Source organism: Dasypus novemcinctus, chromosome 10 (genome assembly GCF_030445035.2).
Source record: "Dasypus novemcinctus isolate mDasNov1 chromosome 10, mDasNov1.1.hap2, whole genome shotgun sequence".
Lineage (NCBI taxonomy): Eukaryota > Metazoa > Chordata > Mammalia > Cingulata > Dasypodidae > Dasypus > Dasypus novemcinctus.
The window spans coordinates 45656198-45722335 of record NC_080682.1 but is presented as its reverse complement, the minus strand read 5'-3'; the positions used below and the strand labels follow the sequence as shown (position 1 = coordinate 45722335).

Below are 66138 nucleotides of genomic sequence, written 5' to 3'. Positions count from 1 at the left end.
TTATAATACTACAAATGCCGGGGCATGGCCCCGACATTTCAAGTGTTCTAATTAACAGAAGTGTCTCAGAAACGAACAAAGATGAAGTCCCATCTCTCCTGACAGCCACAGTGGGAGCGAGGTCGTGCTTTGACAAATAATCTGACTGGACACAGTACACATTGGAGATGCTTGTGGGAGGATGAGTCTTGTTTTCTGGGCAGTGTGCAGCCTGGTGGATGTGGGTGATAGTCTGCCTAGTTGAGCCCCCTCAATTCCTGCCCTCCCCGTGCACACAGGCCGCTCCCCTCCCTCTACGTTGAGGGACAGAGTCCAGTTTCCCTTGCCATCTTACCCTCTCACCTTGACCAAGAGAAAGTGGCAGGACGCTTCCAAGACTAGGTGCATGGGAAGCCTCCTAGCCTGCCCCTGGGCCTCTTGGAACACGCAGTTTCCAGACCCTGAAAGGCCAAGCTGCATGGACACCCATGCATGCGTAGTCGCCAGCCCCCACCGAGCTCCCAGCGGCAGCCAGCACTGACTGCTCTCTGGGACCAGCAGCCATTGAGCCTGCAGGTGGCAGGAGCCTCAGCCACTGTCTACAGGCAACCGTCAGAGATGCCAAGTGACAACTGCCCCCGAGCCCTGCCGACCCACGAAAGAAGGAGCGGGAACTACTGTGGTTGCTTAAAGCCAGGAGGCTTTGCGGTGCTTTGTTACACAGCGATGGATAGCTAAATGTGTCTGTATTTGTGAACCTGTTGCCAGGTTATTCTTTTTCCTGTTTGTCTTAGTTTGTCACAGGGCTGCTGAGACCAAGTTCCAGAAGTGGGTTGGCTTGTATAATGGGAATTTATTTTTTTAAGATTTATTTTATTTATTTATTTCTCTCCTCTTCCCCCTCCCCCCCAGTTGTCTGCTCTCTGTGTCCTTTCACTGTGTGTTCTTCTGTGACTGCTTCTATCCTCATCAGCGGCACTGGGAATCTGTGTTTCTTTTTGTTGCATCATCTTGCTGTGTCAACCCTCCGTGTGTGTGGCGCCACTCCTGGGCAGGCTGCACTTTCTTTCCCGCTGGGCGGCTCTCCTTACGGGGCGCACTCCTTGCACGTGGGGCTCCCCTATGCGGGGACACCCCAGCGTGGCAGGGCACTCCTTGTGCGCATCAGCTCTGCACATGGGCCAGCTCCACATGGGTCAAGGAGGCCCGGGGTTTGAGCCTCGGACCTCCCATGTGGTAGGTGGATGCCCTATCCATTGGGTCAAGTCCCCTTCCCTGGGAATTTTATTTGGGGAAAGTCTTGCAGTTCTGAGGCTGTGAAAGGCCCACATCAAGGCATCAGCAGAGATGCTCGCTCACCAAAGGTGGCAACTGGTCACCCTGGCATCCTGCCGTGTGGCGAGGCAAGGCGGTGCCAGGTCTCTGCAGGTCCCTGCCTTCCCTCCAGGCTCGCTGTCTCCTGGAGCCCAGTGGTGTGGTCAGGCGTACGGCTCCTCTCTTTCTGGGCTTCCTCTGTCGGCCTTGGCTGCAGGCGCTCACACACGGCTCGTCTCTTCAGCCTTGAGCTGCTCCGGGGGCCAGCCCCTCAGGGGCCTCTTTCTGTGCCCCTGTGCTCTGCTGGTTCCAGACTCCAGGCCCCCTCTCGAGGCATCTCTGTCTTCCTGCAGTCCCCTCTCACATGGCAGGATCAAAATGAGTCTCCTCACCTGTAATATGGTGGGAGGATGGTTAATATTCGGGTTGTTGTGGTATGAGAACAATATTAAGTAATTTGTGCATTTTGCCTGGCAATGAAATGTTAGTTCTGGCGAGCTGTGGTCCTCATGGCAAGTAGCAGGACCCAGAGGTTGTCCGAGACCTCCGTATGGGAAGCCTTGTGTTACCTGTCTTGCTCGGGGTGTGTGTATGTGTGTGTGTGTGTGTCCTGTTCAATGGTTCTCAACGGCATGTAAGTTTGCCTTCCAGGAGACATTTAGCAATACCTGGAGACATTTTTGGCTGTCACAACTGGCTTAATTGCTACTGACATCTAGTGGATAAACCTCAAAGATGCTGCTTAATATGTTACAATGCACAGGAGAGGCCTCTCACTTTTTTTTAGATTTATTTATTTATTTAATTCCCCCCTCCCCCGGTTGTCTGTTCTCTGTGTCCATTTGCTGTGTTTTGTTTCTTTGTCCGCTTCTGTTGTCGTCAGCGTCACGGGAAGAGTGTGTGGTGCCATTCTTGGGCAGGCTGCACTTTCTTTCGCGCTGGGCGGCTCTCCTTATGGGGCGCACTCCTTGCGCGTGGGGCTCCCCTATGCGTGGGACACCCCTGCGTGGCGCGGCACTCCTTACGCGCATCAGCACTGCGCATGGGCCAGCTCCACACGGGTCAAGGAGGACTGGGGCTTGAGCCACGGACCTCCCATGTGGTAGACGGACGCCCTAACCACTGGGCCAAGTCCGTTTCCCCCTCTCACTTTTTAATGAAGAATTATCCAAAATGTCCATGGGGCTAAAGTTGAGAAACCCTTCCCCAGTTAGGGTATAAGGTCCACGAGGGCAGAGTTCACGTCATTTGTTCACGGCTATAACCCCAGCCATAGCAGAGCGCCTGGTTCTCAATGAATTATTTGTTGAATGAATGATTGAATGAATGTCAATCTATGTTCTTCAGGGAGAGAGATGCCTGTGGGGCTGGGTAAAAGCAAGGTTTGCCTGCAGACCTTTCCCATCCCCGAGGAATCACCAAATCCTGGAGAGAGGCTTCCAAGGCTGGGGGTGGGGTGGTGCCAGGGGACAGGAGAGGGTGAGCTCAGCAATACAGAGCGTCTCTGGAACTGCAGGGCGGGTCCAGGTCCTCCCAGTCCACAGCAGGCATGCCATTTCAGGAAAGCAGTGGAGAACTCAGACAGCAGCACTGGAGGGCGGCTATTATCCTCAACGTCTCCTGGAGGCAGAGTGCAGGAGAGCTCCCTGCACTGCAGGTACCTGGGCACTTCAGCAGGTTGCCCGGAAGCTTCAGCCAGGATATCTTCTCAACAGCAGTTTTGAGCCATTCTGTTGGGAACCAGCAGTGAGACTAGGGTTGCTTTGCCGAGTCCATAGACCAAATCTTTGGTGGTCTGCCATTCTCCCAGGTCTTGTCTTCAGTGATTGCTTGTTGCCCTGGGAAGTGTTGTCTCCCAGCATTTCTGCCATTTGAGAAGGAGTGAATCCACACCAGCAAATTCTAACAATCCCCTAACTCTAGCCCAACAGCTCTTTCACGAAACTGTGTGGACCGAGGGACTCGCTTCTCGCAGCCCCAACCTCTCCCTTTCTCGTCCTCTGCCCTCCTCCTGTGGGGCAGTGGAACCCAGAACAGGGTGAGGGCGCAAAGCCAGGGCGAGGGATGCTGTCCTTTGAAACCACGCCTTTCTTTGAAGGGCTCCTGGCAAGTATACGCCACAGCAGTCAGTGAAAGTCCTCGAAGTGGGGCCAAGAGCATACTCCAGCCGGGCGGTGGCTGAGGGATTCTCACCCGAGAAAGCTTGACGCTTTCCAGGGTGCAGGCCTGAGTTGATCATGCCAGATATTGAGAGGTGGAAAGCGAGCTTCAGGATCAAGGTGAGTGTGCCTTTTTTTTTTTTAATTTAAAAAGCACTAAATTTAATTTTACTTGAAGTTAACAGAAGAAAAAAAATTGAATTTAAACTAAAGGAACTTCTGGACTTAGATAAATGTTTTTCTCCATAAGATATTAATTTGAAAGGTTTACTTAAGCTTAAAAAAAGAATATGGGAAAATTACAGGATTAGAGTCATTGTAGTTTTTTTATTGAACTACATGTTTCAGTTTGAGGCAGAATAGATTGAAGCCTTGCTAAGAAAGAGGAGGAAATTAGTATCTTCACTGATCGCCCCACCTTCCTTCTTCAGTCTCTGAATATTATTATTTTTGCTTTGTCCAACTTTTAGCTTTGACTTTCTGTGCTGACACCACAGAGCCTTTTGTGAACCACCAATTAAACGAGAGCTGCCCACCAACCATGAAACAACTTCTTTGGAATTGACATGACCCAGATAGACTTCGATCGTGTCTGAGCCCTTATCTATTTGGGGGTTCATTTGTTAAGGTGGTTAAAATTACTTTAACCAGTACCTCTGGTTAAATTAATTGGATACAATGCTCAGTACAGTTTCTCCATTTCTGTGTTCTTTATTTTGATTAATCTTTTGATTGGTTGCATTTTATCCATAAGTAGATTCTTCCCTAAGAGTCTTCCTTAATGGCTAAAAATTCTGAGCTCTTACTGCTGACAGCACGGTGCTAATCGGTTCTCTTGTATTCATTTTGTAACATAGATGAGGAAATTGGAGCACAGAGAGATTATGTGAGGTCACATGGCTTATCAGTTCAGAGCTGTATTTTGAATTCAGGTGGCCTGGTTCTGAATTCATTCTCTTTACCTCTATGTTATGAGTTTTATATTATCTTAATTCCTGTGTGACTGATTGCCTTACTTTTAATTGTGCACTGATTGTAATACCCCTTTATGTGGTAACAAATTTTCTGAATATATGAAGTCTCTCAAAAGTCTATTTTTCCTGATACCATCCTCTTGGAATCATCCATTTCCTTCTTTCCATCTGGACTTATTGCTCTTTAGGCCTGCTGTTACAGCTGGAATCTTAAAACTTCCCTTCATTACTCTTCAAGTTAATGTGTCATGTTTTTCTCTTGCATGGTTTAGTCTTTTGTTTTGCTTTGCTGGAGCACATCCTCAAGTAACTTCCTCAGAAAAAGTATGTGCGGAACAAATGCCTAGTAAGTCTATTGATCTCCATGGATTACTTGGGCAGAGAGTTTTAGATTAAAAATCATTTTCCCTCACAGTTTCAAAGGCTTCTCTCCATTTTCCCTAGTGCCCAGTGTTTCTGATGCCAATTTGGGTTTTGTTGCTTTAATGGCAACGTTTCATTTTTGTTTCTCTGTAAATTTACAAGGTCTTCTCTTTATGCTTTGTGTTTGGAAATTTCACGTCAATGTGCGTAAGTCTCTTATAAGTCAGTGTGTGGGCACTCTATGAGTTCTTCCAGTCCAATACCTTTTGCCCTGAGAAATGCTTTTGTTCACTTCGTTTTCCCAGTTCTCTTTCTGAAACTCCTATTATCAGATGTCTTGCTCCTGAATCAATCTTTTATGTCTCCTATTTTTCTCATATTTTTCACCTGCCTTCCTTGACTTTATATTTTAACCCTTTAATTGAATTTAATTTGGCAATTATCATTTTAGTTTTAAAAGCTCCTCATTGTTCTATTTTCACAGCCAGTCTTGGTTTTCTTGATTGCAACATCTTTTCAAAACATTCTGAAGAGGTTTTGAAAATTATTCTGTATTTCTGGAACTAGCATCATTTCCTTTGGGGTCAGTTTTACAACTGATTTATAATATTTTATAGTCTTTCTTCCATGTTGCATGTTTTTCTCATTTATTTCCCTCTGGGGGATCGTTTATTGTTTTAGGATGTAGCAATAAAAGCTGATGGGGAGTGATATACTTAATTGTTCACTGGTGGATCTGGCCTCATTGCCATGGGCAAGGAACTAGTCTTTTCTCTGGAAGACTCCTACATGCCAGGTGGCAGAGACCACCAGCTTGAGAAATGGCCACAGTCTGGGCCTGTTCAATCAGCATATTCTATCCCACTGACCATAGTTCTTGGTTCAAGATGGGAAGTTGAGCCAATGAGATTAAACGTGGAGACTTTCTTGAAACAAAAAAGGAAAGATAAGCTCTTCCCATTGGGATTCCTGGCTGTAAGAATAATGTAAATCTGAGGAGCGGCTGTAGCTCACTTGGTTGAGCTCCTGATTCCCATATACGAGGTCCTGGGTTCGATGCACTGTGCCTTCTTAAAAAAAAATAGTGACAAGCAAAGGTTTGTTAAATAAATAAATATATACATTTTTAAAAAAAGAATAATGTAAATCTGAATCTGCCAGAAGTCACCATGTAGAGACGGGTCTGCCTAAGACACAAGCTCACAGAGGAAAGTAGAACCTAGAGAGAAAGAGAGAGACTGATTCTTGTTGATATAATTTGGATGCCTGGATTCATCTGTGCCTGAGGCGAGCCCCACTTTTGGATGGATGAGACAGTACATTTGCTTTACTTTGTCTTATCTAGTTGGGGAAAAATTTCTATTACTTACAGACAAAAGAGTGCTGAATAGCATAACTGGCCTGTAGTGGTTTGATAAGGTTATGAATTCCAAAAATAGATATTAGATTATGTTTGTAATCTGGTCTATTACTGGGTGTGATTGAGTTATGATTAGGGCTTTGGTTGGGCCACGTCATAAAAGGCATGACAAAGGACAGAGTGGAGGTTTTCATGCAAGTGTTCTTAATGTTGGAATTTGATGCTGAAGTCTTAAGCTGGAGCCCCAGGGAAAGAGACAGAGCCATTCACCTGACAGTCTACAGCTGACCCTGTGATGAGAGGCAAAGCCTAGAGAGCCTCAAGTCTATAGCTGACCTTGTGGAGAAAACAGAGGAGCTGAGCCCAGAGGAACCCAGGAAGCCTGAACCCTCACAGACATCGGCAGCCATCTTGCTCCAACATGTGAAAATAGACTTTGGTGAGGGAAGTAACATATGCTTTGTGGCCTGGTATCTGTAAGCTCCTATCCCAAATAAATACCCTTTATCAAAACCAACTGATTTCTGGTATTTTGTATCAGCACCCCTTTGGCTGACTGATACATGGTCTATCTATTGACTTAAAAAAAAAAACCACATTTTTTCTTCCTCCCTCTCTCCCTTCCTTTTTCCCCCACTCCTCTTTGTTTGCACTCATTGTCTGCCCTCTGTGACTGTTCATTGTGTGCTCTTTTTGTGTCTGTTTGTCTTGTTTTTTTTTCAGGAGACACCAGGAACCTATTCCAGGAGCTCCCATGTGGGAGGGAGGTGCCCAATCACTTAAGCCACCTCTGCACCCTGCTTGTTGTGCCTCTCATTGTGTTTACTCATTGGGTCTCCTCGTTGCATAATCTCATCGCTTTATCTTGTTGCATCAGCTTGCTGTCTTGTTTGTCTTCTTTAAGAGGCACTGGGAACCGAACCCAGGACCTCCCATGTGGTAGGTGGGCGCCCAACTGCTCAAGCCACATCCAGTTCCCTCTACTGACTTTGGGCAGATCCTTCCACCTTTCAGAACCTCCGTTTCTTCATCCATATAATAAGGGTGATGATTCCTGTCTCCCTCAAGGATGGTGGTGAGGACCAAGTAAGCGTGTGATCACCCTTTAAAAATTGTAAGATCCCATTAATTTTAAGCAGTTACTATTATAATGAATATCTTATCATTTAACCCTGTTGGTGGGGTAGAGTTTCTTTTTTCTAAGATAAGGAATCACTAATTGTTTCTCTGGAAAATAAGAGCTACCTACACCAAACTAAACTAAGCTGGGTCTTCTACTCCCACTGTAAGGAAGAAGTCTTAGGTTAGAGGCTTTGGCATCTGGGAGGTGGATGAAATGGATGGCTTTCTTACTTAATGTTTGTTTAGTAACATTTTGGGCCTATGGGGGACCATGGAGTCTCTAAGTTTAATTGTTATTGATGTTTAGTGAGCCATAAAATCCCTGTTTCCTGCCTGCACCTCCAGCCATAAAATAACAGTTTGTATTAGCCTGTCCAGACCAACCCGTTGGTCACCAGGCTCGGTTCCCAGTGCCTGAGGGACTGGTTAACAAGCAGAAAGCAGAGGCCTCCTGGGCAGTGTTTCCCTCCACTCCCTTCTCCTTTGTGGCTCCTTCTGGCTTCCACAGGCCTGGATTTTCTTTCTTTGCCTGCACACTTCCTAAGCATAGGTCCCAGAGTGGTACATAGGTCTCTGCCTGCCAAATGGGCTCAGATTGAACCAAAAACTCCTACAGGGCCAGGAGTCAGGAGTGAGAAAGGTTGTGACATCTTTAGGTGTCTCTATGAGACCCACAGCCCCGACTCCCTGAACCTCCTTTGACTCTGGTATCTGGGGCTTTCCTTTTCTCTCCCCCTTTTGCTCTCAAATTCAGCTCTGTGTTTCTTGGGGGTGGGAGAGGAAGGTCTCTTTATCTAGTGTTGTGTGTGTTTGGCACAGGACGGGAGCTCCAAATGAGAGTCCAGGAGACCATGTTGACCAGATGTCTCTCTAGTTCCTATGGGCAGTCATACGACTCTCTCATAAATTTTTAAAAACCAATTTATTATATTTATTTACAACCCCTTCCCCCATTGTTTGTGTTCACTGTCTGCATTCGTTGTGCACTCTCTGTGTCTGCTCATCTTCTCTTTAGGAGGCACTGGGAACCGAACCCGGGACCCCACATGTGGGAGAGAGGTGCTCAATCACCCAACTCAGCCCAGTTCTCAGCTTTGTTGTGTCTCTCGTTGTCTTTCCTCTTTGTATCTCCTTTTGTGTCATCTCGTTGCGTCAGCTGCTGCACCTGCCCATCAGACCAGCTCGCTGTCTTCTCCAAGAGGCACGGGCAACAGAACCTAGAACCTCCCATGTGGCAGGTGGGCACTCAATCACTTGAATCACATCCACTTCCCCCCCTCTCTTATAATGGAGGTGTGATTTACATACAGGAAAGTCCACCCTTTAATGTACACTTGCATAAGTTTTGATAAATGCATAAAGCTGTGTAGTCCTCACCTCAGTCAACATTTCCATCACCCCGAATATTCCCCCACACTCCCTTGTCATCAACCATTCCTCCCACTCCCAACCCCTAGGGGACACCCATCTGCTTTCTGTGCCTATAGTTCTTGCCTTTTCCAGAATGTCCTATGAATGGAATCATACAGAATGGCTTCTTTCACTTAGCAAAATGTACTTGAGATGTACCCGTGCTGTGTATATCAGAAGTTTGTTCCTCTTATTTCATTTATTGTATGTGTATACCACAGATTGTTTATCAGTCCATTCAATGGTTGAAGGACATTTGGGTTGTCTCCAGTTCTTAGTGATTATGAATAAAACATTCACGTACAAGTTTCTGTGTGAACCTAAGTGTAGCAGTTTGATATTATTGATGAATTCTGAAAAGAAATATTATATTATGTTTGTAAACTGGTCTGTACCTGGATGTGATTAAATTATGATTAAGACTTTGATTGGGTCACATCAGTAGGGTGTTGCGTCCCCGCCAATTGATGGGTAGGGACTCACAGAAACAAGGCATGACAAAGGTCAGAGTTGAAGTTTGTTTGTTTGTTTTTGATAGAATGCTCTTTTCACTCTTTTTTTTTTATTTATTTTTCTCCCTCCTCCCGCCCCCCCATTGTCTGCTCTCTGTGTCCATTCACTATGTGTTCTTCTGTGTCTGCTTGCATTCTTGTCAGTGGCACCAGATGTCTGTGTCTCTTTTTCTTATGTCATCTTGATGCATCAGCTGTCCGTGTGTTGTGGCACCACTCCTGGGCAGGCTGTGCTTTTTTTTGCATGGGGTGGCTCTCTTCATGGGGCGCAGTCCTTGCACGTGGGGCTCTCCTACGCAGGGGACATCCCTGCATGGCACAGCACTCCTTGCGCACGTTAGCACTGCTTGTGGGCCAGCTCACCACACAGGTCAGGAGGCCCTGGGTTTGAACCCTGGACCTCCCATGTGGTAGGCGGATGCTATATCAGTTAAGCCAAATCTACTTCCCCAGAGTTGAAGTTTTGATATTGGAGTTTTTGATGTTGGAGTTTTGCTGTTAGAGTTTTGATGCTGGAGTCTTGAGCTAGAGCCCTAGGAAGTAAGCACACAGAGAAGATTGGTTGTGAGAAAAGAGAAGCAAGCCCCAGGAAGAGAGGAATCCAGGAAGCCTGAAACCTGGCAGATGTTGGCAGCCATCTTGCTCCAACACATGGCAAGACTTTGGTGAGGGAAGTAACTTATACTTTATTGCTTCTACCCAAATAAATACCCTTTATGAAAGCCAGCATATTTCTGGTATTTTGCATTGGTGCTCCTTTGGCTGACTAATACAGAATTTGGTATCAGGAGTGGGGTGAGTGCTTTTGCAATTACCAAAATGTTGGGATGGTTTTATAAATGGGTAAGGGGTATTTTTTGGAGGAATTGTGAGATGCTTGATAGAAAAGCCCAAGATTGCTTTTCAGAGATTGTTGGTAGGAAGTATGAACAGTAAAGAGACTTCTAATGATGCTGTATAAGTAAATGATGGAACTGTTATTGGAAACTGGAGGAAAGGCAATCCAGATTTTAAAGTTGCAGAGAATTAGCAAGATTAACTCCTGATGTTTCATGGAAGGGAGAATTTGAAAATGTTGAGCCCGGGCATTTAGATGAAGAACTTTCCAAAGTAAACTTGGAGAATGTGGCTTGGCTTCTCCTGGCAGCTTATAGCAAAATGCTAGATGAGAGAAATACACTGAAGACTCTACTGTTGGGCACAAAGAAAACAGAAACTGATTATGGAAATTCCAAGCCTCTGGAAATCAAGCTCCCAGCCGACTGTGCCCCATTAGAGAATTTATCTAAACCTGGAAATTGTAAATCAGGTTTGAAGATGCAGTTATCTCAGAAAGACTTGTGGAAAGTCTTACTGTCTGAGGACTTGGACCCCTGCTTCCTGCATGCTAAACCAACAAGGTTTTTGTGAGAGCTGTATGAACGAAACCACTGCCAGATTGGACTAAAAGAGACATGGAAAGGAGAGATTGAAGGAGAAACAGCTTTAAAAGGAAAACCATGGAAGCTGAGATTTGGAATTAAGACAGCACCTTGGGCCAAGAGAGGAACCCATCCATTTGTATAGAGAGGGTGAGTTTGCACCAGAAGTTGAAGAGGGTGGGTGCTCCCATGTGATGTTCAGGGAGAGTTTTGCTGCCCCAGGGTGGAACACATTCCTCAAGGATTAAGTAGGTTGAGGTCAATGCCCCAAAGGTCTGAGTGGGGTGGGCCTGACTCGCATGGATTAGGAAAGGCCAGATGGTCAACTTGTTGCTCTGAGAGGGTGGAGTTTGTATGTCAAAGATTAGTGAGGATGTTGCCCTCACCTCACTGTACTAGCAGGGCTAAGACTCTAACCCAAAGATTGTGTAAGGTGTGGCAATCATCCTAGTGCTTTTGGAGGGAGAGGTCTGGAGTTTGGTGGACACCCAGATGATTGATGAGGGTGGAACCAAGAAAATGGCCATTGGGCAAGCCTATGGAAAGGTGGATCCCCATGTGGCCCCAAGAAGAAGAAACCATCCTCTTAAGAATAACTCTCAGACTTTGAAATCAAATGGAGGATGCCCTTCAGGTTTACTGAAATGTTCTGGACCCATAACTCACATTTCCCTCTCAATTTCTCCTTACTGTAGTGAAAATGTCTTCTTTGGCATTTGTGTATTGGAAGCAGATAAATTGTTTCTAAGTTTCAGAGGTCTATAGCAAATGAGATTTTGCCCAAGACAAACTGAATATCTTTAAACTGATTGTGATGTGATTCTATGCTTAGCATTGCTACTGATTTAAGACTTTTTTGAATATTGTAATGTCTTTTTGGAATTCAGATGGTGGAGTGTAGCAGTTTGATATTATTGATGAATTTCAAAAAGAAACATTGGATTATGTTTGTAAACTGGTCTGTACCTGGGCAAGATTAAATTATGATTAGGGCTTTGATTGGGCCACATCGGTAGGGTATTGAGTCCCCCACTCCTTGGAAGGTGGGGACTCACAGATAAAGGGCATGACAAAGGTCAGATTTGGAATTCTGATGTTGGAGTTTTGCTGTCAGGGTTTTGATGCTGGAGTCTTGACCTGGAGCCCCAGGAAGTAAGCACACAGAGGAACTTGGTTGTGAGGAAAGAGAAGCAAGCCCTGGGAAGAGAAGAACTCTGAGCCCAGAGAGAAGCAAGCCCCAGGAAGAGAGGAACCCAGGAAGCCTGAACCCTGGCAGATGTTGGCAGCCATCTTGCTCCAAAATGTGACAAAAGACTTTGGTGAGGGAAGTAGCTTACACTTTATTGCCTGGTGACTGTAAGCTTCTACCCCAAATAAATACTCCTTATGAAAGCCAGTGTATCTCTGGTATTTTGCATTGGTGTCCCTTTTGGCTGACTAATACAATAAGTTTCCATTTCTCTTGGATCATATGGTAAGTCTGTGTTTAACTGTGTAAGAAGCTGTCAAGTTGTTTTCCAGAGTAGCAGCCCAATTTTGCATACCCTCTGCAAATGTGGGCGTGTTCTAGTTGTTCTGCATCCTCACCAGCACTTGGTATTGTCAACAGAGTGAACTTTTAAAGATGCAAATCTGATCATGTTATTCACCCACCAAAATTGCTTAATGTCCTTTTATTGCCTTTGGGCTGAAGGTCTCTACATGCCCTAGGAGGCCTGAGGGCTTGCTCTGCCTCCTCTCCAGCCTCCTCTGCCTCTTCCCTTTGCTCCCGGCACCCCAGGCCCACAGCCCTTCCCCAGCATGTACATATAGTTCTAGTTCATTTATTTTCGCTGGTGTACAACATATTAGTATTTAAATATACCACAAATAGCTATTTGTTCTCCTGCTGATGGGCAATGAAGTTGTTTCCAAATTTTGCCTTATTTAAAAATGCTGGATTGAGCATTCTTTTACATATTGTTTTGCATACCAGCAAGAGTGTCTCTAGATATACCCAGGAACAGGTGCAATATTGTAAAGCCTTAAGCTAATGTGACATGACTGTCACATGAGGTTGCTCCCAAAAACAGTGTATGAAAGTTTCCATTGCTGCTCATCTTTGCCATTACTTGGTGTTATCTGACTTTTAATTTTTGCTAATAATGGAAGTAAAATGGAAACTCATAGTGAGATTTAATTTGCATGTCCTTTGTCATCTTTTCATAGATGCCTTTCATTTTTTCATCTAAGAATGTCTTTTTGTGGCTTGTATTAGTCAGGGTTCTCCAGAGAAACAGAACCAATGAGTGATTATACACATATACATGTATATAAAGAGATTTATTACAGGAATTGGCTCATGCAACCATGGTGATTGGCAAGTCAAAATTCCATAGGACAGGCCACAAACTGGAAACTGATGAAGATAAAGTTCCATTCCCCAGGAGAAACTGGCTGGCTGAGAAAGAGACAGACATTTTTTCTGACAATTGAAATCCTCAGTTCTGCTTTAAGACCTCTGATTGGATGAGGATATTTCCCTCTTACTGAAGGCAATCTCCCTTGTTGATTGTAGATGCAATCAGCTATAGATGCAATCAATGGACTGTAAATGCTAATCCATCTATAAAATACTTTCACAATAACAAAATTAACCACCACATAGGTTTTTCTCATTCTGTGGTTCAGTTTTTTTCTTGCCGATTCATAGAAGTTGTTTATATATTACAATCCTGCTTCTGTGTCTACCACCTGTATGGCAGATTTCCTATCCCATTAAGTAACTTACATTTCACTTTGTTTGTGTTGACTTTTGGTACACAAACACATTTGTTGTTAAAATAGTCAAAAGTATCAATTTTTGCTTCCTGCCTTGTGCTTTGTTATTGTTGTTGTTTGTTGTTGTTGTTTTCATTTTTCATTTTGCTTAAGAAACCCTTCCCTACTCTGAGGTAATAAATCTATTCTCCTATATCTTATTCTATCATTTTAAACTTTTGTTTTTCACATTTAGGTCATTAATTCATCTGGGATTTTTTGTGTGTTTAGTTGGAGATGGGCATCTAATTGTATTTTTCCCATAATCATAATTAGTTGTCAATATACGATGGGTTGACTAGTCCATCCTTTTCTCATTAATTTGCAATGCCACCTGTAGCAAGCGTAAAGTTTCCATGTTAGTATGGGAACATAAAGCTTTCATATGTGTTTATGGGTTCTATTCTAGTCCATTGATCTATGTGTCTATCCCTGTACCCATACCAAACCATCTTAATTACATTGGCTTTATATTAAATTTTTGTATCTTCCAGGGTAAGCTTCACTAACTAGTTTGTTTTCAGAACTGTCTTGGATATTCTTGGCCTTTTGTTCTTTCATATATATTTTAGAATCTGCTTGTCAAGTCCAATGAAAAACCCTCTGTAGTTTTGATTGGAATTAAACTGATTTTAGAAATTAATTTTGGGGAAATTGACATATTTATAATGTTGAATTTTCCCATTGATAAACATAGTTTATTTCCCCGCTATTGTGGCCTTCTTTAATGTCTCTCAATAAAGTTTTATTGTTTACTACATAAAGATCTTGTACATTTTTTGTTAGATACATTCTTTGTTTCCTTTTTTGTTGTTATTGCAAATAGAATCTCTTAAATTAATTTTTATAGATCTGTGATGCTAGGCAGAGAATTGTATTTCATTTTTGCTTGTCATATATATAGCAACCTTGCTGTACTCTCTTATCTATAAAAATGTGTCTGTAGATTTTGTTGAGGTTTCTATGTAGATAATTTTGTTTTTTCCTGTTCAACCCTTATTTCTTTTATTACTGTGTGACTAGGACCTTCAATTCAATTTTGGAAAAGAATGGGAATAGCAGATATTCTTCTCTCCTGATGCAATTTTTAAAGGTTAGAACCATAAAAAGTTTATTTGGGCGTTCTATTTCTTTTTCTCCCTGTCTTTATATTTTATGTTTTCTACAATTACATTTAGTTTTCCTTTTATTTTTCTTAGAAAAAATTCAAGCTTCTCAAAAAGTTGAAAGACTAACATAATGAACACCCATGTACTTCCCCACCTAGATTCACCAGCTAACATTTTGCCACAATGGTTCCATCTGTCTCTGTATAAGTGAACACGCATGCTTCCCTATTGCCAAACCATTCCAAACTAAGCTGCAAACAGCATGGCAGACACCTCTGAACACTTCAGCGAGCATCTTCCAAGAAAAAGAACATTTCCTGCACAACCTCATCACCTTTGCCACACCTAAGAACATCAACATTAATTCAATAACTTCATCCAGCAGACAGCTCACACTCAAATTTCCCCAATTAACTGCAAAACATGTTTCATACCTTTTTAAAAAATTATCTGGGATCCAATCAAATTTCACTTACTGCATTTGGCTATTATGTCTATTTAGCCTCCCCTAATCTAGAACCGTTTCCCCCATTCTTTTTTGTTCTTTATGAGATTGAACTCTATGAGGAGTTAAGACCAGAGGATCAGTATCATCAGAAAATATATATTCCGTTTTGCATTTCCTTTTAGTTTGTTTTGCATTATGTTTAGTCTTTCTACTTTGTCCTGCCTACCTCTGATCTATTCTCCATATTGTCCCCCATTTTTCTTTCTGAAATATATATTTGATGCTATAGTTCTTTTTTATTAGAGAAGTTGTAGGTTTATAGAAAAATCATGCATAAATACAGAGTTCCCATTTATCACTCTATTATTAACACCTTGTATTAGTTTTGCATTTTCTGATCAGCAAAATGTTGCCTAGAAGGAGCAATAATAGGCATCTAATGTTTTACTCTTGAATATTAGGGCATGTATATATTTCAGTATTTGTTTTGCCAGTTTTGGGTTGTGGGCTCGTGTTTGGTGAAACTTTATCTGTGGGAAGCCCGGGGAGCCTATGTAGCCTGGGTTGAAATCATGCCCCTCTGGAGCAATTTTGTGTTTCCCTTTGTTAGGTCCACAGATATTACCAATTTGGGACCACTTTCATATTACGTTATCACCTTGTGAGTCCAAAGACCTCTTAAGTAGCGTACATTTCATCTCCAACCCAAGTGTGGATTGGCTTAGGACTGGACATTCCGGGTGGTGGGAGGAGAATTTTTCTCGACAGAGCCCTGGCCGAGACAGACCAGGTGGCTTGTCTTCACTGTAGACCAGATGGAGGACTCTTTTTTTTTTTTGTCTTTTGTCTTTATTTTTTTAATATTACATTAAAAAAAATATGAGGTCCCCATATATCCCCCACCCGCCTCACCCCACTCCTCCCCCCATAACAGCGATCTCCTCCATCATCATGAGACATTCGTTGCATTTGGTGAATACATCTCAGAGCCCCGCTGCACCACATGGTCAATGGTCCACATCATAGCCCACACTCTACCATGTAGGTGGAGGACTCTTTTAGGCCTTGTTCATATTGAGGGTGAAGGCTTGGGTGGTCCAGCTTTAGGCAGGGGTCTCGTTTTCACTCTCTAACTAAAGGCCTCAGCTCTCAGCCCCAGACTACTAGTAAAATCCAAGATGCCTGGTTGTTGCAATCAACACAGTCCTCTATCCTGATTCCCACTTGTAATTTTCAGGTCTTTTTTCAATTTAGGCTCTGGGAAATTTTTCTTTCCTTTTTTGCAAGTTTTATCGGGATTTATTAATGTTTTGTAATAAGAAGATATATTTACTCAGGATTCTCCAACACAGCAGAACCAAAAGGATGCGTGTATGTGTGTGTGTGTCATGGGATTTATTTATTTCAAGGAATTGGCTCGTGTTTGTAGGGGCTGGCAAGTCTGAAATCCATAGGGCAGGCCACTAGTCTAGAAACTCAGGCAGGTGTTGATAAAGTCTTGAGACAGAATTCCTTCTTCTCCAGGAAACCTCATTTTTGTTCTTAAGGCTTTTCAACTGACTGGATGACCCCCACTGACATTATATAGGATCATCTCCTTTACCTCAAGCCAACTGATTGTAGATGTTAACCACATCTACAAAATAGTTCATGGCAATACTGAGAGTTGTGTTTGGTAACTGGGTACTATAACCTACCCAAGTGGACACATAAAACTAGCCATCATAGAAGGGTTTCAAGTTATATCGTTTGCCATGTTTTAGGAAACATTGTCAGGTGTGGTGAACCTTGGTAAAGTGGTGGCTGTTTATGGTCTCACAGATTAGGCACAGACTAACAGGCTCTCACCTTGGCTCTGTCACAGACTTGCTGTGTGACCTGAGAATTAAATCCGCATTCAACCCCACAGCTCACTGTTGACATTAACATAACTTTACTATATAACTTGTGTGCATTAATATAAATTTACTATTCCAAGAAACTCTTATTTGGAGGATTAGTTGTACATGTTTTTGAACTTCATATAAATATTTGAACTCTTTTAATTTGGCTTCTTTAGATGAGTGTGATATTGTGAATTCCATCCATGCCTTTGCATGTGGCAAGAGTTCATAAATTCCCATTGTTGTGCAATATTCCATGGTGTATGCCCTGGGGAAATTAATTTTATCCATTCTACTGTTGGTGGACATTTGGATAATTTCTGGTATTTTAAAGTATAGGTCTCTAGTTGAACATATGTATATAGCTAGGAGTGTGTCTCAGTTTTCCAGGGTTTAAGCAACAGCAATTTATTGACTCACAGTTTGGAGGCCAGGGTGTCAACCAGACCAGGCTTTCTCCAAAGTCAGTAGCTTTCTGGTGGTGGCTTGCTGGCAGTCAGTCTCTGCCTCCATCACATGGCTCATCAGTCTTCTTTCTCCTCATCTGGCTTCTACTGCCTGGCTGTCTGCATTTTCTCTGCTTATAAAGATTAAGGTCCACTCTGATTCACTTTGGGTTTATCCAAACAGGATCTTCTAAGATCCCATTTAGAAATGAGTTTACCCCACAGATCCTAGGGTCAGGTCTTGAACATGTCTTTACAGATGTAGCAGTTTGATATGGTTATGAATTCCAAAAATAGATATTGGATTATGTTCATTATCTGGTCTGTACCTGGGCGTGATTGAGTTATGATTAGGGTTTTGATTGGGCCACGTCATTAGGGAATCAAGTCTCCTCCCCTTGGTGGGTGGGGACTCAGAGAAAAGACATGGCAAAGGACAGAGTTGAGGGTATTTGATGTTGGAGTTTGATGCAGAAGCCTTAAGCTGGAGCCTCAGGAAGTAAGCTCACAGAGGAAAGAGAAGCAAGCCCCAGGAAGAGAGGAACCTGAGCCCAGGAGAAACAAGACACTGGGAGAGAGGAACCCAGGAAGCCTGAACCCTCACAGACATCAGCAGCCACCTTGCTCCAACACTGAAAACAGACTTTGGTGAGGAAAGTAACTTATGCTTATGGCCTGGGTATCTGTACGCTCCTACTCCAAATAAATACCCTTTATAAAAGCCAACCAATCCTGGATTTTGCATCAGCACCCCTTTGGCTGACTACTACAGTGGGCGACATGATTCCATCTACCACAGAGGGTAATTGCTGAATCTTAGGATAGGTACATCTTCAGCTTTAGTAGATACTGCCAAACTGTTTTCCAGAGTAGTTCTACCAATTTATTCTCCTACTAGAAATGTCTAAATGTTCCAGTTGCTTCAGTGAGTACTGCCTATTTTTTAAATGTTGGTCATCTCAGTAGGTGAATTATGTTTCCTCTTGTGCTTTCATTTTGCATTTTCCCAGTGACTAATAGAGTTGAGCACCTTTTCATATGCTGTGGATCAAGTTGGGAAAAACTGACATCTTTGTAATATTTAGATCTTTGCTTCAATATTGTTTTATAGTTTTCAGTGAAAAGGTCTTGCACACTACATTGTTTAGCCAACTGCAAAGTTACAGGGAGCATCAGCCACATAAGACCATCCTCACTTTGGATGTCAATTTCAAGTTCAGAGGGTTCCCAGAAACACCAGTAGGTTTGCTAATTCACCAGACAGATTCACAGAACTCACTGAAAGCTGTTATACTCACAGGTATTACAGGGAGAAGATACAGATTAAAGTCAGCTAATGAGATATATGGGCAGAGTCCAGGAAAAGTACCAAGCATGGAGCTTCCATTGTCCTCTCCACGTGGAGCCACAGACAGCTCAAGTGTTAAGGGGTGGACGCCATGAAGTCTTCCAGAGTGAGCATTCCAAAAGGCGAGGCAGCAGCTAGGCCACTGTTTATGACCAGCCTTGGGGATCATACGGCATCACTTCCACCGCATTCTGCAGGTTTTAAGCTAGTATAAAGCCTGCCAAGATTCTAGGGGAAAAGAATATGTACTCCAACTCTTCTGGAAGGTGGGTCACTTTGTCAAAAAGCATGTGCAATTTAAGATATTGTTGCAGCCATCTTTGGAAAATACAATAGCCATAAACAGCTTATCTGTGATGTGTCCAGCTGTGGTTTTCTTTTTGTTTATCCTCCTAGAAATTCACCGATCTTCTTGAATCTGTCGGTTTATTTCTTTCAACAGTTTTGGGAAATTTTCAGCCATTATTTCTTTAAGTACTTCTTAAGTTCCATTTTATCTCTTCTCAGCTTCTTGGATTCAAATTACATATATAGTCAACCTTTGCTGATGTCTCATGTATCTGTTTTGCTCTTTTGTTTCATTATGATATTTTTAAATTTTCTATTTCATTGTTTCTTTTTTTTTTCACTCTCTTATTCTGTCTTCCATATCACTACCCAATATCTCCTCTGTGTCCAGAGTGCTTTTACACCAATCCATTGAGTTATTAGTTTCACATATTGTGCTTTTCAGTTCTAGAATATCTATTTGGTACATTATTTATAGATTGTAATTACCTGCTGAAATTTTCCATCTTTTCCCATGTTTTCCCCATGTGTCCCTTGTCTCCTGAAATATGGTTAATACAGTTTTCTATAATTTTCAAATCACATGGATATGCTTCTCGTGTCTGTTTTTTTCTTGGTTGTTGGTCATGTCTAGAAATTTTTTTGAATGCAAGATACTGTGTATAAAGAAACTATAAAGGGGCCAAATGATTTTATCTTCTATCAGGAGGTAGATTTTCTAGATTTTCTAGTGTTGAATCAATCTTGCCTTTCTGGAATAAATCCAATTATGTTGTTGTTGTTGTTGTTTTACTGTTGAAATTTATGTGCTAATATTTGTTTAGGATTTTTACATCCATGTTCATGAAGGAGATTGCCAGTAATATTCCTTTCTCATACTGTCCTTGTCCATTTTTGGCATTAAAGTTATGTTAGCCTCATGGAACAAGATGAATAATGTTCATTGGAAGAGTTTATGTGAAATTATAATTATCTGTTTGTTAAAGAACTGATAGAACTCATATTTAAGTGTCAGGTAAAACCGAGAAAGACTTTGAAATGGTCAAAAAAGTATACTGGGTATACTTTCCAATGCATCCTTTCTGGTTATTTAATTCTGTTATTTAAACAACTTTCCAGGTTATTTAATTCAATTTTTCTGAGATATTTATTATTGTGTAAGGTATAGAAAACCAATAGTAATTCAAATGATTCTTAACCATAGAAATGCAAATAAATTTTGTCCAGTGAGACACAGTTGATTATTACCTGATGGATATTTATCAGTCTTGCATCTATGAGCAAATACATTTTTCTTTATTGCTTATGTATATGTGTATGCTTTGAGTTTTCTTTTGAATTGGTTGTAACTCTTTTCAATAAATATTTTTAAATAAAATGGTTGATATGCTTTTATTTTATATTTGTGCAACAACATGATTTTACCTTTTAAAAATAATCTTTAACCATGGCTGGTTGTCTTGCTATGAGAAAGTTTATAACTCCAGATTTAATTTATTTAATGCCTATACAACCATTTGGATTTTAAATTTTGTAATTTAAGTTTTTTAGAAATGTATTGATGTTACCATGTTTTCAAAATGTATTGACACTGATTTGTCTATAATATTATCTTCTGTTAATATTTTCTATATCTGTTTTTATGACCTCCTTTTCATTCTTAACATTGCTTATATGCCTCTTCTAATTCTTGATCAGTTTTGTTAGAGGTTTGTTAAGTGTTCAAAGTCCCAGTTTTGGTTTTGTTGGTCTTCTTCATTCATCTTTGTTTTCTATTTCAATTATTTCTGTTCTTTATTATTTCATTTATTTTCTTTGGCTTTATTCTGCTGTTTTCCTAACTTATTGGGCTGAATTTAAATTTATAAATTTTCTTCTTTTCTAAATAAACACTCAAGGCTACAAATTTCACTCCAAGTATCATTTTACTTACAAATCTTATTAGGAAATATTTTCACATCAAGTCTAAGCATTATCTCATTAGTTTTTGAAAAATGTCTTCTTTGACCCCTGTCTTATTATGAAGCATGGTTTCTAAAATTTCCAAATATAAATATTTTAGTTATTTTTTTATCATTGATTTCTAAGATAATATTGTGTCCATAAAATGAGATCTTTATGACATTCAGCCTATGCCTTTGGCATTGAATACTGTCATTTTTTTTTTTTAAGTTCTAAAAGCGCTTGAAAAAATGCTTATTCTAAAATACAGATTAGAGTGGACTTACTGATATTCTACTATAGAACTATTGTGACTCTAGTAATTGAAGAAACTGTATCATTGATGTGGAGGCAGTGGTCAAGGTAGTTGCTGAGGGCAGGGAGAGGGAAGAAGAGATGTGATATGGGGGCATTTTTGGGACTTGGAGTTGCCTCAAATGGTATTGCAGGGACAGATGCAGGACATTATATATCCTGCCATAACCCACTGAATGTACGGGGGGAGAGTGTAAACTACAATGTAAACTACAATCCATGTGGTGCAGCAGTGCTCCAAAATGTATTTATCAAATACAATGAATGTGCCACAATGATAAAAGAGATTGTTAATGAGGGAGGAGCGGGGGGGGGGGGGGGGGGCGGGGGTGTGTATATGGGAACCTCTTATATTTTTTTAATGTAATTTTTTTTGTGATCTATGTATCTTTTTTTTAAAAAGGCAATTAAAGTTAAAATTTTTTAAAAATAAAGTGATGGACACTGAAAAAAATGCTTATTCTACAATTTTTTACTACAGAGGTCTAAATATATTCATTTGATCAAACTTTCTAAGTTTACAGTTCAAGATTTTACTCCCTTACTGAAATAAGAATCCAATATGATGGCGATTTGTTTATTTCTTTTTGCAATTGTGTTATACATGCACATACATGTATGCACACATACACACACATGTATCTTTATCTCTTGTAATGCGTTTTGCCTTAGAAGTTATTTTCCCTGGTTTGATAAACGTAAACTAGCTTACTGTTCATTATTATTTGCTCCTACTTTCTACTTGCAATTCTTCTGGGTCTTCATTTTAGGGGAGTCTTTTCTAAGTAAGATTTTAAAAATCCATTCAACAAGATTTATCATTTAATCGTAGCACTTACTCCCTTTACATATACTGTAATTACCGATATACTAATATTTCATTTTATGCTTTCCATTCTTTTCACTTTCTCTGTAATTTTTTCTTCTTTTTTGCTTTCTTTAGTATTAATCGAGTCCCCCACTCTGTCATTCTATTTTCCCTCCTTTCATGTTGAGAAGTTACATAAGTCTCTATTCTTAATAATTTGCTCTAAAACCTTTGTTCTTTGTTCTTTGTTTTTGTTTTTAGGAGTTACCAGGGATTAAATTGGGAACCTTGTACATGTGAAGCAGGTGCTCAACCACTGAGCCACACTCACTCCCCACGCTCTAGAAAATTGAACAAGCAAACTGACAAAGGCTAAATTTAATCAACCTCTTTACCTTCCTCCAGAGCAATAACTCCGATCAACCCCTCCTAATATATTCTATTGTTTGCTAGTATTTAATTGAACCCTAAACTCGCTAATTGGGCATTATTGTTTTATGAGGTGGACGCTTATTTACTGTGAATAATACTTTTACCAATTTCTATTTCTCCTTGCATTTTAGAATATCTTCTTGGGATAATTTTCCTTCTCCCTGAAATATATTCTTTAGAAATTCTTTTGGAGGTAGTCTGTTAGTATCGAGTGCTCTCTTTTGTTTCTTCCTGTATGGTTGACAGATAGTTTCACTGGTTGTAGAATTATAAATTGATAGTTATTTTCTCTCAATACTTTAAGACATTATTCCGCTATCTTCTGGCTGCAATTAGGAATGTAGAAAGATTAGATGCTAGTCTAATTGTCATTCTTTTGTAAATGATATTTTCTATCTTGTTGCTTTTAAGCTATTCTCTTTCTGTTTGGTGTTCAATAGGTTCACTATGATAAGCCTGAAAATGAGTTTGTTTTTATTTTTCCTGCTTGGTAATTGTTTAGCACAATAATCAAGCATTGGTGTCCTTATTCAATTATGGAAATTGTTAAGCCATTCCCTCTTCAAATATTGCATTTCCTAAGTTTATATTCTCTATTTTTGATTTTGGCACCCCAATTAGTCCCATGTACTATCTTCTCATTCTATAGTCCACATCTTTTGACCTCTATTTCATTTCTCTGCCTGTGCTTCTCTGTGCTGAATTCTGAGTGTTTTCCTCATATCTGTCTTCCAGTTCATTAAATTTTTCTTCAATTGTTTGTACTATTGTTTAACCAATTTTTAATTTTAAGTCTATTTTGATTGTTCTTTGAATCAGCCTAATCAATTTTTTTATAGTCTCTCGTATCCTTTTTTTCCTTTTTTACTATATTATACATTCTTATTTTATGTTCTGACCTGGTACTTCCAATATCTTTACACTTTGTGGAGCTGATTCTGTAGTGTTTGCTTGCTCTCACTTGTGATGGCTCATTTTCTCATGTTAGGGGTTTGTTGTTGTTTTTTAACAATTGTAAGCTCATGTTCCTTAGAAATTCATAGGAATTTTTACAGCTTGTATTCACAGATAATTCCTTCAGAAAGTAATTTCATTTGTTTTTGTCAGAGCCTGGGGTTCCTATCAACTCTAAAATAAAACTTAAACATATGTCTTTTAGAACCAGATCAGTAGTGTGAGTTTTGGCCAAAATATACTTGAGTGTGGACCTCCAGTATGATTAAGGATTGTCAGGACCCCTTTCAGTCTTTTCTCTCAAGATCCATTTAAAACCAAGGCCAGAGCAAACAAGCCAGTATCCAACCATCTCCCCCACGGGGTGGGGTTTTTTCCCGTTCCTGCCCCTCCCCGCTTCTGGATTCTGCCTCCGCAGGGGAGTCTCTACAGTGACCTCCCTTCTGCTTGGCCCCAGGCTTTTTGTTTTTTCCTCAGCACATCCTTTCCCATTAAAAGCCAACCTCTAGCCATCAGGGATTAAAAGATGTCTTTAGAGTAAACACTGGCCTCAGCACTTGCTTATCCTACTGATTAGCATTTTTAAATAATTTCTGCCTTCTGAATGATTCTCTGACCTCATTGCCCACTTAGTCATGCTTCTAAAAATATCTTATACTCTCACACATTTCGTATCTTTTTACATCTAGAGAGGCTTTCTCTGAAAACTTGTTTCAAAGTATTTCTGAAAATGGAAGTCTCTTCTTCGTCTATTCCCCAACTGGATTATTTGTCATTTTCTTATCAATTTGTAGGAGATTTCTATATATTTGGGATATTACCTTTTTTCTATCAGATGTGTTACAAATATTTCCTCCGAGCATAATCTTTGTCTTTTGACTTTGTTTATGGCATAATTTTTTTTCTAGAGAAATGGTTAATTTTTATGAAGTTAAATCTGCCCATCTTTTTCTTTATGGCTTTGGTGTCATACTTTACCTAATAAAATATTGCTCATTCCTCTATTTTATTTCAGCTTTTAACTATTTTAACTATTATATTAAGTTTTTAATCCAGTTGGAATTTATTATTATATACCATGACAGAAAGGACCTAACTTTCCTCAGACCAGAGGCAGAACGACCTCTGCTGGCACCACTTAGTAAGTCAACTACTCTACCCACTGAACGGACTGTCACCTTTATTATGTATTGAGTTCTCATATCTATTTATATTTATTTTGGACTCTTTTTTCTGGACCAATGTTATATTCATGCATTTTTGGTGCCCAAATCAGCTTATTTTTATAGTAGCATCTTCAGACCTAAGTTTTAATATTTGCGAGGGTAAGTTCCTCTTCATTATTAGTTTTCAAATATTTTCTTGGTGATTCTAATTATTTATTCTTCCAGCTAAATTTCAAAATTATCTTTCTTGCTCCAAAAGAGAATTTTCATGGTTATTTGAGTTACGTTATATTTTATATGGATCTGGGAAGCATTTTGCCTTTCATCCCAGACCCTTCCTGTTTTTTTGGCTAAGTACATCTAGTTGAAATTGAAGAATTAATGTGCTTCTGGTCATGTGATATGCTGACTCCTGTGTAATGGGTTCATTTAGTTTTCACAACAATCCTTGTGGAGGGATCATCAATATGCCCATTGAAGGTTGAGAAAGAGAAGTGCAAAGAAATTCAGAAATGTGCTCAAGAGCACACTTAAAAGTGACGGATTTCAGCCTGGTCGTCTGTGTGCCATACCTTCAAGGTGAGGCAATGACCTGAGCTTTTATTTTTTAGATCTATTTTAAGCCCCAACTTTTCTCAAGTGCTTGAGTTGTTAAACAAGTGAAACTCAAGTGTCCATTGAGTATAGAATAAAAACATCTGCTTTGACCCTTCTTGGTACATGGATTTCATCTCCAGCTGGGACCAGCTGCCTGCTGTGTTCCGGACATTCCTTCATTCCTCCTCTCACCCCGCAGCTACGTGGGGAGAGCCCTGTGCCTGCAGGTATCTTTCTAGGTTAATGTTCTGGGCAGTGTCCGGGATCAAAGAAGAGCCACGCTTTGCCCTAATGAGCTCACAATATATTTCAGGAGCTATGAACACACACAAAAAGGTAAGACAGAAACACAGACTAAAGCACCAACCGCAGACTAGGCTCCTTTGTTCACGTTTCCATGCACAGGTCCAGTCGACCTAGGTTAAGTGTCTATTTGTAAAATAAACAAATAACTGAAGTAACACGGGAGGCCAAGGGACAAGAGGGGTGTAAGTAATCTTATTTTACATATCAATGTAAAACAATTCCCTCAAATGAAAAATAAAGGAATGTAATTAGGAACACTCCCTACTGAGGTCAGATCCTTAAAATCATCTCTGAAACAAAGGAGGGGCTTTTTATGAAAATGTTCTGAAGATGAAAGGAGGGGACGTTCTGGGGCTCTGGACAGAAACAAAGGCTCTTTGTCTCTCCCATTTACCTTTTCCAGACTCCTGCTAGAGAAGAAGACATTGTCCCGGGGCAGCTTCCCAGGAAGGGGGTTGGGACCTGTGGGCTGGTTCTGGTTCTGTGGGAGCTGGGCTGCCTTTTTCCTACCACCCCTTTGTTTGCTCTGCTGTGGTCTGCACTACTCACCTTGGATATCTATACTTGTTTATTAACTGTACCACTTAGAGTGAGTTAGTTTCTAACTAATGAGATAGTGTCTCCTAATTTATGGCTCTTACATTTCCAAATATGATGCTTTTAAAGCCTGAAGGGAATTTAGCAATCATCTCATTCTTTATTTCCAAATTAATCCTTTGAAGATCATATTCCTTGCAGTATTAATGGAATTTCCACCACTAAAATGGAGAGAAGAGTTCTGTAGTCCAGAAAGTTGGGGGATGCCGGAATTTTCTTTAATGGAGGGCTTTTCAGGGCTCTTAAAACCCTACCATAAATTTGAATTGCATAGAGGGGGTTGCACTTAGAATTTCCTTATCTGACCCTGACCCTGGGATCTTTCTTTCTTTTTTTTTTAAAGGAGTTTTACTATCTTCTTGGAGTAGTGTTACACAACACCCAGTTTGGAAAATCTGATCCGGTCCAGCCCTCTCATTTTACAAATGAAAGATCTGAGCCGCAGATTAGGGAAGGACTTGTTCAAAGTTTACTACTTAATTGGCTAATTCTGGAATTCCTGACTGTGACTCTGGGGCTCTTTCAATCAAATGGACTGTTCCTTCTAAGTCAGAGCGGGATTAAAGCTGGACCCAGTTAATACCTGGGTTATATGTGAAATAAATAGAAGATCATGAATGGATTTGCAAAACCAGGCAGTCCAGAGAAGAATGGAGGACATGCTAGACTGGGTGATGGGGGCCGGGGCTGTGGGCTCCCCTTCTCTAGGAGACCCTCCCCTGCCCTCAAGAACCCTCTGTGTCTGTGACACAGCTCTGGGACTCTGTGATGCGGGCCGGAACCCCCGTCCCAGCGCCCCTTCCCAGTGCCCAGCTGCCCGAGGAAGCCGAGCCCCCAGGTCCTAGGGAACTTCCCCTCTGAAAAGGCTTAGCGCTCCCATGGCGGAGCTCAGGCTTGACCTCCTCCTGCAACATCAATTCTGTCTTCTGTTTCCCTTGGGCATAGGGCTTCTCCTCCTATTTTTCTGTGTCCTAAAAAGGAATTCCTTTTTATCTATATTGAAGAAAAATGGAGACAAACATCAGGTAAGGAAAGTCTGAGTCTTCTTAATCCTCATTTTCTTCCTGCCTTTCTAAATCAAATATTGGACCTCCATGATTGGAACTGCAAGGGAAGAAGAGAACACGTCCTTCCAGGGAGTGGGCTGGATGGTGCTGGGATTACAGGTAGGGATTAGCACTTCTGTCGAAGGCTCACAGCCTCTCTAAGTGTGGCAGAGAGCTCCAGGATAAAATCCCAGATAGGGTGATTCAGCAGCCATGGATTGGATTATTACAAGAGTTTGGGATACCCATTTCTCTTCCTCAATCGTCTTCCCATTGCAGGTTTCTCTGGGCCAACCATGTCTTTCTTTGGTGTTAGGGCTGATCTAGAGAGCAGTGCTGAGCCTCTGAAACCCTCCAATCATATGTTCCACTAAACCTCTCCAAAGGGGAGGCTCGTGGAAGGAAATAAGAACTTGGGGCACTTCATATTCTCTGCTTGACCAAGCCATGAAATTGAAAGAAGAATGGAGCTGGGCAATGAGTCTTACCCACTGGCTGGTGCTCTGAGAGGGAGAGTGTGATGGTTTTATTACCAGATTTTATCTCGGTTCTTGGCTATGCTGCAGAAATGAATTTCAAAAGCATGCCGGGTGAGTTAGGCCAGTAATTTATTCAGGTAGGGAGGGAAGAGAAATGGGAGAAAATAATAGAAAATAACAGAGCAGGGGCCCTAGGTAGTGAGGAAGGGGATGAAAAGGGATGAAGAGGGCTGATTTACAAGCGACAATTCCCCATTATAGATTATAAATCCCCAGGGTTACATGCATGGCCACATGGCAGAGGAAAAATGGCAAAAGCGGCGCAAAGAGGGCAGGGAACAGGTCCAGAGACAGGAGAGCAGGGCGAGAGAGTGAGCTCAAGCCTTGTGGTTTGCTTTTAAACTGCTAATTATTCCACCCCTTTGCTAATGGCAGGGGAGGGGTTTCAGCTGTTTGCTGTTTGGATTGATCACCCCACCCATCAATCCCTTAGTGAGGACCCAATGATAAAGTCCCTAGAGAACATCCGGGGCTTTTCCTTGTTCCCAGGAAGAAGTCTTTGTTCTGGATAGCAGAATCCCGGGGGTAGGGGTCCTCCAGCAGCCATCTTGGGGGTTTCTGATGTCCACATGGACTCTCTTGCCAGGTTCCAGATCCATCTATTAATTCCCTGTCTTATTAGCCTGCTTCAGTTTGAAACTATGAACCCCAGAAAAGAATGTTCTTAAACACCACTCAGGCCTGCCCACATCAGCCTTCTCCTGTGGCAGGCACGTGCCAAGGACGTGTCCCTCCCCCCTTCCCACGCACTTCTTTTTTTTTTTTTAAGATTTATTTTATTTATTTCTCTCCTCTTCCCCCCCCCCCCCCCCCCCCCCGTTGTCTGTTCTCTGTATTCATTTGCTGCGCGTTCTTAGTTGTCCGCTTCTGTTGTCAGTGGCATGGAAATCTGTTGCGTCATCTTGGTGCATCAGCTCTCCATGTGGGCGACACCATTCCTAGGCAGGCTGCACTTTCTTTTGCACTGGGCGGCTTTCCTCACGGGGCGCACTCCTTGCGTGTGGGGCTCCCCTACGCAGGGGCACCCCTGTGTGGCAGGGCACTCTTTGCTCATGTCAGCACTGCGCATGGGCCAGCTCCACACCGGTCAAGGAAGCCCAGGGTTTGAACCGCGGACCTCCCATGTGGTAGGTGGATGCCCTAACCAGTGGGCCAAGTCCGCCTCCCCCACGCACTTCTTTCTCTCCATACATGAGAGCCCTTTCTCTGAGGAGACCTTGCAACCAGGCACATGAAGACTGGTGCCCTCTTTTTCCTCTGTCCTGATGTCCAGGAGCTTCTGGAGCTACGTGCCATACAGTGGATCCCCAGATTCAGTAGCAAAGAGAAAAGAAGGCAACACCATTTCCAAAATACTGAAACCAGACTACAAACAATTCGGGGGATATCTTAGATCACTTGCTGCTGAACAGAACATTCAAGTCTCTCAACACTACCGGGGTACCAGAGGCAAACCAGAGGAGCTGCACTGTCCTTAGCAGCCTCAAATCCCAAGACCGTGGCGGGGGGGAGAGGGAGAACTATTTGCAGCAGAAATGGAGCCAACTCTTCTGGGGTCTCCCCTCTATGCATAGTGAGTCTCTTGTGTCTACTGACCTGGTTTCTGATTCCAGCACCCCCTGCCAAATCTTCCTTTATTCAAAGAAATCTCTAATGCCTCCCAGTCCAATTGCAGGCTAAAGAATCTCCACTCTTCCTCCAGTCCCAGCCTCTACTCTATCCCCAGGGCCTAGCTCCAACCCTTGCATGGACTCCTGCCCCAATAACAGCCCTATTTCAGGTTCAGGTCCGGCCCTGGCCGACATTCAATCCTCTTACCCACTCCTATATTCACTTCCATCCCAGACTAAGAGTCAATGGAGAGGCCTTCCTTAGGGCTCAGAATGAAGTACAGTCTCTCACCTAGACTGAAATTCAGCACCTGCAACAGCATTGGTTCCAAAAGCAGCTGGAAATTTTGTGGGGCTCATCCTCTGTGGTCTCAAGACCTAAGCAAGCCCTGTCCCTCAGCCTCAACCTTTTCCAGTGTAGCCTGACCTATGTACCAGCCTCTTATCTTTCCTGGAGGATTTCCTGTCATCGCTGAGATCTGAAAATAGCCAGAGCATCATCTTCAAGAGAGAGTCATCCAACACTGGATGTGCCAGGCCCACAGGAACTGAGAGCCTTGGGCACTGATGCATCCTCAAGATATAATCAAAGGACCAGTGTGGCCTGGCATGGTCCTCTGTGCTTATGGGTCGAAAAAGAAGAATCTAGTGCCTTCTGAATTCTGTAGTTTCTGATGAGAAATTAGCTGTTAATCTTATTGAGGATTCCTTGTACATGACAAGTCACTTCTCTCTTGCTAGTTTCAAGATTCTCTGTCTTTAGCTTTACACCATATGATTATATTGTCTCTGTGCATCTCTTTGAGTGTATCCTTTTTTTTTTTATTGAGTGTATCCTTCTTGAAGTTCATTGAGCTTCTTGGAAGTATAGATTCATGTCTTTCTTCAAATCTGGGACAGTTTGGCCATTATTTCTTCAATTACTCTTTTTCACCTTTCCTCTCCTTTAGTACTCCCATTATACATATATTGGTATGCTTGATGGTAATGCACAGGTTCCTTAGGCTCTGTTTACTTTCCCTCATTCTTTTTTTCCTTCTGTTCCTCACACTGGATAATTTAAATGGGCCTATCTTCAAATTCATTGACTCTTCTGCCTGCTAAAGTCTGCTGGTGAATGCCTATAATGAAATTTTCATTTCAGTTACTATACTTTTCAGCTTTAAATTTTCTGTTTGGTTCCTTTTTGTAATTTCTACCTCTAATTTTTTACAAAGAACATATTTTTATTTGTATATCAAACTCTCTAAGAAAAGATGGCATAAGGCATACAAAGTTGATATCAAGACAAATGTCTTATTTAGGTTTGAAACCTATAGATGATTCTCACTGAGTCTGAAGCATGATGTGTCCACTTGAGTTTCAATGATGGTTCCTTTCCACTAATCCTCATTATCTTATCCTCTATTTGGTGAGACATCATTCCCTTGGTTTCCTTTAGTTATTTGTCCATGGTTTCCTTTAGCTCCTTGAGCATATTTATGACAGGTGATTTAAAGTCATTTTCTATTAAGTCCAATGTCTGGACTTCCTCAGGGACAGTTTCTGTTAATTCCTTTTTCTTGTGAATGGACCCTACTTTCTCATTTATTTGATTGAAAACTGGACATTTTGAATATTATAATGTGGTAAGTCTGGAAATCATTCTCCCCTTCCCCAGAATTTGTTTCTGCTGCTTATTGTGTGTTACGGTTGTTTGTTTGGTGACTTTTCTAAACTGTTTTTTAAAGACTGTACGTTTTGTCAGATTTTTCTTTTAACATGTTAAATGTGTCTTCCTACTACCTTCTGTTTTCTATGGTTTCTATTGAGAAATCAGCTGTTAGTCTTACTGAGGCTCCCTTATACATAAGTCACTTCTCCTTTTTCAGAGTATTTGAGATTCTCTGAAGTCTCTGTTCCATTATTTTAGTGATAGATAGCAATTTTGACAGAGCCAAAAAAAAAAAAAAGTTAAAAAAAATCTGGTCTTTACAGATTAGTTCTGTGTTGGGCCACTCCTTCAATGCTTCAAGGCTTAGTCCAGCTGTTTACAACTCTGTCTTAGCCTTTCTTCCTGTTTGTGTGGAGCCTAAGATCAGCTAGAGGTGAAAGCTTAGGGTCTTTGAGGTCTTTTCTGAGCATACATTTGTACTGGGCATGTGTGTGGCCTTCTAGATTCCCTGATAACATGTGAGCATCTCAAAGCTCTTCTTCTCCAAAGTGTCTCAATCCCCAGCTCTTCCTTCCAGGCTTTTCAGCAGGTCTATTGTTTGCCCCAACTGATATCCTTTGTCCCAGGTGGCAGCAGCCAGTTGATTCACCTTTCGGTACTTTTGAGGAATGCCCTCTGTCCTCCATGTGGCAACCTCTCCGCCTTGACAGAGCTTGAAGGGAAGTGAAATAAAGGCCAGCCCTTTGCATTTAAGTTAAAACACCACAGAGCTCTCCTACCATGTTTTAGTCACCTTCTCTTAATGAAGCATTTGTTTGGTTGCTTTAAACTTTTGACAATCTTCCAGAGAATTATGATGAAGTTGATTCTGATAGTTTTTGCCAGGAATTTTGTTAGTTTGTTTGATTTCACCTGTTTTTCGGTGTGTGTGTGTGTTGTTTCTGTGGAGGCCCCTGGAGTTCCCTATTCTGCCTCTTGTGCTGATGTCACTCTGGAAAATGTTTAATTATGTTTGGAACAACTTGAGCATGTTAATCTAGTCTTTGAACTAAATTTTATGAAAACTTAATACAGATTGAGTATTTCTATATTTAGTGCTTGAAATGAAATGTGCCATAAGTGTAAAATGCGCACTGAATTTTTGAAGACTTAGCAAGAAAAAAAGCAAGTAGAGTATCTCATTAATACTTTCATACTGATTCATTGTTGAAATAATATTTTGAATATATGCTCCTCCCGCAGCCCTTACCAGTGCCAAAAGGAGCCCATGAAGCTGCAAGCAGAGATGCAGTCTGAGAGCCCAGCTCCCCTGAATTCACCCCAGCTCCGGGGCTGTGGAGGACACAGTCAGTGTCCTGCCCGTATTCCCTCAACCCCTTTATATTTTGGGCACTTTGGCCTGGACCCCCTGGACGTTCGCTCCCAGCTGCCATGCCCTGCCTCTCTGTCAAGGGCTGCCCCAGGCTGCAGGAGCCTGCTGTGCCTGAACACCTGCCCCGGACTCACCTGACTACAAAGGACCTTTGGGAGAACAAATCAGCCAGCTCCCTGGCCCCTTGTGGTTTGTCTCTGCGGAAGGATTATACTTTCTCCAGAGCTTTAAAATCACACTCGGTGGGACTCAAAGCTCTCCGTGGGCCTCAGCCTGGCTTCACATCCTAACTTGAATTCCTCTACTTCTGCTCCGGCTTCTCCACTCCCCGACCAGTTTTTTCTCTAGGAAAGGGAATAAATCACATTCGTGAGAATTCTTGTCTCAAGGTCTGCCTCCAGGGAACCAACCTAAGACTCCAGCCCCTCGTTATTCTTCTTCCTCGTGTGGTAGAATCACGAGAGGTGCCATTTAGCACTGGCTATGTCCCACACAGCGCCAAGTACCGGGAGGGTGGGTCCTTGTCCTTGTCCTGTCTTCCCACCGTGCTGTGGCAAGGTCTGCAAGCCAGTGTCACCTCCCTCAGCCTCCGCTGCCTCCTTGCCCTCCTCCTTGGGCCCCAGGCCACCCTTTTCTTCTATTCTTCCTCCAGCCACACACCCCTCACATTTGTATACACCCACCAGGCTCTACTCAAAACGGACCTTCAGGCCTCGCAAAGCCAGTCTCCCCTCTTTTCAGTGAAACTCTACCTTGACCTTTAAACCTGGTGCTCCACATCACCAGGTGAGGCCGAGCCAGCTTTGGCCTGAGATCAAATGAGATGATGACACGACAGAACAGCATTTGCCACCGGGCGATTCTCCTGCTCCTGCCAGCCGGGCTGTTTTGTAACTCGCTCCCCTGGACCTCGGACCTGCCGTCATCTCGAGCCTGGGTTTAGTGAAGCAAAATTCAGAGTTGGCAATAACGGGCAGTTTCTGCAGAAAGACTGTGTGCAACAGAGAGAAATAGTGGAATGTCAAAGCTGAAGCAAGTTGGGTCAAGCTGGGAAACACGGTGCGGCAGTTTGGGTCACAGCCTCGGAGCCCTGCAGGGAAAGGGCGACCCCCCTTTCTAGGCCAGAGGTTTCTGTCCTGGTGTCTGACAGGTTTCTACAGTTCCGGCTCAAGTACAGCTGCCACGTGCACTAAAAACAGCTCTTGTCAACTGAGTGTGTAGCATGGCTCAACTTAGGTGGTGTCTGTGGTGAGTGGAATGGTGCCCTCCAAAGGATACAAGCACATTCTAATCCCCTGAACCTGCTTATGTGACCTTAATTGAAAAGGGAGTCTCTGCAGATATAATTAAGCTTCTCGAGATGACATCATCCTGCGATTATCGGGGAGGGCCCTATATCCAATGACATGTGAAGATGGAAGTTGGGGTGATCCAGCCACAAGCCAAGGAATGCCCAGAGCCTCCAGAAGGTAGAGTGTCAAGGAGTTTCTACCCCCAGAGCCTTCAGGCTCTGCTGACACCTTGATTTCAGACTTTTGGGAAAATAAAACTTCTGTTGTAAGTCACTCGGTTTGTGGCAATTTGTTACAGCAGCCGCACAAAACCAACAGAGACCCCCAACAACCCTGGGAAGGAGGCTGTTATCACCTGCCATTCTGTAGAAGAAGAAACTGAGGTACAGAGAAATTGAATAAACTAAGGTCCCAAAGGCAGTGCCAAGATGTTAGACGAGGAGACCTGGCAGCTGGCGGGGCCGCTCCCTGCTCGGGTGGATGGCTAGAAGGCACCTGCGAGGAAGTGGCAGCCTTCATTCTGCCCCCCTTTTGCAGATGGTTAAATTGAGGGAATGGTGGAAGGAAAGTCAGGGGGAACCCAAAAACGTGAATGGCACTTTCAGATTCATGAGCTGCTCCTGGGTACTTTAATTCATGCTCACAACCAGCTAGAGAAGTAGCTGGAGTGATGCCCATTTTCCAGATGTGAACATTAAGATGGTAGCTCTGAGAGGGTAGAAGCTGTTCACCATTGCTACCTCAAGACAAACCCAGATCCTGTACAGGCTCAACAAATATTTGGAGATAAGAGTAGCTCAGAGCGGTGCAGTGACATGCCTCAGGTACTACAGTCTGGAAATGTGGGCCGAAGGACTCAAGCCTAGGTTTTCTAATACACTGCCTGTGTTTTTCTCCTGCGGAATAAATGCTAAGCTCTCTTGTACAGACCTGCAAAATAAGTCAAGGTTAGGGAGACACTGGAGAGAGTGTTGGTTGCAGCTTTGGGATGATGGAGCTTATGCCAGGCCTTGAAGGGTGGAAAAGTTCAGACAAGAGACAGGCAGAAGGCATGAAGTGATGCCCCGCATGGCATTGCAAGGGTCTGGGGGCAGGAAGGAGGCCGCGTGCAGGGCTGGGGAAGGGGAGCCAGAATGGCTCTGCAGCCTCCCCCCTCTTCCCCATACTCTCTGTGTACCCCTCTACCTCCCAACTGATGACACCAGGAGGCCTGACCCTCAAAGACTTGGCCTGCTGTTCCATGGCCTTCTTCATCAAAAGTCAGAAGGTCACTGCACAAGGCAGATCTGTTAGCAGAGCAGGTCATGCTAGTGCCTGCTATTTTATACATTTCCCAGGAGCCCGGGAAGGTTGGCTCGATTTGCAAAGCCAGCCCTCGGCCTTCTCTCCCATTGAGGCCGTGCTTAGGAGCAGGTGGTGTTCTTTCGTTCTCATGAGTCAGTTTTTGCAGTAAGAGCCGTTGTTCCCATGGGTGCTGTTTTTGAGAGGGGGCAGTGTGCGTTCTGGAATTTCCCTTCCTAGCCTCTGATGTCTCTTTCGAGAAGAAGCTTTCCTCTTTGCTGTTTCCCCGTTTCCCGCTGCCCTTCACAGAAAGGATGCTTTCTCTGAACATCAAGGGAAAGAGACGGTCCTGGGGAGAATCCTCGCCAAGAGGCAGGATCTTGGGTTCTAGTCTGAGTTTTGCCTTGGTTTGGGCCAGTGAGGACGAGCTTGGGTGCTGGACTCAGACAGACCCAGGTTCAAGTCCCAGCTGGGCCCTTTCCTGGATCGTGGTCTAGGCCAAGTGGCTTAACCCCTCTGAGGCTCAGTCTCCTCTCCATTAAAATGGGGATAATAAGAGCACATGAGTCATGGATCCTACTGAGGACACAGTGAGCTAAGGCACCTAGCAGGGCTTGGTACGGGGAGTGAACGCTGGGTGGTTATCACCTGTCTCACCGTTGGGGGAAGGGGAGGAAGGCACTGCTCCCTCCCTCCCTTGCCCCACCAGGCACGTGGCCAGGCCTCCAGGTTCCAGCCCAGGTCCAGCTCTCTCCCCCATGCAGCCCTTGCTCCTGGAATTCTCGTCTCTCCACTGCCTGCAAGCCTGGCTGCTTTACATCTTTGGATTTGGATGAAGGGCACATCGCTTGTTCTGACCCCTAACCCCGGTCTCAGATGACTTAGTTGATCTGATTACTTCTCGCTGTCCTTGTGCTCCACTAGATGGCAAGCTCCGGGTGGGCAGGCACCGCAGATTTCCAGTCTATTTTTGATCCTCCACTACATACCCAGTGATTATTTGGTAATAGGCATTAACTTAATGAATATTCAAAGTATTTGTTGACTTAATGCTACCCCATGCCTGGCTCTGGGGAAGTGACCTGATCCCTTTGAGATTCCATCTTATCCATGAGAAATGTGGTATTTTCCTTGTAACAGTGAGTGATCAGGGTCAATGGGAAAGTAAAGGCAGCAGGCTGCTGAGGAAACGTGGCCTCTTGCTGCCCTCTGGTGGCCAGATAACAAACGGCACCTCATCATTTGTTTTGTTTCTAGTTCTGTCAAGGACCGGTGAAAACAGTCCATTTTAGTAGAATAAAACTACAAGAGGAAAAAGAAACGTCATCTGCTCTTCCAGGACCTCCTTGAACATATTCAGTGGCTGGAGAAAAGACCACGTCTTATTCATTTCAGTACACCTGGTGCTAAATTCTGGCATGTGGGAGGTAGTGAAAGGCTGGGTGGGTCTGATGCCACCACCTACTTCCTGGGTGAACTTGAGCATGGTACAACCCTCGCTGAGCCTCCGCTTCCTCACCTGTGACGTGGGCATCACCCTCCCAACTGTTGTGAGGATTAAAAAATGTAAAGTGCCTGGCATGCAGGAGGACCTCAGGCACTTCAATGAAATGAAATGCACTTACAGACGTGAAGGAAAGTGTTACAGCCCAGAAGAGAGAACCATACACTGTGTGTGAATGAGAAGTGCTATGTCCTGTAAAAAAAAAGAAAATCCTGGACTTGGAGTCAGGAGCCTGGAATCTAGATTTAGTTCTGACACTAGTGGTATGATCTTGGCCAAGTCATGTCATCTCTCTGGCCTCAACTCTGTCATCTGTGAAATGGGAGGTGGGATAACAGAATCATGTAGAAGGCACGTGGCTTCCAGGAACAGAAATCCCAAAAGACAGCGACTTAACCCTGGGGTCAGCAAACTATGACCCCATGGCCAAATCCACTGCCACTCTTTCTTACAGCACATGAATGGTTTCTACTGTTCAAAAAATGGAATAAAATTTAAAAAGAGAAATAATATTTCTTGAAATGTGAAAATTATAAGAAATTAAAATTTCAGGGTCTATAAATAAATTCTGTTGGAGAACAGCCATGATCATTCATTCATGCATTGCCTATGGCTGTTTTCTTGCCACATCGGCAGGTTGGGCAGTTGAGACAGACCGTGTGCCTTGCAAGGCTGAAAACATTAATCTGGCTAGTTACAGAAAAGGTTGCCAACTCTGAAAAGGCTCAGAATGACCGGGCTGTGTGACTAAATTCCTGTCACTCTCTTGGCCTCACGTTCCTGCCCACAAGATGACAGCCTCTGTTCCACGGTCACATCCACAAACACCCTAAATTCAAGACAGAAAGGAAAAAGCAAAGACAAAGCCTTCCTTCCACCAAGCTCTTTCATCCAGGAAGAAAATAATTCCAGGGTCCCGCAGGTGCCTTCCCCTTTCCCCTTGGCCAGAGCTGGGTGGCTTTGCTAGCCCTGGACCAATCACTGGGAAGGGTCTTTAGCTTAACTGTGACGTGCCCTCCAGGAATGGAAAGGACCTTCCTTTCCTGAGATAAAGGCGTTTTACACAAACAAAATCTGGGTTCTGTTCGCAGGAAAGAAAAGGCACAGTGGATATTGGTTAGGCCGCGCGCAACATCCACCAAACCACTAAGGCCCTTTGCACTGCTGACATCTCCAGTTTCCAGTTGTGTGATCCATGTTAAATGTGAATGCTTTTTGGTGACACATTTTATTGGCTTGAATTAACTCCCTGAACTCAGGAAGTAGTTGTGAACGGTTTCCTTCATTTAGAATTTTTTGGTCCGCCTTTACGTTTTCCTTGGTTTGGGGGGTTGCTGTAAGGATGCTCCTTTTGGCTCCTCCTCTGCCTCCGTGGTGGTGAAGTAAGCAGGAGATAGGAGAACTTCCCGGAGCATCTGCCTGCTCACGGCAAAATCAAAACAGAATAAAGAGTTCAACAGGAGGGTTAGACTGAAGTCCTGTTTGGCCTTTGAGAAAAGAAGGGGCAACCTCTTGAAGTGTTTTTCAGTTCTATACTGTTGTGAAAGAAATCGGATGAAACATGGAAATGCCTCCTACAGTGCAGCTAGGGTTTGCTACAGTAGTTGGTGGGAGAGGGAGCGTGTCTGCAAGGACTAAATGGAGACACTTTTGTGTGTGAATTTAGAAGTAATTTCATAAGGACCTCAATCTGAAGGTACATCCTCATTGTTGTTAGAAAGATGGAGAGTGCAGTTACAGACACCAAGGAAATGCCAGGGAAATGGAAGGGAAGCCAAAAGAGCCTGCACAGCAAATAAAATATGGAATCTGAGGTCCCAAGAGAGGAGCACAGTACTAATATACATTCTCTAACCAGAAGGCAGATAATGGCTTTGAAAGAAAATGGAGAAAATGGATGGCAGGTACAGTGCTGCTGAGAAGGCATGTCCTGATCCTCTTCTCTACTTGGGGGTGGGTTTTCTGATGGAGGTTGTTTTTTGAACATTTTATACCTGGGTTGTTTTTTACATGCTAAGGTAAACCTGGTGAATCCAATTGGGTTCCCCCAAATGAGAGGGGTGGGGCTCACTCCTAACTGTCAGGATTCAAAGAGAACGAAAGGTTGGATATATTGTTCTGTGTCTCCTCGGTGCTTTGGTTTCTTCATCTGTAAAATGGAGACTTCGGTGCACGTGTGCCTGGCTCAGCACCCACTCCACCTGCCCCTAGACTGCCTTCTGGGCTGGAGCGGCTGGAAAGCTGAAAACTAAGTTGCTCAGATTCCCTTGCAGCTTGGAGTGCGGGCACATGACCATGACCTGGCTTCTGCCCTCACTGAGGACTCGGGTAGGCGTGAGCGGCGTGAGAAGACGGCTGCCTGCTGGGCGCCGGGAACTTCTGGGAAGCGCAGAGACAGCGGTGTTGGGTCTTCTGGGGCCACTGGGAGGAATTTTGCACATCCGGTCCTGAGCATCATGGGGGGTTGAGTGGCAGGTGTTTGCAGCAAAATTGTCTGCAGTGAGTTTGGGCATTTTCAGGTTCCTTTTGACCCTGGAATTATTCAGTCCTGTTCTAGGTGTGACACCAAATTCAATTCTTTGGTGCTCCCAGAAAGTCCCTAAGGTGCCTAATAAACTTTAATAAATCTCTTTTGGCGTGAACTTGTTAACATGGGCTCTGCTGCCTGCAACTAAGTGCCTTGGCCTTAACCACACGTAAAGTGTCAGATCAGTGTCTGGCAATGGGAAATCCTCCCCCTGAGCTAGTGAGGCTTTGTCTTATTAGAATAGTCTACAAAGAGAATCACACGTGTGTTCTTGTTTAGCAAACATGAGCTTTAGAGCCCATCAATATCTGTCCAACGGAACTCTCAAAACCCTTCTCTTGCCAATTCAAGGTAAACTTCCTGACAGGGTTTCTTGAACTCAGCCAATTACGGCTTCTTCCTCTCTCCCTTCTCCTTGGGGGCTCAGATCTGATGTCCCCCTGACATCTGGTGCGGGGGTGGAGAAGAGGGGGAGTGCCTGCTTTCCCCCTCGTCTGGTTCCATCCGCCCAGGGCCGCCAGGCAGATGCGATTTGCCTGCTCTGTGCACTGATCCCTGACATCTAAGCTTCTGCCTTCACAGCTGCCAAATGTGCTGCCACTCTGCGGCCCCTTCGCTGGGCCCCCGAATGCCACGCTCCCTCCTCCCCCCAGTCGCCAGCCTGTCGAGTTCCCTGCCAGCGCTCTACCATTCTTGTGCTCTCTCTTGAGATCCCACCACGTCTCAGACCCTCTTTCCTGACACTCCAGAGTAAGGGTTTGGGGACAGAGGTGTCTCGGATCCTCTCAGTGGTGGCTCCATCACAGGACGGCTCCCAGTAGAGAGCCCCACCTCTGGGGGCCCCTGCTCCAGGGCCCCCAACCTCCCCCGCCCCCCCAGGCCTTCGCACGGGTCCGCTGCCCTCTTAGTTCTAGCCCCAGCCCACCCAGTCCTCTTCCTCCCACCTTCAGTTTGAACGCTGATCTCCTTTTGGGCTGGAACATCGTTCTCTGACCGTCACACATCCTTTCCTACCTGCTCTGTGGGATACAGGATAAACTCTATGTTCTGAGTCCTTTGGATTCTTAGGATTTTGTAGCTTTAAAAAATGCTTCCCCTGAAAGCATGGAGCCTGGGAAGAAGGCAGATACTGGCCACGCCACCAGCTGCCTTCCCTGCAACAGGCAAGGTCAGGATCGCCTGCGGCTGGAGTCCTTGGGGAGAGAGCTTCTCCTGATGCCTTGATTGGGACAGTTTTCTCAGTCTCAGAACTGTAAGCTTTTAAACAAATAAATACCTATTGTAAAAGCCAAAAAAAAGAAAAGCTTCCTTCTCATAAGAAAAGGCCTGGCTTTTTCAACTTTATTCAAGAATTTCTATACCAAATGCTTTTGAAATACTCACAAAGGACCAAGTATTGTGTGTGTGTGTGTGTGTGTGTGTGTGGTGGTGGAAAATCAGTCAGGATAGCATGACAGACAGACAGGCTTGCATTTAGTTGGGGGTGGTTGAGTAATAAACACATGGATAGGTTTAATGCTTATTTATTTTCAGATAGTGATAATGCTTTGCATAATCCCCAAAGGGATAACGAGTGGATAGTGCTTCATTGAGCAGGATGTTCAGGAGGCCTTGGGGTGCACCTGAACCTAGAGAATCCCACCAGGACCCAGGAAAGGGGTCAGGTCAAGGCCTCCAAAGGAAGGAACAGCAAGTGCCAAGGTCCTGAGGCAGGAATGAGTTTGGAAAATTCAAGAAGCAGAAAAAAGGCCAGTGGGCCTATAAAATTGTGAAATGAGGGCAAGTGGAGGAAGATGATGCCAACAGATTACTAGACCAGGTCTTTTAAGACCCTGCAGACCACACAGAAGGCTCTGGATTATTTTTTTATATATATTATATATATTTTTATACATCAGACAAATAATGGATTATTTTCCTAAACCTTGGAGAGTTTAACAGAGAAGAGGTCTGCATTTTAAGATCATCCTAACCGCTGTAGAAGAATGGCTGTTTATAAGAGTATAGGAGAGCAGGGAGAAGGTCACTGCAGGAAGTGATGGGGTGGCCGGGACATGGAGGGTGAAGATGGTAAGAAGCAGGCAGATGCGGGGGAAAGGGCTGCAGAGAGTGCTGCTGGACTGAGAGAGGTGGTGGGACGCGAAGCAGGAGGGCGATGGAGGATGACGGCCGTGTATTTGACTTAAACCCCACCTGGCCCCTGGGAAGACTGGACCAGTTTTACAGAAGAGGCCATTCTTCAGCTGGGGCGAGTTGTTCTTTGGGGAAGAGATGGGCCGAAGAACCAGCCCAGATGCTCTTATATAAAGAGCGTCCCTGTGTGTGTGTGTGTGTGTGTGCGTGCTGGGATCAGCTGCAGACCGACCTCCTTCACCCTCCCTAAAACACTCCAGTGCCCAGCAGGGGAGCAGAGGGATGGGATGACACTCACCACTGGCCCAATCAGCCGGGCTTGCCCGTCGCAGCTAGTTCCTAACACCTGCACCCACAGCCTGCTCGCCAGTCGTCAGGCACAGCTCTAAATGTTCTACTCCCGTTAACAGATATGACCCTCAGAACAGCCCTATGAGCTCGGCGCTCATTATGAACATCCACGTTTTACAGATGAGGGCATTGCAGTTCAGAAAGGGGAGGTGAGTGGCCCAAGGTCACCCAGCTAGAGGGCAGCAGAGCCAGAATTTGAACCCGGCTCATCTGATTTGTGAGTTTAGGCTTATCGACCCCCCTATTCCAGACGTGGTAAGGGAAGGCAGGGCGGTGAGGCAGCCTAGAACAGGGAGCTGAGGGGAGAAGGGTGCTGAGGGAAAGCGCTCGGGCGAGAGGGGTGGGTGGTCAACTCTGTGGAACTCTGCCAGCAGGGCCCATTTTCCCCTGCACCTGCCGTGGAGTGTCCTGCCTACGCGGGAGGAGTCAACCACCCAAGGCCGAATACCTGAAGGCAAGAGATACTGAGAAGCCCATTGGTACCCCCACCCTTGACCCCCTCCCAGGCGCATCGACACTCTGAGCCAGTGAAAAGGTGTGTTTCCAGGCCTCCTTCTGCATACTCAGAGCCGATGAGATGTAGTGTACCGCACAGGCCTTCATTCACAGGGAGGAAGGAACGGGTGAGGGAAGCGCAGCCTTGAGCAAGGGGCCTCCCCAGCCCCAGCGCGTCTCGCCCTTGAGCATCCTGCACCCAAGTCTCCGGTGCGTATTCTCACTTTCTTTGCTTCTCATTAAACCCTTTCCTTGCTCCCCTATCCCGTGGTGCATCTCTGAGTTCTTTCTTGCCACATAGCCAAGAACCTGGACACCCACTGCCAGCAACAGCGGGGCAGAGGACTCCGTGGATTGTTGTCTTTTCAATGCCTTTAAAGGTAAAAGCACTTAGCAAATTGCCTGGCACATAGTAAGTGCTCAATAAATTACAACAATTATTTTTAGCCATGCCCAGAAACCAGGCAGGCAACAGCTCTCCTGAGCTCCCACGCTTCTGCGGAAGATGCAACTTGGGAGAAAATTGATTTGTATCGGATGGCAACCTGTCAAACATAACTGGCAAGAGAAGAGAGACCAGACATGGTGTGTAAGACTGTCTAATTCTCTTCACTTGTTGTCACACTATTACAGTTAGAGAGTGAAAACTCAGCAAGAAATGAGCATGTGTCTGCCCACAAGTTTGTAGTTTACATTCTTTTCACTTATTGGAAAGGAAAAAAAAAAAAGACCAAATGTTAAAGGCGTGAAAAAATCAAAAGATAAGAACCATTTGGGGAAGGGAGGGGCAAGGGGTGTTAGGAACCAGATTTTCAGCTCTGTGGAAATTGAGACATGCAAATGATGCAGAGCCTTTTTCAACTACCTGGCACCCCCATATTGGACCTGATTACTGCTTTGGGGAGGAGAAAATGGGGTGTGAGAAATCTGCAAAGCATGATCACCAAAACTTTGGAGAGAAATTCATTCCCCACATAAAGTGAGCCCAGGGGCAGGGCTGGCAGTTGGGGAGTGAGTAAATTCCCCCTCCCAGAACAGGGATTGTCTGGGGGCTGCTGTTCCTGGAACAACAAAGACTCAGAGGAAAGATCACTCACTCTGTGGGGCCATGGACCCCCTGCACGGGGAAGATGTGGCTACAGGGCCAGGCGTGAGAAAGCTAGCGGGACAGGGCCAGAGCTGCCCGGGACAGGGGTCAGCTCAGCAGCCCCGGGGGCCAGGCAGCTCGGGCCCAGCTCCAGTTGCCCCAGCGAGGCGCTCTCCACTCAGCAGGAACTTGAGCAGGGCCAGCTGGAATCCCAAAGCCAGGAAAGAGCAACCAGAGAAAGAAAAAGAAAGCGGCCAGTGGGGGGCAGAGGCAACCACACTTCAACCCAGCCACCCCAGGAGGGAGTTGCTCATCAGCAAGTGGGGCCCTCAGGAACTGCCCCCCTGGGAATGACACGCTCACTAAGGAGGGGTGGAGGCGAATCAGCCGTGTATGATACCCAAGCAAACAAGCCTGTCTGTGCTCCAGTACGAGTTGACTTAAGGACACTCAGGGTTCTCCAGAGGAAGAGAACAGGATACAGTCTATACCTAAAGAGGTTTATTTTCAGAAATTGGCTCATGCAGTAGTGGGGGCCGGCAAGTCTAGAATCCATCCGGCCAGCAGGCTGGGAATTCCAGCAAGAGTTGAGGCTGCAAGTGAGTCCCAAATCCCTAAGCGAGCCCAGGAGGCTGGAAACTCAGGCAAGAGTTGATGCGGTAGAACTTCTTCCCTGGAAATCTCCATCAGGCAGGTTGAATTACGTACCACAGGAAAACACGGTCTTAACCTTAATTTCCGTGGTGTGAGCCCGCGGTGAAAAGACCTTTCAGCTGTGGCCAGCTGAATCAGGATGGCTCTGAGTCCTATTACTGCAGGATGTCTAGACAAGGCCAGAGGCAGAAAGACGCCAAGCAGTGGAAGGAACTGGAAGTCATGGACCCCAGAAGAGAAAGGAGAAAACGTGGGCCTGTGTGCTGCCCTGTGAGGGGAAAGCTAAGGATCCTGGGGTGGCCAGCAGCCCGCTAAGTCTCTGGGGAAAATGCGTTTGGACTTCTCCTAACCTCAAAACCACAAGCCAATAAATTCCTTTAGTTAGGCCAATCCATTTTACCGTGTTTGTTTTGGTAGTTAGGAAACTAAGAAACTCATTTTTTGTCTTTTAGGGCCTTAACTTTAGAGGCCCAAGGATGTTATCCAGGGTCATCTCCTTCACTTAAAGTCTAAGTCTAATCCCACCTACAAAATATCTCCAGTGTGAACCAATGGCCGGCATTACCAAATAACTGGACACCAAAGCCTGGCCAAGCAGACGCCCAAAATTAAAACTGGACTTTCTTATGATTTTCATGTGTCATAAAATATTATCATTCTTTTGATTGCTTGCCAGTCATTTAAAAAGGTAAAAACCATTCTTAGCTCACAAGCCTCACAAAAACAGACGGGGGTAGATTTGGCTCAGAGGTGAAAGCCTGCCAACGCCTTCCCTCTATAATCACACTAAAAAGCACACTCCCCTTGAAGGTTGGGGGACACAGAGGGCGAAGGAGGGAGCCAACACCACGAGGAAGGGGAGGGGCGGACTGGGGCTGCTGGGGCCCGCTGCGCCTGGCTTTGGGGAAGCTGTTTCTTCCACCGCCACAGCCACCCTCCAGGCTGGGAGTCCTTCCCACACACGAGGGTGGTTCCAACACAGAGTGACAACAGGAGGCTGGGCGTAGAACGGGTGCAAGCAGGACTTTGGAGCCCTTTGTCTCCAGCGCTGTCCCTTGCTGGCTCTGTGACCTGAAGTAGGTCACTTAACCTCTCTGTGTGGCATTTCCATATCCATAAAATGCAGATGATAGTGATAAGATCTAGCCCTCAGGATTGTTGAGAACATCTGAGAGCTTTTCTACCTGGCCTACAGGAAGTGCTCCACAGGAGTTAGCTAGTTATTTTTAAACATAAATACTTCCCATTTAATAAAAAACCTACCGACTCTTGGCTAGGCCTTTGGGATACTATGCCTGCTTCTCCAGGCTCAGTTTACGGCTCCCTTCCCCTCAATCCCTCCACACTTTCAATTCCTCAAAGTGCCAAATCTCTCTCAGCTTTTCCTCTGGCTAGAATCTACCACCACCGCAACACGCCCACACACGCTCAAGCTCATTACTGGGTCTCACTGCTCCCTCTTCAGAGGCAACTCCCCTGACCACACAGTCTAAACACAGTCCTTCGTTATTCTGTCCCAGAATCCTGTTTGTCTTCTCCAAACCACTTACCACAAATTGCAATTATTTCACATATTTGCTACTTTATTTTTAGTCTGTTTCCACTCAAATGGCAGGACCCACGCCTGGTCTACACACTGTTGTAGTGTCTCCAGCCCTTAGCCCAGGGTCTGGCACATTGTCACTGCTCAAATATTTTTGGAAGAAAAGAAGAGAGAAAGAAAGGCTACGGTAAACTGTATAAGTCAGCTATTTCCACAGCAATGCTACATAACAACCACCCCTAAGCTCAGTGGCTGAAAATCACAATTAGGGAAGTGGATGTGGCTCAACAGATAAAGCGTCCACCTACCATATAGAAGGTCCAAAGGTTGGAAACCCAGGACCTCCTGGCTTGTGTGGTGACCTGGCCCACCCGCAGTGCTGCTGCACGCGAGTGCCAGCCCACGCAGGGATGCCCCCACGTAAGGGTGCCCCAACACACAAGGAGTGGCCCCCGTGCAAGGAGAGCTGCCCTGCACGAAACTGCAGCCCACCCAGGAATGGTGCCACATGCACGGAGAGCTGACACAGCAAAATGACGCACCAAAAAGAGACACAGCTCCCCAGTGCCTCCTGATGAGAATACAAGAGGGCACAGAAGAATATACAGTGAATGGGCACAGGGAGTGGAGGGGGGAGAGAAATAAATAAATCTTTTAAAAAAAAAGAATTAAAAAAATCACAATCATTTATTCTCATACCTTAGGCTGCAGTTCAGCTGCAACTTGGCTGGCTGGGCTGGGCCAGACTCTGGGATCCAAGTTCCAGGCTCCAGTCTAGCCAAGCTGCAGATTGGGTTCAAATATGCTCCATATGTCTTTCATCTTCCTTGGACCAGTGGCTACGTGACATAGGTGGTCTGCTCCACAGGTGTCACCCTGCAGCCCAGGTGAAGGGGCAGTGGCTACTTAGGCCAACTCTTCTCATGGCAATCACCGGAGCATAAGAGGGCAAGCCCAACTGCAGAAGCACAGTTCCAGTGTCTGATCATGTCATGTCCACTAACTAGTGCTATGTCATGTCATGCCCACTGGCTAAAGCAAATCATATGGCCAAGCCCAAGGTCAAAGAGTGGAGAAGTCACTCTACCCTCGATACAGTCATAGAAAGGGTGTGGATGTATAATTCTATTATTGGGGTCAATAATTAGATCGACCACAGAAATTGAGACTCTGAGGGTTGGAGTGAGGTGCTGTATTAGTCAGCCAAAGGCATGCTGATGCGGAGTATCAGAATCATGTTGGCTTTTATAAAAGGTGTTTATTTGGGGTAAAAGCTTATAGTTACAAGGTCCTAAGGAGTTCTTCTCAAGGTTGTTTTCTCACCAAAGTCTGTTGCCATGTGTTGAAGCAAGATGGCAGGCAATCTCTCTATGGTCTCTCCTTCTTTCTTTGTCTTAAGGCTCCGTGGGCCCTGCTTCTTCTGCTCTCAGCTGTAGGCTGGCATAGGGCTTATCTCTCTTCCTGGGACTTTAGCTGTTTGAGCCTTCTTTCTCTGTATCTTCTTCTGGGTATGTCCATTTATATAGCCTACCAAGGGGGCTATATAAATTATACCCTACTGACCTGGTTGAATCAAAGCCCTAATCTTAACATAATTTAATCAAAGGCATCTCAGTGAATCTAATACAATCAAAGGGGATCACGCCCAGAGGAAAAGACTAGTTTACAAACATAATCCTTCTTTTTGGAATTCAAAAATAATCTCAAACTGCCACAGGCGCCTAAGACCCTACAGCTAGTACATGGAAAAGATGGGCTTGACAGCCTGCACTGGCTTGATTCCCTATTTCACACCCAAGGAAGAAGTTAGATCTGTTTCCTTAAAAGGATTGTAGGTGAATTTGCAGAGGGTGTCTCCCTGGCATAAATCTATGAGGACTTTCTTCTGCTTTCCTTCCAAAGACAGATGGGAAAGAAAGCAGATGAATGATTTCTTTTCACTTCAGTATCTGTTATAGATGATAGATTCTTATTAATTTTTATCACCAGTTCCCAACTTATTAAAAAAGTAATAGGTATCCTGAAGATATCCTGGAGCAGATTTGGAAAATACTAAAAGCAGTGGGAGCTGGGGGAGGGAGGAAGCAAGACAGAGATCAGGCCAAGTTCCTAGGGGGCTGAGGCTGGAGCCGAGCCTCAGAGGGGAGCAGCCGTCCAGCAGGTGGCTGAGGTGGACGGTAAGCTTGAGCAAAGGCCAAGGGGCAGGCACTTGCTGGCAAGTTCCCGGCCTGCCTGCAGCTCCGTGTGGATGGGGCTTGCGGGGCAGGCCCACCTGGTAGTTAGGAAGGAGGGTTTCGGAGCCACGTGGTCTGGGTCTACATTCTGGTTCTGCCATTTTCTAGTTAGTGTGACCTTGAGAAAGTTAAATAACCATTCTGTGCCTCCATTTCCTCGCCTGCAAATGGAGTCATAAAGTATCAACTTTACAGGGCCCTTATGAGGATTACCCGAGAGAAGGCATGCAAAGTGCTTATAACAGCGACCGATACACAGGAAAGAACTTAATATTAGTAAACTTTATAATCAGGATGGAAATTAGGTGCAGCGAGAGGGTAAGTCTTGGCAGGGCTGAATTGTGAAGAACACCATGTGCATACTAAGAGCTGGGAGGAGGTGGCCCTGTAGGTGACTAAGAGCCAAGATCTAATAGTCCTGAGTCATCGGCGTGGCGGGGTCCCCAGTGGAGGTTTCACCTTACAAACAGGCGCAGGTGGCCAGAGTCAGATGCTGAGGTGCTAGGCTTCTTGCTGCAGGAAGACGAAGCAGCCCAGCTCTGTCCGGGCCAGTGTTGAACTGGCTGTAATATGCACCAAGCAAGAGGGATGAGATGGCCTTCTGAAGCCAAGAAATAAAAGTCACAGGCAGGAGGGAAGGGTAGAGTGAAGGAGGTCAGAGGGCCACAGGGAAGCACAGGTGGCATCTGGACTTGGCTCCAGGGACACCAAATGTCCACCAGGGGTCATCCTTCTTGCACAGTCCACTGGCCCAGGAACAGACTCTCTTCTAATTTATTTTGCATTCAAAATAACATTTATAGAATTTTCTGATTTCAAAAGCAATGTCCAGTCTCTGGACAGAACTTAGAAAATACAGGTAAACTGAGAGGAGAAAACAAGAACATACCCATGATCCTACTAACCAGCAAAAAACACTCTTTACACTTGCTCAAATTCGTCTGGCCTTTTGCCTTCAATTGCACTGTAATCATGTAGTCATTTACAAGAATTGAATCATACAACATACCCACTATAAACTTTTCTTCTCACTTGGCAATACATCATTAATATCTTTCCACATCAATAATCTACAACCTCAGTTTGAATGGCTATATAGTGTTCTATTGTATGGACATACAGATACCTTAATTATTAATCCCCTTCTATTGGATATTCAGGCTGCTTCCCAATTTTTATTGTTGTGAACAACTGGGATGGACATTTTTGGTAAACTATTTGTCTTACTTAGGTTCCTCACTTATATTTCTGAAGGTGGAATTATCCATTCAAGGGATATGCACATTTTTAAGGCTTTGATGCATATTGCTTAACTCACTCAGGAAGAGAAGCAGTAAATTATAACCTGGGCACAGATATTTAAGGGACCCATGCTGATTGTGATACATGGGGTATAGAGCAAAGCTTTGCACATAGTAGGAGCTTAATAAATATACATGACTTGTCATTTGAGTGCAATAAATCCAAATTCTTCTCACACTCTTCCAAGCATACCCTCTGCTGTTCTGCTGATACCTTCTGATAGCTCTCAAAGAGAAAGAGCAAAGAATTGCATGTAAAAATGAGAGAAAAGGAAGAGGGTCACTATCTCAGGGAAGTATGCCACTTAGTAATACACTAGGTCATTACAATGTACTGCCACTGAAATACAGGTGTTAATGATCCAGCTATGTACCTGGAGCCTCTTCCAACGTAAATTAGAATCTAAATTATTTAAACCAGCTCAATGTAACTATGCTGAGCAAAAGCCAGGTACATAGAAGTACCAAGGCTCAGAGGCAAAAGACCATGCAGAAAAGAGCTACTGCGACGTCCACCCTCCCACTCAACCTGATGGGATCCCCACGGGGGAGACACACGCTCCCGTCAACATCCAGCGTAAGCAGCTTACAGAAAGCACTTCCCAGGAGTGCCAGCGCCAAAATAAAGGGGCCCTTAGACACAATCTGAGCTCATCCCCCAGCTTTGATTTCTGGTTATTTTTTTAAGACGAAATTTGTACAAACCCTCTGAGGAGAGGCTTCATTCATTCTGACAGAAAAAGATAATCATTAAAAAAAAACCAACAACTGACGGAGGTCTGGTTTAGCCTTACAATGGTTTCCATGTTGAGCCTCATAAGGGAAAATCAGATTAAACGAGATTTATACATCCCTGACATCAAAGAAAGGAGAATGAAGGAGAAAATTGTATTAAAACATGCAAAAATAATCTTTCTATAAAACCTGACATTTATGAACATAACTCAAAGAAATACGTTAATCTGTGGATTACAGCAATTTGAAATGTTATGGAGAGAATACCAAGAATGAAGAGGGGGAAAACAAACAAAATAAAATGTATTGACATTCTGACGTCTCTTTTCAATGAACAAAAAATATTTTCAAAGAACACAAGGCTCTCTCAGTTGTTAACAATTCATCTTTTTACAATTTTAATCACACAATAATATGAAAAATCCTCTTTAGGATTACCTACTTGAAATTGCCAAGAAAAAAAATGTCATAAGATTATAGACAATTTCAAAGCTGAATTGCAAACGTGTGCATCCAGAAGCAGATAAAAATGAGGGAGAAGAAGGGAATGATTAAGTTTTCAATTCCCCCACAAGGACTTGATGTTAATTTTGATTCACTTACAAGCTGCTTTGAAAGGATTATTAAAGAAAACAAACAACCCAGCGGTTTGAGAATATGAAGGTAGTGGGAAATGATTTCCCTGAGAGTGTGTCACTTGGAAGCTGAATGATTTGGGATGAGTTTCTCAGTCACTCAGAGCCTCAGTTTCTCATTTGTAATCTGGAAAATGACAATATTACCTCCCCAGCAGGATTAATGGGACGATTTCATGAGATAATGGAATTCAAGCGCTGGGCACACAGTAGGGACTCATTGAAAACAGCTACTTTATGGGCATGAGCATAGCAAAAATTTATTCTCAAAGTGCCTGTAATAAAGACCATCAATAAGTCTAATATAATATACTTTTCTAAACTCAGTCCTTCATTTTCCTTAATTATTGAATGGCTATGATGCACTATTAATAGTAATAGTTTCTACTTAGAGGGCTTTAAGGTGGAAGACATCAATAAATTAAAAAAAAAATGTTTAGGGAGGACTTGCCACCTGACAGGTACTTTATGTTTTCTCAAACAGTCCTCCCAACCAGCTTATTGGATAGGTACGATTATTGGTCTTAGTTTGCTAATGAGAAGACCAAGCCCTAGATAAGTTAAACTGGTTTCCCCATTGCTTGAAGCAGCAGAGAGTCTGAGAGCAGGCTCTGGAGCCAGGCTCCCTGGCTTCCAAGCTATTGGATACGTGACCTTGGCAAGTTACTTAACATCCCGCTGCCTCAGTTTCCCCTCTGAGGGGAATGGAGGATGGTTGGTGAGAATAGTACCTACTTCCTATGGTTTGGGAAGGTTTAGGTAAGGTAATGCATGGACAGTAATCAGTTGTTTTCAGTACTCAATATCTTTCGTTCTTATGAACTGAGAATGGCAAGGAGGAAGTGGCTGACAGGTGTTAGCTGTTGTTATTAAGTGACAGAGCCGGCTGGGATCCAGGTCTTCTGCCTCCAGAGCTCATTCTCAACCTGTAAACTCGTGCCGTCCAACACGGTAGCCACCAGAGAGAAGTAGTGGCGACTGAACACTTGCAATGCGGCTAATTGAAATCTAAAAACCAAAGCAGTGTGGTTTTGTGAGCATTGCAATGACAATGTCTGGGATATATTATTAAAATTAATTTACCCATTTGTCTTAAATGTGGCTACTAGAAGATCTTAAATTACACATGTGGCGCTCATATTTTTATTGGACATTGATACTCTAAATGTTGTGCCTCCCCAGGGAGTCCTTACCTGTATACTCAGGCTAAACAGAAGAGAAGCTGCATCACTGCATCTTGATTTTAGTGAGGCTGCTCACACCATGCTCAAAAATCCCAACAGTGACACCAACCATAAAGGAAAAAAAAAGAATAATAAATTGGATTTCATTAAAACGAAGTACTTTTGTACATCAAAAGATGATAGTAAGAGTGAAAAGGCAAACCATGGATTTGGAAAACAATATTTGCAATTCATATATCTGACAAAGGATTGTATCCAAATGCCTACAAATTAATATGAAAGGATTAGAATACAACTCAGTAGAAAAATGTGTGAAAGATTCAAACAGACATTACAGAAAAGGAGATATCCAAACGGACAACAAACACATGAAATGCAAATTAAAATGATCAAGGCTAAAATGAAAAAGATAGAAATTATCAAACACTGGCAAGGATATGGAGCAACTGGGAGTCTCACACGAGCCTTGTTGAGTGTTAACTGGTGCAGCTATGTTGGAACACCTGGTTAAAGCTGAACATATCAAGGGGAAGCACTTCCTGCCTGTTACATTCACATGTGCACGGAAAAATCTGGAGAGATCTCAGTCAAGGAGTTTAAAAGTTTTCTTTTGCTCTGGGTGGTGATGGGTTTTTAAAATTTTATTTTATTTTGTTTGCTTATGCATGTTTTCTAATTTTCCTACCAAAATGAGCATACTTTTCTTTTTAAACTTGTGGTTACATTTGTCTTTAACTTTAGAAGCCAGCATTTCAAAATATATAAAATAATGAGGCAGAGAGAAGAGGGCCTTGGGACTTGCCACGCTGTAAGGAATCATCAGCATTAATTGAGCTGTTGGGAGTCTCAGAGCTGGATCGTAAACAGGGTGAACTTCACAAATGACAAAATACAGCGCCTGACCTTTTAAAGCTGACCCCGTGGGTCTCCTTGCAAACTGCAGGGTGTTCTTTGAGGCCAGGAACCAGCGGGGCCCTGCCGGGGCTTTGGCAAAAGCAAGGCAGGAGTCTGCTGGGGAGCTGCTTTCAAATTAAGCCATAAAACAATTTTCTTTGGAAAAATGCGTCTGTAACAAATGCCCCACAGAATTAGACTAGAACATTAATAACTGGAAATTTGCAAAGATTTGCTCAGGCCTTTGATACCCACCTCTGCCCGAAATCTTAAGAGTTATTCTGGTCATCCATCTGGCTCTGAAGCTCCTCCATACCTCAAGCAGGGTATGAGGTGCCGCAGCTTTCTGTAGTCAAGCTCCAGCTGTAGTTCCTGGTCTGGGAAAAGGAGAGATCGTTGTCATTAGCATAAAACACAGTCCCCGGCCAGCTTCCCCTCTGCCCTAAAAACCAGCCGCTTCCAAGCACCTCCACTCCACGGCTCTCCTTTCTGGGGAAGTTCTCATCCAGGGACTCCTAGCCCAGGGTCCACAGTCCCTGACCGTGTTCAGGAAGGGAATTCAGGGGGTTGGTAAACTTGGATGGAGAAAACTTTATCTTTGTGTCCAGTAACTTCTAACTGAAAGTTAGCGCTTTGGAAAGTAGGTAACAAACCATGCTAATATTATGTCCTATTGTCCTCAATAGAAATCACAAGTGTTTTCGTATCATATTAGAGTTGTTACAGATATGTCCAAATAAAGTTTCTGTTCACCTGTACTTCAGAATTGGTTAAAAGACCTAGGAGTAGGCGGCGGACTTGGCCCAGTGGTTAGGGCGTCCGTCTACTTACACGGGAGGTCCGCGGTTCAAACCCCGGGCCTCCTTGACCTGTGTGGAGCTGGCCCATGCGCAGTGCTGATGCACGTAAAGGAGTGCCGTGCCACGCAGGGGTGTCCCCTGCGTAGGGGAGCCCCACGCACAAGGAGTGCGTCCCATAAGGAGAGCCGCCCAGCGTGAAAGAAAGCGCAGCCTGCCCAGGAATGGCGGCGCACACACGGAGAGCTGACACAACAAGAGGACGCAACAAAAAGAAACACAGATTCCTGTGCCGCTGACAACAACAGAAGCAGACAAAGAAGACGATGCAGCGAATAGACACAGAGAACAGACACCCGGGGTGGGGGGAAAAGGGGAGAGGAATGAATAAATAAAAATCTTTAAAAAAAAAAAAGACCTAGGACTAGAAGTTGTTGCATAAGGTATTGATAAAGAAGCACATGTGTTACTCTATCACAATTGTTAAAAAGTATTTGAATACAATTGTAATCCTATGTATCTAAATCATTTAAAGGCATTATTCTGAGGTGTCCATAGGCTTCTCCAGACTACCAAAAGGGTCCCTGGGTGAAAGGCGCTAAGAACTCCTATCAGGACGAGAAGTGGGACTTGGTTAGGGCAGGGAGAGCCAGGTAGAAGCAGCAAGGCAGGGCATGGGTGCCAGGCTTTGTCACTGGCCCGAGACAAGGAGAGGCCTGCCCCGACCTGAATGCTCAGTGAACCAGTGAGGTGCAGAGATGCCAGCAGCCTTGGAGGGGCAGTGCTCCCACCAGCCCCAGGAAACACAACCAAGAGAGCCCCACGGGGTTAGCCCCCTGTCCCTAGAGGACCTTCTGAAACTCCAGCTTTGACTAGGTCTGACCTGGTTTCCATCCTGGCTTCGTGACTCACCCTGGGCAGCTAACCTATCGTGAGCCCGTTTCTCCATCTGTGGAATGGTAGCAATGGTGATACCCGTCACAACATTTTGTTAAAGTTAAATAATTTATTCACAACTATGATGTTGAACGAAGAACACAGGTTACAGAATGATACAGATATCCCATTCATGAAAAATTTTAAGTGACGCAAAACAATGTTATCTACCAACATCAAATTCAAAATAGTGCTTACATCTGGGAAAGAGAGGGCAATAGGTTTGGGGAGGGATACAAGTGGGGGTAAAATTTGAACAAATACACGTGGCAAAAGGTTAAGTTTTGATGAAGCTCAGACAGGGCTCTTCTTTTTTAAGCTTTATTTAGATATGTGACTTACAATAAAAAATTGTTTTTTAAAACAACATATAATTTGATGTTTCAACATACATATACACTCATGAAACCATCACCGCCATCATGATAATGACAAATCCATCACCCGCAGAAGTTTCCTTACACCCTTTGTAATTTCTGTTCTACTCTTCCCCATCTGCCATTCCCAGATCACTGATCTGATTTCTGTCAGAGTTTCTAGAATTTTAGGTAACTGGAATCTTATAGTATATACTCTTTCCCCCCCACCCCCTTTGGTTTCTTTCAATCAGCATAATTATTTTGAGGCCAATCCATCTTGGTGGGCATATAAATAGACAATTCCTTTTTATTATGAGTAGTATTGCATTATATGGAAACACCACAATTGGTTTATCGTTCACTTATTGATGGTTATTTGGGTTGTTTCCAGTTTGGGGCTATTACAAATAAAATCTGCTCTGAACATATGTGTCCAAGTCTTTGTATGGACTAATGCTTTCATTTTTCTTGGGTAAGTATCTAGGAGTATGATGCAAAATACCAGAAATCAGTTGGTTTTTATAAAGGGTATTTATTTGGGGTAGGAGCTTACAGATACCAGGCCATAAAGCCTAAGTTATTTTCCTCACCAAAAGGGTATTTATTTGGGGTAGGAGCTTACAGATACCAGGCCATAAAGCCTAAGTTATTTTCCTCACCAAAGTCTATTTTCATGTGTTGGAGCAAGATGGCTGCCGACATCTGTGAGGGGTCAGACTTCCTGGGTTCCTCCCTTCCAGGGTCTTGCTTCTCTCTGGGTTCAAGGTTCCTCTCTTCCTGGGGCTGGCTTCTCTTTCCTCTGTGAGCTTACTTCCCTGGGCTCCAGCTTAAGGCTTCAGTATCAAACTCCGACATCAAAACTCCGACATCAAAACTCCTCAACTCTGTCCCCTGCCGTGCCTTTTATCTGTGAGTCCCCACCCCACCAATGGTGGGGACTCGAAGCCCTACTGGACAAGAGGTTTACCTGATTACTTAATCAAGTAAACCTTTGAATCCAATATAATCAAATATGCCCAGAGGAAAAGATCAGTTTACAAACATAATCCAATACTTATTTTTGGAATTCACAACTATATCAAACTGCCTCAGAGTATGTGGTGTTTGAAGCTGTATTTACCCTAGTAAAACATTCCTAAATAGAATCCATTCTTCTGGGTGTCAACCCCATTGTAAGGAAGACTTTTTGATGAGATTATTTCAGTTAAGGTGTGGCCCAGCCCAATCTGGATGGGTCTTAATCTTATTACTGGAGTTCTTAATAAGCAGAACGAAATTCAGAGAGAGAGATAGAGAGAGAAAGCCACAAGAAGCTGAAATCAATGAAACCAGGAAGAGAAGAGATAGGAGAGGTTGCATGTGCAGCCATCTGACAAGCTAAGGACCAAGAATCCCCAGCAGCCAGCCCCAGGACGCCACTGTTTCCAGGAGAGGAAGCATCGCCTTGATGATGCCTCTTTAGCCTCAAAACTGTAAATGTTTAAATTCCCATTGTTTAACCTGACCCATTTCATGGTATTTGCTTGATCAGTCTAAGAAACTAAAACACAGTGGAATGGCTGAGTTATATGGCAAGTGTACAGTTAACTTTACAAGAAATTGCCAAAATGTTTTCCAAAACAATGTGCCATTTTACATTTCCACGAGCAATTATGAGAGTTCTAATTGTCTCAAATCCTTTCCAACACTTGGTAGGGTCAGCTATGTATGGTCATTTTAGTAAATGTTTCGAGGAGTGTCATTTTAATTTGTATTTTCCTAATGAAGGAAAATATTGAGTATCTTTTCATGTGCTTATTTGCCATTTGTTTATTTTTAGTGAAGTGTGTGTCCACGTATTTTGCCTATTTTTATTGGGTTATATCTTTTACTATTGAGTTACAAGAGTTCTCTGTATGTATTTTAGATATGTTTTGTTAGCTGTATGCTGTGCAACTATATTGTCTTCCTGTCTGTGGCTTGACTTTTCATTTTCTTAACGGTGTTTTCTGAAGAGCAAAATATTTTAATTTTAATAAAGCCCAATTTATTGAAATTTCCCTTCTTATTGTTCATATTATTTGTTTTATGTTAAGGAATATTTACCAAACCCAAAGTCACTAAATTTTTCCATTTTCTTGGAAATGTTTTAATTTTACTCTTTATTATCTTGGGTCTATCATCTATTTCAAATTAAGTTTTGTACATGGTTAAGATTCAAGGTTCTTTCTCTTTCTTTCCGTGTGGTTATCCAATTGTTCTAGTGCCTTTTGTTAAATATTATATCTTCCTCCCATTGAATTGCCTTGTAATCTTTATCAATTCACCAAACACATGTGGTCTATTTCTAGACTCACTGATCCTTTCCATTCACCCTATTTGTATATATTTATGCAAATATAGGCATATTTCATTTTATTGTGCCTCACTTTATTACGCTTCACAGCTACTGTTCTTTTTACAAATTGAAGGTTTGTGTCAACCCTGCATCAGGCAAGTCTGTCGGTGCCATTTTTCCAACAGCATTGCTCACTTCTTGTCTGTGTCACAGTTTGGTAATTCCCACACTATTTCAAAACTTTTTCATTATTCTCATATCCGTTATGGTAATCTGTGATCAGCGATCTTTGAAGTTACTACTGTAATTGTTTTGGGATGCCACAAGCTGCACCTACATAGGATAGTGAACTTGATAAATGTCTGCATTCTGACTGCTCCACCATCCAGCCATCCCTTACCGTTTCCCTCTCCTCGGGTCTCTTTATACCCCGAGACACAATACTGAAATTAAGCCAATTTATAACCCTACAGTGGCTTCTAAGGGCTCAAATGAAAGGAGAGTCAATCGATGAGGCAAACTTGATTGTTGTCTTATTTTGAGAAATTGCCACAACCTTCGGCAACCACCTCCCTGCTCCGTCAGCAGCTGTCAACATTAAGGCAAGGCCTTCCACCAGCAAAAACACTATTACTCGCTGAAGGGTCAGATGATGGTTAGCATTTTTTTAACAATAAAGCATTTTTTAATTAAGGTACGAACATTGGTTTTTTAGACATAATGCTATTTATTGCACATTTAATAGACTACAGTATAGTAGAAACATAACTTCTATAGGCGCTGGGAAACCAAAAAATTTGTGTAACTCGTTTTAGTGCACTACATGCTTTATTGTCTGGAACTGAACCTGCAGTATCTCTAAGATGCCTGCCCTTGGGGATGTCTGCTAAAATGTAGATTCCAAGGCCTTAACATGTAGGTCTCAGGTGGACTCAGGAACCTGTTAGAACCTCTTGGTGTTGGGTAAGTTCAGCTGTGGACTGGTCAGCACCAGAGTGCATTAAGAGATGTGTAAAATTATAACTAAGAGGCCTTGTTAAGACAGACCTTACTAGATTCCCAGTCACAAGAAGATGTTTTAAGGTGGAAGAAGTAGGGTAATGACACAACATGGAGAACTAAGAGCTCGGTGTGGATGCAGGACCAGTGGGCTTCTGTGACTCCAGGCTCTGGTTGTTCACAGGATACAGGCCCATCTACTCTCTCCTGACCCGTGGTACGGGAGACCACTGTTCTATTTCCTTGCATTTCCCTGGGTTTTCAGACATCTTAAGATAACTAGAGGTCATTATCCGGGGATCTACCTGACTAAAATCTGCTTGTTCTTCCACCCTTCCTTCCACTCTAATAACTATGTATACCTTCTCCACTCTTCCTCAAACCTCTCATACTCCATCCTTTTCCATTAATGACCTCAACTCCTATTCCCAAACAGAATACATGCCACGAAAAAGGAAGTATCTTAACTTTCCGGCAACAAATATGCCCCGATGGCAGCTGCTATGGCCACTTTGTGTGAATTAGAAAGAGGTACCCCTTCCTCAAGGATCTTTACTGCCATCTGCCAGGGAAAAGTCAGGGTTACTATTCAAAATCAAGATGATTTTGTGGTAAGTGGCACCTCTTAGATTTGGGCAATGCACAACCTGCTCAATGACGCCAAGTCTACAAATGTTCCTGCACCTTGTTCCAATTCTACCTTCCTTTGCCAGGGTTAATGCTGAAGTCAGCCCCTTCACCGGTGCTCTGCATTCCCTCCTATTTTGCCTTCTTAAAAATCATCCTCACAAACTACCGCCTTGGGCTTGGGTCCATTTGGCCATGGACTGATCTTCAAAACCCTTGGGCTCCTTCTCCCCAATATTTAAACCAGTTCATTTCTCTCCAATCTTTAAAAGAAAATATTTTTAAACTAATTTTCACAATATCAACATCCTCCCTCCAGTATTCCTCTCATTTCTTCACAGGCAACTTCTTGGAAGGCTTGTCTATGCTCATTTATCTCCATTTTCTCACCATCACACCTGCTTACTCTTCAACTCACCCCAAGCAGGCATTCTCCCACCATTCCAAAGAACCTGTTCTAGCTAATAGCAATGCCTGTTTAATCATGACCTCACTGACTTCTCAGCAAAACTGACCCAGCAGACTACCTCTCCTTGAAGAGTCTTTCCCTGTTTCCCACAATGCCACATTCTCCTGGTTTATCTCCTATGGCTGCCTGCTCCTCCTCTTCTCCTTTAAATGGAGGAGCTCTTGGGGCTCTGTCCTGGGCCTCTCCCAGACGATTCTCTCCTAGGAGATCTCATCCATGCCTCTGACCCATTCCCATCCCCCTGACTCTAAGCTGCAGACCTCCCCAGCTCATGCCTCTCTAAAAGACCTTCTCCAACAGAAGATCCCACAGGCTCGACATGCTGTAAAAAACAAAGTGTTCCCACGAATCTGCTTCTCCTCCTGGATTTCCGTCCAATATGCTGTTCCCCTACAATCAGCCAGCTCAACCCTCACGTATTGCAGTCACCCCAGGTCTTCACATTCCCTACCCTCAATTCACCACCACGTACCTCCCAAATATCTCTTCATCCCTCCCTCTTCTAACTTCCACGGCCTCAGCCCTAACCCACGTAAACAGTCAAACGAGCCTCTGCAGATGCCCCAGACCAGCAGGGCCTACATGCTTCGCGCTCCCACGGCCTGGTGCTTCAACGGTGCTTCAAACTCTCCAGGCACGGAGCGTGGTCAGTCATCCTTCAGGGGCCGTCGCGCTTGCGGGTTTGGGCGTCTGAGGGAAAGTGACAGGTTCGTCCTGTTCACGGAGTCCAGCACACACAGCACAGTGCCTGGCACGGTGCGAGGTCCCAGTAAATACCCGTTCAGTGAAGGGGAGAGACGGGGCGGGGTGGGGGAGGTAGAGAATGAGAGAGAGAGAGAGCGCGCGCGTTCACTCTCTCTGCAGGGTGGCTGCAGCGTGGAGTCCGGGGGTGGAAGGTGTCGAAATCCCCAACCGCCACACATATCATGGCGGCGACCTCGACCCGCGCCAGCCTTCCGCTTCCGGTGCTCAGTTACGTCATTTCCCCTCCGAGTGCCCCGGAGTCCCTAGGAAGTTAAGGATGTGTGTTCCCTCATTGCCCCCTTGCTCTTTCCTACTCTTCTCTGTGTTCCAGGGTCCCCCGACAGAGCGATTCCGAGGCTCTGCCACTAGCGGCTTGTCGGTGAGAGGGGCCGAGGGGAGGAGGCGTTCTGTCGGGATCCCCGAGGAGGAGGGGCGGGGACCCCCGAGGGATGTCAGGTAGATTTACCTTGAAAACCCGCCTCTGACCTGGTTAGCATTGTCGGGCTGCTGGAGGTGGCAGGTGCAGTGTGTGGGCGAAGACAGTGATGCTTAGTAGCCAGGACGTTAACGCCGTTATACTTGTGTGTACGGAGGGCCCCCGCGACCTGAGTACCAGCCCCAACCCCTTCTCAGCTTGACCTGTTAAACTGGGCCCAGCCACCGTACCTGCTGTTAAACCTTTCCTCCAGTTTCTGAAGTCATGTCTGCCTGAGGAGGCGTCTTTATTGGTTTTCATTAATCTCAGGCATCCTTCTTCACTCTTCTCACCCCTTTATTAAAATGGCATTGAAAACTGAAGTAGAGAAACCAGTGTTAAAGGGACTGGAACGATGACTGGAGTCCAGAGCCACTGAGTTTTATTTTTAAAACGAAGACCTCTGTGGTCACCTTGTACATGAAGGAAACTAATTAAGGATTTTGGCATCCAAAGAGGTGCTGTGGGGCTTGAAAGCAGTCTAAATTTTGCCATAGATGATAGGCTAGGTCACCAAATGAATATCTCCTGACTCACAGACCTAGTCAGCAGAACCATGCTCTACTTCAGCATCTACCTTAGTATTGGAACATGCTGGAAAGGTCACCCTTCATTGAACTGATTCTAACATTCAGTTTTGCTTAGTTGTTTTATGTAGTTTCTAGAGTGATTTTTTTTGTCCTGCAGGATGCAGCAGAAGTCCTCGGAGAGCTAAGAAGTCGATGAAATCTTATTTGGTACAGCTTTCACTATTGCTTGCGTGTGGGTCTGGTTAAGGGTGGAAATGCGCAGACGTTTCCCAAATGCTGTTTACCTTCACAGCGCATTGCACCGTGACTTCTGAAAGTAAAGAGAAACAGGCCGGAACAATCAGTGAGTGCAACATAGGGCATTTTGTTTGATAACAGGAACACAGCTGTGGTGTTAATAAAATGCTTTAAAAATTAGCGTGTGGCTTTAGTAATTAGCATATAAATTCTAGTTATCAACTGGTTCATAACAAACAGACTAATTAGGTACCCCCATTTAGTCATTTATCTAAATGAAAAGTTCTGCCAAATTGTACTTGTGGGCATTGATCAAAGCTAATGGGAAAAGAGATTAAGATGAAAATCATGGGATTAAATTTTTAATTAGTTTGCCCCCTGAACAATTGCTTGGTGTGACATGGTGATTGATTGGCTACTTATGCCTGCCTAGGGGATATGGCTCTCCTACCAAACCTCTGAACATAAGAGTGCTTTACCAAAGACTTATATTTTATTCAGTTATCTTTCTCTTTATCCCTGCTTAACAGGAAATTGAAAAGGAAAGCAAAGTCTGGGATCTCATAGTTCCTTTTCTGGTGAAACATGAAGTATGAGATGGGGGTTTCAGTCAGCTCATTAATAGATATTTCAAACTTATCATGTGTAAAAGAAAACTTCTATTATCAACCTCCTCCTCTCCCAGAATTCCTTATTTCAGCAAGTGGCACCACCACACATGATTGTGCTCAAAGCAGAAATCTATTAGCAATCCTGCTCACCTCTTTCCTTCATTCCTCACAGCTTGTCCATCTACAAGTCCTATTGGCTTTTCTTCCACATATCCTAAATCCATCCACTGTTTTCATATTTGCCACCCTAACCCAGGCCACCATCATCCTTTACCTGGTTAACTGCCCTACCCTCTTAATTTTGTCTCCTCCTAATTTTGTGATATAATCCCCCTACCCTGCCCAGTCCATTCTCTGCACAGCAACGAGTATGTTTAAAACATGAGTTAGATTCTATATTAGCCTTTTGTCTAGAAGTAGCCAGTGTCTTCCCACACTAATTACTGTGGCCTGCAAGGCCCGACATGATCTGGCCTCATATGGGACCACTCTCTACCCCTCCACTTGTAACCCAGCATGTTCTCTTTTTCTTTTCAACATGCCAGGCTTAGTCCTGCCCTAGGGCCTTTGCAATAGTTTTTACCTTTGCCTAGAACCCTCTTCCCCAGCTATTTGCAAGCAATGTCCCTCTCTTGTTTGGGCCTAAGGCAGAAGTTCTTAACCATTTTTGTTCCATGGACCCCTTTGCCAGTCAGGTAAAAACCACGGATCACTTACTAAGTCCACACTTTACTGTGGATTTTTAAATAAATATATCACACCCACATCAACATGTCCCCATAAGAAAAATGTTTTTTTTTTTTTTTAATTTCAGTTCAAGCTCATGGACCCCCTTGTTAAGAACCCCTGGCCTAAAGCCCCTCTTGTTTAGATCTAAGCTTAAATGTTACTCCTTACAGAGGCCCTTCCTTAACCACCCAAGCTAAAGTAGTCTCCCCTGCTACCCTCTCTTATATCATCCTGGTTCAGTTTCATCACAACACTCATCCTACTGCTATTTTCTTATGCCTTTCTTACTTTGGTTATTGATTGCCTCCCCCAACTAATCTGTAAGCACCATGAGAGAAAAGATCTTGTCTTTCTTGTGTGTTGCCATCCTGAGAGCCCCAAATAGTTTCCATGTATGAATGAATGAATGCATGAATGCATAGATTCTGTTGTCACAAAGGCTATCTCATCCCAAGGACATTGAAACAAAAAGGCTGGGAAAGGTCAGGGAGTTTTCCACATAGAGTGAATCCTGAAGCACTAGATGTGGGCAAGGGCAAAGAGTGGAGACTGGCAAGAGAAACATTTGAGAGGGGCAGGGGGACAGTGAGGGAAAATGGAAATGATATAGTACAACCCTATAAATAAATTCTAGAAATCTTAAAACTTGCCTAAGTGTGTGTCTATATACACACACACATTAAAGCTTGAAGAATAATGGCTCTTGATGCCTGCTGTGTATCTGAGTCTTCTAGAAAACTTTTCCTGGTAGAGATGCCCAGATTGTCAGTCTGATTCAGAGATCTGCGCAGGGCCCAGTGTCTGCTGCTGTGTAATATTTGTAAGCAGGTCTCATTCTTGGTCAGCATGTCTGTGCTGCAGTAAATACTAGCAGCCTGGAGAAGGCAGTGTGGCAGCCTGCAGTGGTTCTGTTATACCACCACATGGGGTGAGCCTGAGAAACGTCCCCTTCTTGGGCTGCAGTTTTCCTCAAATATAAAGCAAAAGCCTTACTTGGACTCTTGGGCTGCTCTAAAACTCACACTTAACTAATTGGGTGTGTGGGGTCTCCCCCCTTCCCGAGGCACAAGGAACCTACTTTTAGAAAATCCTGAACTGAATGCTGCATCTCAATTTGGCTCTTCCGCTTAAACGACCTGTTTTGTCTGAACAGTGCTTGGCCATGTTATACCATCAAGTATGTATATTGATAACTGAAGAAAATATCAAGAGCAAATTATGCTGGTGGGAAACTCTGATGAAGCTGCTCAGATTTATTCTCTCACTCTTGGTTGGATTTGAGGGACTGGATGAGGGAGGGGAAGTGACTACCATTGGTGCTTAGGTTGAAAAAAAAGGAAAAAAGACCCAAAGTTTTAGAGACTTTAATACTTCCATAAATTGTCTTCACCCCCAATTGGACAAATTCCCGGGATGAGCCTCCTCGTCTTCCATGTATTCCCTTGGTTGCCGTTTGTCACTTTTCTCCCTTTAAGGCTTCTTTAACAATTTCTTTTTTAAAACCAAGTCTTATTCAAGCCTTATTCAGATCCACCCAGTGACCCACAGTGCATTTAGTTTTTATTACTTAGTATTCTCCAAGCTGTGACAATTCCTCAGTCTTTCTTTGTCTTTATGACCTTGACACTTTTGAAGAGTGCTGGCCAGTTATTTATAAACCATCCCTTAATTTGGGGTTGTCTGATGTTTTCTCATGACTAGACAGGGGGTTAGCAGTTTTTGAAAGAACACCCCAGAAAAGTGTCCTTTCTCAACACTTCATATTAGGGGGTACATGATGTCAGTATGTCTTATTACCAGCGATAGTAACCTTGATCTCTTGGATAAGGTCTCCACTGTAAGGCAACATTTTTCCATTTATAACCAATGCATATCTTGGGGGAGGTGCTGTGAGACTGCCTCGGCATCATTGTAACCATGTTTGCCTTATATGAATGTGTTGAGATGGAGTTGGGGGGTGGGCAGTGTGATTTGCTCACAGTATACATCCAAGTACAGATCAGAGCTTGCTATGACTATGCTGCACGGAGTCAGAGCTGAAAGGAACTTTTATCATGATTAGAAATAGCTGTCACTATATCTTGATAGGGAAAAACGTGAGGTGGCCTGATTTTATTGTGTGTATGGGAGGGGGTGTATGTTGTTAAATGGAATGTTTTTATCTGTGAGTCATTCAGCAAATGTTGATTAAGAAAGGGTAAGTTTTTGAGTGCTTACAGTGTGTCAGGCACTGCAGTAGTCTCCTTACACCTATTACCTCAATTCATCCTCACAACAACCCTTTGGAGTAGATATTATCAGCCATTTTATAGATAAGAATACTGAGGCTCAGAGAAAAAAGTTGCCAAAAGGCAAGTGGCAGACCTAGGACTTGAACCCATGCTGAAACTAACTCAAAACCTGTGCTATTTCCAGGCACCATGCTTGCTTACCTACTATGTGTCAAGCATGGCAATAAGTGCTAAGGATACCGCAGTCCCTAGTTTCCTGAAGCTCACATTTGCAGCACGAGAGAACTTTGGAAGAGTCACGGAAGGCCTGTGAAAGACCCTTCCCTCACAGGTGTCATCCTTTATTCTGAGCAGCAATTCCCTGTGTCTTTAGAATCACTAAGCTGGTTTTTCGCAGGCCTTTAATGAGTCAGGGTGGGTTTGCCAGGCTGCCTTCAGCTGCAAATAGTTGAGCAGAGAAGGGAACTCACATTGTGAAATGCTCGCCCTGCTTGTTGTCGGCTGCATCCTAGTCATTCATCTCAGCCACCCTCTGACGTGGGCATGTTATCTCCACTTTGCACATGAGGAAACCAAGGCTCAAAGAGGCTAAATAACATGGCCAAAGTCACCAGCTAGTAAATGGCTCCAGCTGATTCCAAAGCCTGTGCCCAGTCTTCAGTACTCCTGGACACGGCAGGGGCCCAGGTTCCAACCTCCTGTCTCTGCTTCCCCGTCATCCCTGATACGATGGTGCACCTGTTATCTTCCGATTGGTAAAAAGGATGATTATATTAACATGTGCGTAGTGGATGTTGACAGCAATTGGTCTGTACCAAGTGCTTTTTGCTTAAACCAGAAGATCTCTGTGTAGTTTTCCCTTTTTTTTTTTTAACCCCCTCTCACAGTCAATCCATGTCAAAAGAAGGAAAATGGAAAGTGATGATTCTGAATCACTGTGGCATATAAAATGCTACTCTATAAATAAGCGTGCATCCCTCAGAGATACGGCGTACAGCAAGTCTGGTCTCTTTGCCCCCTGGCTTATGATGAGAGAGTTTAGTTCTTCATACGGCCAGTGCTTGATAAATATCATTTGCTCTGCTGCACACAGCTTGTGGCCTTCATGTCTCAGAGCATTTGCTGGCTGTTCGGCGAAGGCGGGGACAGAAGAGGTCCATCAGCCTCCTGTCTCTCCCATATTGCCCATTCCCTAGGTCCCCTTCGATCATTGTCTCTTCCTTGTTAGTTTTGAAAATGTAAAAGCAGGGTTGGGAAGCTGCACATAGTGGTTCCCAAAGAAAAGGAAAACTGATTATTAGCAGATCTAGGGATTAAGATGGGGAGATCACTTGGCAATCTGGTTTTTGAAAAATATTCCATTTTCATCTCTCCATATTTCAGCGAGTTTCACTGATTAGCTTGACTCTGCTACTATTGTTCTGAAAGGCAGTGAAAAGAACAACTAAAAGGTGAGATGAGCAGTGGGGTATAAGGAATTGGGAGAGGTTCTTGATTTTCCTGTTTTGGTTTGTATTCTCCCAGCCCAGACCCAAAGACGAAGGAAGTTGCTGGAACCATCAGTAGAATATTGGGGAAAATGAGTAAGGAAGGGGAAAGGCCAATAAAGAATGTGTTATCAAGCTAGCTACCACTGAGGGGACTTAATCCCACTGGGAAGTCCTGAGGAGAGGTGTAGAGTACATCGCACAGTTAGCCAGCATTCCCCCAGCCCCGCCCAGGAGGGAGCTGGAGCACGTGTACACCAATGTCTCGGTGTCATTGATTGAAGGCTGCTCCCATTTGATGTGCTGGGCGCACAGGCAGAGTGGTTTTCTGCGGTCTGGGGGGAAAATTCTGAAGCAAAAAAATGCTACCGCTGGCAGTTGGAAGTCATTCTTTGCACACTGATGTACAACCTGAAGGATATGGGCTGGGTACCAGCAGTGTCTGCTGTGTCCCCCCAGACAAAAACA

At 43.9% G+C, this 66138-nt stretch overlaps 1 long non-coding RNA gene across 1 annotated transcript; it reads left to right on the top strand.

Annotated features, from left to right (window-relative positions):
• Positions 1-26873: 26873 nt before the first annotated feature.
• On the top strand, positions 26874-32648 carry LOC131280292 (uncharacterized). The gene is made up of 2 exons (XR_009187798.1): positions 26874-27076; positions 32143-32648. It is a non-coding gene; the product is annotated as an uncharacterized lncRNA (long non-coding RNA).
• The last annotated feature ends 33490 nt before the right edge of the window (positions 32649-66138 follow it).